The 66414-nt window shown below is 43.2% G+C and overlaps 2 protein-coding genes and 3 pseudogenes across 2 annotated transcripts; all 5 read right to left on the minus strand.

Moving 5' to 3' along the window:
• Window positions 1-5516: 5516 nt before the first annotated feature.
• LOC139397367 (zinc finger protein ZFP2-like) lies at window positions 5517-15270 on the minus strand (annotated as a pseudogene).
• A 5391-nt stretch (window positions 15271-20661) lies between these two features.
• On the minus strand, window positions 20662-25944 carry LOC139397369 (zinc finger protein 85-like). Its single transcript, XM_071144128.1, has 3 exons — window positions 25927-25944; window positions 22409-22586; window positions 20662-21801 (listed from the first exon to the last, which is right to left on the minus strand). The coding sequence occupies exons 1-3, from the start codon at window positions 25933-25935 to the stop codon at window positions 21053-21055; spliced, it is 936 nt and encodes a 311-aa protein (XP_071000229.1). The 5' UTR covers window positions 25936-25944; the 3' UTR covers window positions 20662-21052.
• Window positions 25945-32135: 6191 nt separating this feature from the next.
• On the minus strand, window positions 32136-42058 carry LOC139397368 (zinc finger protein 239-like; annotated as a pseudogene).
• Window positions 42059-45428: 3370 nt separating this feature from the next.
• On the minus strand, window positions 45429-46655 carry LOC139397370 (zinc finger protein 180-like; annotated as a pseudogene).
• A 2652-nt stretch (window positions 46656-49307) lies between these two features.
• Window positions 49308-65977, minus strand: LOC139397366 (serine/threonine-protein kinase LMTK1-like; the record flags this gene model as incomplete). The annotated part of the gene is made up of 7 exons (XM_071144126.1): window positions 49308-54042; window positions 56514-56753; window positions 57779-57965; window positions 58213-58377; window positions 59136-62886; window positions 65608-65757; window positions 65940-65977. Coding segments are annotated over 7 exons (4560 nt in total), but the record flags the coding sequence as incomplete, so codon positions are not given.
• Window positions 65978-66414: the final 437 nt, after the last annotated feature.

A 66414-nucleotide genomic window follows, 5' to 3' on the forward strand; every position in this document is an offset into this window, starting at 1 on the left:
TTAAATTAAAAAAAACATACATATATATATATATATATATATATATATATATATATATATATATATATATATATATATATATATATATATAATTCATAACAGATTTTCTAGGCTAGGAGAGAGCATCTTAGCCAGGTAGTCTAGGACAATAAAACAACTAAAAGCTTGTACTGTATGAGACCGTTCAGGGAACATGAAAGAGGAGGATGGCAATTGGCATTTCTCTACAAGTTGGGTGAGATGGGTTTTTTCCTACCTGTACGTACACACAAAATTAGTACTATGGATAGACGCATCATATTTAGGTTGATCGGACTAAATCATTTTCGGCAGGGTTTGGTTTACAAGTGGGGGGGGGCGTTATTATTATAGATTTTTTTATCCAGTCCTATAAATACTCCAAACAGCCTACTCGACCTCTCAGAGGTGTACGCATGGTCCTAAAGCACACCCTTAACACATTTAGTATTACATTCCAATGATAAAACTAGGGGGGACAAAGATGCAATTTCAGAATGTGGTGGGGACATGTTCACTCCATCCCCAGTGAAAGTTGCGCCCCTGGTTTTTGGTATATTTTAGTTGTCACTGTAGTAGACTAAGCAGAGGTGATTAGAGGATGTTGAAATGAAGCTTGAATAGTGGAGGCAGCGGCTGTTTCCTTTTCGACTTGCGGTAACTCTAAATCAATAGTTGTTTAGTATTAAGAAAACATTCACTTGCTCGACCATTCTGAAGGTCATGCAACTGTTACATGCAACATTTCTTGTGAACTTAACAGGACAGATGTTGCTCTCTAGTTTTATGATGTAACAAAGGTCTGGTTGAATGTATTCTGCCACTGTCTTCTTGTCTCAGCTGAGTCAAGGCATATGAACTAACAGGTTATAACAACACAATTATCACAACATGTAATATGGCTATTTTTCTGGCTTTCTTCCCTGGTCATTTTACCCACACACCGCTACTGCAAGGTGTAGGCTTGGCCTCATTATTTCACCAAGGTAAAGTTGGTTTGTAAAAAGCCATTTAAAGTGGTATAAATCAATAACGAATTAACTGTTTGTCACAGAAACATAAAACTAGATATTATTTATTCTATAAATGTCTAGCACACTTTTACAACCTTTGTTGAGGAAAAATTGCAGTTTTGATTTGATAGAGGGCATGTAGTCTATCGTATCAAAACTGGAATTTATACTCAAAGCAAAGGTTGTAAAATTATGCTAGACATTTAATTAATAAATCATACCTAGTTTATGTGACAAACGGTGAAATAATTATTGATTTTTACCATTTTAAATGGCTTTTGGCGAATGTCTGTTGAATGTCCGAATGTGTGAATATAAAACCAACTTTACCATGGCCTCATTATTTCTCCATGGTTTCTGACTTTAGCTTCTCGTTGGCTTGTATTAAACTGTGTGCGATAGGCTAGTAGGCTACTTTTCTGAAGGACAAAATATGACGTGTTTTTATTACCACCATTGTTTATTTTGTCCAGTTGTTCAAATGGAACGAATGAATATGGAAGATCAAAGATGATGACTAGACCTAGACATGTTATACACCACAGTAGGAATATTGTTAATAAAAGTAAACCGAACTTACCCGATCCATCGTTGAAGCCGTTCTTTCTTCAGCGTTTCTTCAAATAAAAAACGTGACAGTTAATCTGTAGCTAGCCTACACTAGTTACCTTGTTTGTCACAGCATTCAGATAAACAGCTAGACCAGAGCAATCAGGCGTCCTTTAAAATATCACAATTCGACTTAAACTGTGACAAATAAATGTCTGATGTAGGCTAACCTTACTTCAGAAAGATCCTGGATAAGATTTAAATCTATTAAAGTCAATAAAACGTTCAACACCCTATTCACCAAGAATCCTGTTGTCTGTTATCGTCTAGCTCTACCCGAGATCCACTTGAAACAACGTCCTCTGAGAGTCCAGACAGTTTAATTGTCTGAGGCCCAGTAATGGACGCCTATAAAATACCAGACTGATTACAGCAGCGCTATCCGTGCAGCGAACCAGTAACACCTGATGTATGTTAAATCCGATGTCTGCAGTGTCCATGCAGCTTTTACAACAATGCAACCTCCGCAGTAGTCAGTGCATTACAAGCATTTCGCTACAGTAGCAATAAAATATGTATGTGACCAATAACATTTGATTTGATTCATAATTCTTCCGCTTCACGGAGCAGACCAGCGCCGTTGAGAAGGAAGTGGTCTTCTTCTTTAGTGTTAGGGCGGTCCGCAAACAATGACTATAGGTGCACGCCCCCACCTAGTGTATTGGCTGTGTATCAGCCTACTATTCTGTATTATTAATTCATAACACTGTGAAAAACCAACTAACCCTGCACCCATTAAAACCTCATCATTATTCCACAACTTTGGCCCTCTGATTCAACACCAGGCTACCAGCCTGGGAGGACGGGATATTATCCTTCAAAACACCTTGTAACTCTTCTGAAGTAAAATATTGTACACCCAAGTACTTCTCAACAGCTGCCTCTGCAACATCTATCCACTGTGATTTACATTCTATTCCTGCGGTACGGTTGACAACCATGGCCATGAACACCCAAAAAATAAAAAAATACTGAAGCATGTTATTCTTATCACTCTCTATTGACCTCCGCCTAATCACAGGGACCCTCTCAGGATCCTTCACCCTGGACCCATCTTCCTCTACTTCTACTACTTACTTCACTGCCTCATCATACAACACCTTCTGCACTACTGTGATCCTGGTAACCTCAACCTGTCTTTCTCTCACCGGACACATCTGATCTCCAGCACCATGTGTACCCCTACAGTTTATACACACAACTTTTTACATCAATACTACACATTCCTTTCTTTCAGGTCCTCCTGCACATTTCTCACATCATGGATGCTGGAAGGAAGTAATCAAGGAAGGGAATTCGTGTTTATACAGGAAGTACCCCTCCTACACTTACCAATCATGTCAATGTCAAGCTATAAAGAGCTTTAAAGCTCGACAGTTTGTAGTTTTCAAACTCGGAAATTAGTTTCCTTTGGCTCGTTCAGCCATCCCAATAGGAAACATTTATGGGGGAAAATTGGCGTTTTGGAATAAACACAGAAAATAGTTAGCACAGCCTAAGGAGACCTCATACGTTTTGTTCTATGAGATAATAGCAGTCAGTTAATATGACCTTTATGAATTATGAAGCCTTTGTGATGTGCTTTTTTAAATTACTTAAATACGTTAAAATTCACAAGAAGTGACGTTCGCCGATAGATTGTATAACAAAACATATAACATCTAAACCTGTGTTTACAACAGACCTTATTTTCGGCATTCATCCAAAAACACCATTAATTTCCCCATAGGCTTTGTCCAGCGAACCATGGCAAAATTAGTGCCTATAAAAATATGGCATTACTCTTTCTCTCTATAGAGCCCCACCGTGGACGAGACATAATACCCACAAAACCTAGTGGCCAAACAGGGAAATGGTTCAATTGTTTTCCAACATTCATTTTTCCCCCATAGGTGATTTCCAATAAGCTTACCCTGACGAGACATTTCACACCTCTTTCTGCAGCAACCAGTGATCCGGGTCAACAGTATAAACATTACGTCCGTCCCCTCGCCCCGACCTGGGCGCGAACCAGGTCGGTCTGCACACGTCAACAGTCACCCTCGAAGCATCGTTACCCAACGCTCCACAAAAGCCACTATTTCAAGTGACGTCACAGATTGAAACGCCACTAGCGCGCACCACCGCTAATGCACATCTCTTGCTGACACCTATTGTGTAATTTTAAAACTTGCCCATGACAGGTCACAGAATTGTCAATTTAAAGAAATTCAGACAATTTATTCAATACTACATTTAGCTAACATTAGATAGTTAACCCAGAGATGCTTATGTTTAATACTAGATCATTGATTGCAGGATATTAGCTTGTCACTTAGCCTTTTAATAAATTGATAACAGTAAACCTAGATAGTTGTATCTCATAGTACTCCGAGTGGTGACTCAAGACTCGCGTGAAAATAAAAGAGAGCCGCACACTCTAGGAACTCAGATGCAAAAATGTAATTACCGGTGTCTGTAATCATGGCCAAGAGTGGCCTAATATCATTGGTTAATTCTCAAATATTAAAATGGCATACAAAGAACAACATACAAACAACAAATGGATAGCATACGATCATAGATTCATTTTAGACTACACAAGCGTACAAACAATTACAATGGCAAAGTCACAATAATCACAAGAATGGCTTCAGATCAAAGTCTACGTTGAGACCGAAGGGAACAAGGGTCTTTAAGTTAAAGATCCAGGCAGCCTCTCGTTTTAACAAAAAATTATTAAGGTCACCCCCTCTCCTAGGGAGGGTGACATGTTCGATGCCAATATAACGCAGAGACGAAATCGAGTGGCCTGCCTCCAAGAAGTGGGCCGCAACTGGGTAAGTCAAGTTTTTGCACCTAATGGTGCTACGATGCTCTGAGATACTTACTTACTTTTATTTCGCACTTTGTTTTACCCACATAATTTTTACCACAAGGACAAGTTATAAGACAAATAACTGCCTTAGTGGAGCATGTGATAACACCGTTGATTGGGATCTGTTTCCCTGTTTGTGGGTAGCCAGATAACAGATGGCTAATTACATTGATATGCTTTGGAATGTCTAGCCAGCGTATCAGGAAAGCAAGCAAGACTTTAGTTTAGATAAACAAATGTTGTTCGCTAGCTAGCTAGGTCGCTAGCTACCTTACATCAGACATCCTCTACGCTGATGTTGGCTTATTGGATGCTACCAAAAAAATGTAATGGGATGAATAGAAATAGTGATAGCACACAGAAAGCTGCAATTATAGAACCCATTTTCAACTCTTGGGACATTGACCTTAAAAATGTTCACCCCAAGTGAGCCCCCTGACTCATTGACTATAAGGCCTACAGATTAATTCAGGTATTTTTTTTTTATCAATGTGTGCTTGTGTGTGTTAGTGTATGAGCACAGGTGCATAGGTTTGTGTTTGTGGGTTTGCAATTAGTGGAGGGCAGTATGTGCATTAACATAAGTGAAGTAACACATAAAATATTGGTTTAGGTGTTACGATATTCATTTAAAAAGTTGTTTCTCACCTGATAACTTTTTCCACTTAATGTAATAAGTTACGTTATCATATTAAGCAAGAAGATATTACATTTACCGGTTTTATTACATTATAAATCTAAAAGTTAGTACATTAACCGTTGTTACAAGACACAGTACACATAGTTCTTACCTGGACCTCATGGATATTATTATCCAATGTATTATTGATTCGTTTTAGGAATATTTTAATCAATATAGATATATAAAATATACAGTTTAAGTGATAACTTCTTGTTTAGAAGTTTATTGATCAATTGAATACATGAATATACACCTATTTAATAATATCATGAGTATATGAAAATATACAATTATCAACATCACCCCCTCCCCCCACACACACGGGTTCACTGACATTTCCTATGATAACATTTATCCATTTAGATGTGTAATATTACAGAGACACAGGGGAGACCTGATCCTAGATCAGAGCTGCATATTATGCTCTAAAGGTTACCATGGTGATCAGACTAAGGCAACTGTTTAAGAATGGGAGATGGATATGACTGTTCACTAGATGTTTTCTATTGATCCTTTATTTATGGATCTGGAACCGGTGACAGATAGGAGGGAGAGGAAATACGGCACATTTTAGCTTTCTGGTGTTTTCTCATATTCCCTAAATGAGCAAAGCGCTTCCTACATAGACAAACATAGGGTTTCTCTCTAGTGTGTGTTCGCTGGTGTGAAATCAGGCTCCCTGATTGACTGAAGCTCTTTCCACAGTTATCACATCTGTAAGGCTTCTCTCCAGTGTGTGTTCGATGGTGTCGATTCAGGGTGGAAGCTGCAGCAAAGCTCTTCCCACACTGATCACAGCTGTAAGGTTTCTCTCCAGTGTGTGTCAGTTGGTGTGTTGTCAGGTGGACTGACTGATTGAAGCTCTTCCAACACTGATCACAGCTATAAGGCTTCTCTCCTGTGTGTGTTCGCTGGTGTCTAGTTAGTTTTTCTGATACAGCAAAGCTCTTCCCACACTGATAACAGCTATAAGGCTTCTCTCCAGTGTGTGTTCGCTGATGTATAGTTCGTTTTTCTGATACAGCAAAGCTCTTCCCACACTGATCACAGCTATAAGGCTTCTCTCCAGTGTGTGTTCGCTGGTGTGCAGTCAGGGTGGAAGCTAGAGCAAAGCTCTTCCCACATAGACAGACATAGGTTCTCTCTCCAGTGTGTGTTACCTGGTGTCTAGTTAGGGAGGAAGCTACAGCAAAGCTCTTCCCACAGTGATCACAGCTGTAAGGTTTCTCTCCAGTGTGTGTTACCTGGTGTCTAGTCAGGGAGGAAGCTACAGCAAAGCTATTCCCACACTGATCACAGCTATAAGGTTTCTCTCCAGTGTGTGTTCGCTGGTGTGTAGTCAGGTGGACTGACTTATTGAAGCTCTTCCCACACTGATCACAGCTATAAGGCTTCACTCCAGTGTGTATTAGCTGGTGTGTAGTCAGGTGGACTGACTTATTGAAGCTCTTTCCACACTGATCACAACTATAAGGCTTCTCTCCAGTGTGTACTCGCTGGTGTACAGTTAAGGCTCCTGCACTAACAAAGCTTTTCCCACAATCAAGGCAGAGGTAAGGCTTCTCCCCTGTATGAATTCTTACATTAGATTTCAAGGTGTTAGATGCAGCAAAACTCTTCCCACACTGATCACAGTGAATAATGAAGCCACTCTGGTTTGTGAAACTCTTCCCACAGTCAGAGCAGCAGTGGTGAGGTTTCTTCCCTGTACGTCTCTGCTGGTGTTTCTTGAGATGTTCTGATCTGGAGACACTCTTCTCTGTCTCGTCAGCAACAGGATGTTGAGGCTCCCCAGATGATAAGCCCCTCCCACTAAGAGAACAACAGTACGGGGTGTCCCCTGTAAAATAAAGACATTGAATAGTTAGTATTTGTTTATGGACCCATATTTTCAAAACCTATAACTTTTTTTGTTGTTATTTAGCAGGTGCTCTTATAAAGAGCAATTTACAGGAGCAATTAGGGTTAAGTACCTTGCTCAAGGGTTAGTAGCCTAGTGGTTAGAGCGTTGGACTAGTAACCGGAAGGTTGCAAGTTCAAATCCCCACGCTGACATGGTACAAATCTGTCGTTCTGCCCCTGAACAGGCAGTTAACCCACTGTTCCTAGGCCGTCATTGAAAATAAGAGTTTGTTCTTAACTGACTTGCCTAGTTAAATAAAGGTTAAATATAAAAAGGGCACAGACAGATTTTTCACCTTGTCGGCTCAGAGATTCGAACCAGCAACCTTTTGATTAGTGGCCCAACGCTCTTAACCACTAGGCTACCTGCCGCCCTCATCATCAATATACACTCAGTGGAGTGGCCAGTTTATTAGGCACACACCCCTCCATACATGTATACTGTTAATCAATGAATTAACAGAAGTTGCAGAATCAGATTGTAGTCTGTTCCACACACCCCATTGTTCTTACTTGATGAAATCAGATCTCCCTCCTCGTGTCCTTCTCTCACAGTTCCACTCTGCCCTGGTATTTTCCTGCAGTCGACCAGCCGCACAAACACCCTCTTAAGACCCAGCAGTAAGAAGCTACCAGGAGAGTTGTGACCAGGGGATTCCGGCAGGGTGGAGGGGGACGGACTAGCTCTGTCCTAGTGACCACAGGAAGTATTGTACATAGAATATCATTAGACCAAACATTTGATTACTTTAGTCTAAATCTCTGATTGATTGGTGCATCCTAATAATACCTCCTTTCTCCTGAAGTGTGTAATCGTTCACTACTTTCCACAAATGTATAACAATTCTAATGCCCCGTCTTATGTTCAGAAGCTTTGATTGAGCATTCATTGGAGTTGAACACATCTTTCACCCCTGAGTTAATCTTGGTTTACACAGAACTAATGTCTCATGAATTGGTCAACCGCTCAATTTAGTTCTGGGTTCATACGTGATAAGAAGAGAGCTTAAGAGACGCTGGAACAAGGAGCTCCACCCTCTCTTTCAAGATACAGGCCGAATATCCCCTCCCCTTTCCAAAATTCAGAGGACGCCAACACCTGCGAAAACGTGATTTGTCATAATAACCAGAGGAAAAACCAAAACACCTAAACTCCTGCTGCTCATTATTATGTACTTTTTAAAGCCAAATCCATCAATTTGTTTTTACTTTCCCCCGAAATTAAATGAATATCAATTTATACAGTTATCCCCATGTACAATAGAGCCACGTCTTTCTGGTGCCATTTACAGCTTGTTTCTAGCCTAAAGTGTTGCAGAGTTATTCTGATGTTTTTCTGGTGCTAACAAGCATGCAATGAACAATGTGCTGTTTACATCTATATTTGCTCACCCTTCGGACAATCAGATCACGACTCAATCCTACGCATTGTACAGATATTCCAGTAATTCTATACACATACTGTCCATAATGTCTATACATCCTGTGATGGAAAATGTTATCATGTGAAGAGCAGTCTTCAAAATGTTCATATTTTTATAAATAATCCTTGGTTCCTGCCTGTACTTGGTAAAAATATGAAGGGGGGCAACATGACCCCCTCCTCAGGACCATCTGGCAGAACGGCCAGAATATGTTGTATAAGTTATGATAGGAGACTGTGCCAGACATGCCGGAACCAACCCTATGAACTCTGTAACGTGTCTGTAACCAGTCTATAAGAGATCTAACGGGACTGCCCTGAGGGAGATACCTTCAGAACGGTACTTTATGCATCCTAAGTTTGACTTTGACCTCTAGAGCATGCTGATAATAAACAATGATTCCTTTAAGATTGACTTTGAGTGTCCCTGTGTAGGATGTACACGACTATCTCATCACATCTACTACAAGACCAAAAGTATGTGGACACCTGCTCGTCAAACATCTCATTCCAAATGCATGTGGTACCCCCTTTGCTGCTATAACAGCCTCCACTCTTCTGGGAAGGCTTTCCAATAGATGTTGGAACATTGCTGCAGGGACTTCAATTCAGCCATGAGCATTAGTGAGGTCGGGCACTGATGTTAGCCGATTAGGCCTGGCTCGCAGTCGGTGTTGCAATTCATCCCAAAGGTGTTTGATGGGGTTGAGGTCAGGGCTCTGTGCAGGCCAGTCAAGTTCTTCCACAACAATCTTGACAAACTATTGCTGTATGGAACTTGTTTTTTGCAAGGGGGGCATTGTCATGCTGAAACAGGAAAGGGCCTTCTGCAAACTGTTACCACAAAGTTGGAAGCACAGAATGGTCTAGAATGTCATTGTTTGCTGTAGCGTTAAGATTTCCCTTCACTAGAATTAATGGACAGAACCATGACAAACAGCCCCAGACAATAGTTTCTCTTACACCAAACTTTACCGTTGGCACTATGCATTGGGGCAGGTAGCGTTCTCCTGACATCTGCCAAACCAAGATTTGTCCGTCGGCAGCGAGCCTTACACGGAATCCAAACCAGCTGTGTGCGTGCACCATCGTGCGCTATCGTGCATAAATGCATTTTGTCCCCCTACACCAAACGCGATCATGACACACAGGTTAAAATATCAAAACAAACTCTGAACCAATTACATTAATTTGGGGACAGGTAGAAAAGCATTACATGTATGGCAATTTAGCTAGTTAGCTTGCACTTGCTAGCTAATTTGTCCTGGGATATAAACATTGAGTTGTTATTTTACCTGAAATTCACAAGGTCTTCTACTCCGACAATTAATCCACACATAAAACAGCCAACCGAATAATTTCTAGTCATCTCTCCTCCTTCCAGGCTTTTTCATCTTTGAACTTATAAAAAAAATCCCTGATTGGCATCTACACTTTTACCACGACAACCGGCAAAACACTTCAAAACACTTCGTCTTTCAATCACCCACGTGAGTATAACCAATGAGGAAATGTCACGTGGGTACCTGCTTCTATAAACCAATGAGGAGATGGGAGAGGCAGGACTTTCAGCGCGATCTGCGTCAGAAATAGGAATTACTTCTATTTTAGCCCTTGGCAACAACGCAGACGCTCGTGGGCGCGAGCAGTGTGGGGGCAATAATTGAATAACATGGATTTCGACATTTATTTTGCGACGCTCGCGCACACGATGTGTCCGGTCTGGTCAGCATGTTACACCACTCCAGCCGAGACTTGGCATTGCGCAGTGGCGGATTTAGGTATGGGCCACCCAATCATTTTTTTGGAATGATGACACATGCGCGATCGGTTTTCTATCGCTCATTTGCACGTCACGTCAATGATATCATGTCACCGTGTGGGACTGTGGGTCAATTAACCTTGTCGGAGTGGGCGCCCTGATTCTAGGTTGGGAGCTAGGCAGGCTACTGCCTGGGAAGGTCTCCCACTCAGAAGTACGAGATGGAGAAGTGGGACAGGGGTAGGTTGACCTCAGGTCTCCCCACTGGAAGCCCGAGGTAGGGGGAGTGGGGGATTAGTCAAATCAGTCACACTATGAAATGCTACCAAATAAACCACAATTAATTCATAATACTGTTAATATATAGTTTCACAGACATATTGTTGCATTTTTTTCTGGTTTGCGAAATCGTTAAGAATAATATAAAACAGTGTTTAAGTGCAAATTAAGGGGCACTTCTGAAATATTTTGGAGCACCCTCTGGCATTGGCCAGGATGAGGTGCTATCTACCTTCTCAGCCACACAGGCCTCTTCAGAAATTATCTCGGAGCCTCAGGATGAGGAGCCGCCCACCTGCTCAGCCACACAGGTGTCTCCACAAATATTGTCTGAGGATGAAGACCCATTTGCTTCCACTTCTCCCCAGCAGGATTCTTCAGGTGGGTTTGTGTGCACGCACATGTGTGTGCATCCCTGCGTAACAAACAGAATAAATAATCTCCCTTTCGCAAAGTTTTAAGTTTCCATATTGTTGGTAACAATGATGATTTTATTATTACTGGGTATGTATGTGGGATGTTCCACCACTATAAATGCTGTGAATAACATGCGTAAACTAATGCCCATGTGCTCTCCTTTAGAAACGCCTGTAGCAGCATCCCACCAAATTCTGCTGCTGAGGATGAATCACTGTCTACAGACCCTGCTGCTGAGGATGAATCACTGTCTACAGATCCTGCTGGTGAGGATGAATTACTGTCTACAGATCCTGCTGCTGAGGATGAATCACTGTCTACAGATCCTGCTGCTGAGGATGAACCACTGTCTACAGATCCTGCTGCTGAGGATGAATCACTGTCTACAGACCCTGCTGCTGAGGATGAATCACTGTCTACAGACCCTGCTGCTGAGGATGAATCACTGTCTACAGACCCTGCTGCTGAGGATGAACCACTGTCTACAGACCCTGCTGCTGAGGATGAACCACTGTCTACAGATCCTGCTGCTGAGGATGAACCACTGTCTACAGATCCTGCTGCTGAGGATGAATCACTGTCTACAGACCCTGCTGGTGAGGATGAATCACTGTCTACAGACCCTGCTGCTGAGGATGAATCACTGTCTACAGATCCTGCTGCTGAGGATGAATTACTGTCTACAGACCCTGCTGGTGAGGATGAATCACTGTCTACAGATCCTGCTGCTGAGGATGAATCACTGTCTACAGACCCTGCTGACTGACAGAATTCAGACACAGCTTGTTTGCACAGGACCAAGTGAGGTACCACCTAACTTTGTTTCCCCAGGGAATGAGAGTGAAGGAAGATGTTGCCACCACCAGTATTTCAGGAAGACCTTGGTGAGTGGTGAAAAAAATCCCTAGAAGTTGTCTGGTGTATTCTGAAAAAACAACAACAGCCATTTCTGCTGCAAACTCTGTTCTAAGAAGAAAATTAATTTGGGAAACTCAGGACTTGTGACGTTCGTCATAAAGATGAGACCAAGACGCAGCATGAGTAGAGTTCCACGTAATATTTAATAACTGAAACTCAACTAACAAAACAACAAACAATCGAACGAAACGTGAAGCTATACGAATAGGGCAGACAGGCAACTAAACATAGAACAAGATCCCACAAACACCAAAGGGAAATGGCTACCTAAATATGATTCCCCAATCTGAGACAACGATAAACAGCTGCCTCTGATTGGGAACCATATCAGGCCACCATAGACATACCAATCACCTAGACCTACAAAAAACCCTAAACAATACAAAAACTAGTGTACCCACCCTAGTCACGCCCTGACCTAACCAAGATATCTCTGTTTTCTTTATATTTAAGGTCAGGGCGTGACAGTACCCCCCCAAAAAAGTTTGGGACTCCCGGCCGCAAACCTGAACCTATAGGGGAGGGTCCGGGTGGGCATCTACCCTTGGTGGTGGCTCCGGTTCTGGATGCAGCCCCCCCTCTTTACGCTGATCCCTCCGCCTTTGTAGAACCGGACTGTGGACCGGCGCCGGAGACCCCAGACCTCAGAATTCGTCTTACTCTTCCAGTGACCGTAGCTGAAGCAGAGGGGCTTTCAAAGCTGAAAGCTTTGTATGGCTCGCCCAGGGAGCCATACAAGCTCGAACCGCGACTGGCTCAAGGTGATCTTAGGCTTGTGTGCGGCTGCTCAGCTATGAAAACCCATTTCATGAAACTCCTGACGAACAGTTGTGCCGACATTGCGTTCAGAGGCCGTTTGGAACTCGGTAGGGAGTGTTGCAACCGAGGACAGATGATTTTAACGCGTTACGCACTTCAGTACTCGGCGTTCCCGTTCTGTGAGCTTGTGTGGCGTACTCCTCGATTGAGCCATTGTTGCTCCTAGACTTTTCCACTTAATAACAATAACAGCACTTACAGTTGACCGGGGAAGCTCTAGCAGGGCAGATATTTGACAAACTGACTTGTAGGAAAGGTGGTGGTGCCACGTTGAAAGTCACTGAGGTCTTCAGTAAGGCCATTCTACTGCCAATGTTTGTCTATGGAGATTGCATGGCGATGTGCTCATTTTTATACACCTGTCAGCAACAGGTGTGGCTGAAATAGCCAAATCCAATAATTTGAAGGGGTGTCCACATACTTATGAATGTACTGTATTTATACTCTGGACTAATATTTATATATTTCTTAAATCATTTTTTTTTACTTTTAGATGTATGTAACATTATTGTTGTGGATTATTAGATATTACGGCACTGTTGGAACTAGGAACACAAGCATTTCGCTACACCTGCAATAAGATCTGCTAAGTATATGTATGCGACCAATAAAATCTGATTTGATTTGTTTTCTCAGCAAGATTGAGTTGTGTCCTGTCTGACAGTGAAATATGGCTAGTGTTTACCGTAGCTTGGACTATGGAGTAGCTAGCTAGCGTTTACCGTAGCTTGGACTATGGAGTAGCTAGCGTTGCAGAAGACCATTGCATTCTAAGGTATTCTAAGGCAGCAGTGTGGCATTTTAAAAAAACGGATGTACATTTTGCCACAAAACATAGCTACGAGCGGCATTTGGACGTGAACTTGCTATCGTTAGCTAGCTTTTCTGTCGATGTTCAGCTGTTGTCTGCTAGCAAGCTAATGGCTTTAGTTATTAGTGTAACAAACCTTCCATCAACAATTACAGCTAGCTACATTTATTTGCCTTTTCGTTAGATAGCTAGCTACAGAGGCTAACTTTAGCTAATAGCAACTGTATTGTTGCCAAGCATCCAAGTTGCTGACCAGGTTAGATATAACTATAGATAAGTTAGTTAGTTAGATTTGTCTGGAACTTAGTTGGCATTGCCAGAAATGCACAAAAAGTTATTAATGGACAGAAATGTGCATGCGAGAGAGATGCATTATAAATGTAATAAAAACTGTTGCATCTACAAAAGGTAGTCAAACAAACATTTAAGTCCAATGGTCACTTTATGGAAGCTAGTGTAGTTTTAATCCGCTGCAATCATTTTTACCAAATCGGCGCAGAAAATACTGAACACTCACGACTACTATATAATGGAATATAAAACAAAATAATTTGTGTGATGAACATTTTTATCTTAGCAAGGAATCCAAAGACAAACTAAATGTGTGTCCTGTATGACTGACTCATAGACCGTTCAGGGAACATGAAAGATGAGGACGGCATTTCTCTACAAGTTAAGGTGAGTCAACATGTTTTTTTCTACTTGCAATGCACACACAGAAATCAGTAGCATGGATAGACGCATAAATTTATCTAACTAAATCGTTTTTGGCAGGGGTGCAACATTTAGAAGTAGGGGGGACAAAAAATATGCTAATTCAGAATGTAGGGATGTCCCAAGTGAAAGTTGCACCCCTTGTTTCTTTTTAAATCTTTTAGTTGTAGTAATGTAAGCATAGGTGATAAGATGATGTTGAAGTTGAAATTGTGCTTGAATAGTGGAGTCAGGGCCTGTTTTCTTTGCGATTTGCGGTAACTAAATCAATTGTTGTTTAGTAGTCCGAAAACGTTGGAAACATTAACTTGCTTGATCATTCTGTAGGTTGTAACTGTGAACTTAACAGGACAGATGTTGCTCTCCGGTTTTATGATTTTAACAAAGGTGAGGTTGAATGTATTCTGCCACTGTCTTGTCTCGGCTGTGTCAAGGCTTATGAACTAACAGGTTATATAACAAACAACGCAATTATCACAACACAGAGGTTGTAATATGGCTATTTTTCTGGCTTGGCTTGTCTGACGCTTTTACCCACGCACCACTACTGCAAGTTGTAGCTTTGTCCTCATTATTTCTCAAGGATTTTGACTTTACCTGCTCGTTGAGCATCGCCTTGTATCAATTTGTGTGCTTTAGGCTAGTATGCTGCTGAAGGACAAAATATCCCACGTGTTTATTACCACCATTGTTTATTTTGTCCAGCTGTTCAAATGGAACGAATGGACATGGAAGATCAAAGATTATGAAAACTAGGCCTTGACATTTCATACACCATAGAAAACATATTGTTCATAAGTCAACCAAACTTACCCGATCCATCATGGAAGCAACTGTATTCTTTCTTTAACGTTTCTTCAAATATAAACATGACAGTAAGAGTAACGTTACGATACAGTTACTTTGTCACAGCGTTCAGATAAAGAAAAGCTAGAACACACCTTTTTAAATATAAAACTCAATTTAAATTGTGACAAATAAACGTCTCATTTAGACTAATCTTACATTAGAAACATCCTGGAAAAGGATGTGGAAATGTGTTTGGTTTGAAAACTAGATAGAGGATGGTAACAAAGTACTTCCTGTTGATGCTTTTCAGCTTCTTCTGTGGTGTTTAAAAGGTGCCGCCACCAACTGTACATAGTCATCAACACCTCTCTTCAAGTGGGTGAGGCGGTTTAGGGAGTCATTTATTGTTAGGATATAACTGCTGTATTGCCTCAATGATATATAGTATGTTAAATTAATGTCAAAACAAATTGGCATGATCAATATATCATGAATCTATTTCAACTTTAAATTAATTTGTATCACGTCTTTTGTGTCATCCTCAATGATTGCAAATGCATTATGTCCATGTGTGGTTGTATTGTTTTTACATCAAATTAAAATCAAAACAAATCTAAGGTATGTATAGAAACAACAGAAATAGCTTGCAGCCTCCGCCTGGCTGTGGTTTGCTGGAAGGTGGCAGGCTGAATTTGAGATTAGAGAAATTCCTTGCTATCGTCTTTCAAATTAGGTGATGGCTAGATGGCTTTCTAGCGCTTATAGCGGTCCTTAATGGAAGACGCAAAAGCGACCTGCCAAAAGCTTGTAGCAGTCCTGTGAGTGCAGGCTAAGAAACTTCAATCAAATAAGCCATTCGTTTTTGATGACCAAATTCAACTCTCTCATTGACCTCCATACAAAAACTCCTTGCTTGGTGGGCGAAAAAAAACTGACAAACACCACCTGCTGGAGGGAGACAGATTTTCCCTTGAGTTGGGCCTCTCACTTTGCCTCTTCCTCTCTGACAACGTTCTCTTCCAGAGTCCAGCTGTGGTTATTGGCTGAGGCCCAGTAAGAGTAGCCTCGTAAATAACATACTGATTACCGATGAGCGATCCGTGCAGTGAACCAGTAAGGTCCGATTTATGTTCAATCAGACTTCTGCAGTGGCCATACACAATGGCCATTTTAGCATGTAAATCTTGGTGGGGCAAAGCCTACGTTTTTTGAGGGGGATGAATACCAGCAAGGCAACAACACAACACTAAACAATACATTAATTGCACTATAACAGTGACAACTGGTTCCCAGAAACTATTAAGGCCTACATAAAGCTGTCCCAGCAGAAGAGCTTTATTTTCAGCACCATGGAGTGAATCCTTGTCATGCTATCAGCGGAGCCTTGTCGGGCAGCGAAACATTTCATTCAGCCTCATTTACCTCCTTTAAAAAAAAGAAGGCTGATATGGCTGACTTGCTTTAACAAATGTGGTTTCTACTGACAATTGAGATGTACAAACTATGGCATAATCAATCAAATGTATTTATTAAGCCCTTCTTACATCAGCTGATGTCACAAAGACCTGTACAGAAACCCAAGGGGAATGATGGGGAACAATGAACGGATAAGAGGCAATCCAATTTTGATTAAGACGATGAGCAACATAGTAGTAGTCAACGTAAACATGGGCGTAGTCAACATAACTATTTGTTTAGCACTTTTAAAATGAACAGGAACAGAATTCAGAACATGCGCCGTTCTTACAGTATCATCCCTGTACACCAAGTCAGAATCATAGGATAAATAAAGGGGGCATATAAGCAGACAATGAAAGCTTTTACAATATTTGATGATATTTCACTGAAAACGGGCTATAGGCCACATGTCAGAACAGTAGGCTAAGTTATGACTGGGTAAGGGATCAAATTATTAGGGTAAAGCACATGGGCTACTAACAGCTTACTACACAACATACATTTAGTATTAATTACTTTCTTAGCTACAGTATACATATCTCCCTGGCATATTGTTGCTGAGCATATTATATTATCATTAATGCAGCAGCATACAATACATTTTTGGACTCACTTTGTGCTATGCTCACTTGAACAGGAAGGTGGCATGGGCAAATTTTGTCATCAAAGTCTGTCTTCCTCTGGATTTATGATACTTTCAAGTCAACTGAAAACTGGGAAAAAAACAAGGTTGTATCATGACGTCAGTGATCTTCAGGTCGGAGCTCTAGAAAAAGAGGCCAGAGTTTCTGACTTGGAATTCCGAGGTGGATGACCATTCAACACGTATTTTCCCGGTCGGGGCTTGCGTTTTTCCGAGTTCCCAGTTGTCTTGAACTCATAGAAGTCTGACATTTCCCAGTTCAGTTTCCAGTTGTTTTAAATGCGGCAGAAGTCCTGCTGGATTGACAGCATGGCCAATATATTCAACAGTTTCTGGCCCACGATGTTGTATGTGTATGTTTATCCTTTTAAGCTTGGAAAAGAGACCAGACTTGGACCACGCACCCGCTCCACTGAATAGTAGGCTAGTGATTGCTTTGCAACGCTTGCAGTTATACACTGATTCCTTTCAAACCACTCATTGTTGAATTAGCTTTTTCCAACTTGTTGTGTAATGTTTGTCCAATGGCTGATGAGCACCGATACGTATTATCTATAATTTATCTTCACTCTGCGGTCCGACTCATCCCAAACCATCTCAATTTGGTTGAGGTCTGGGGATTGTGGAGGCCAGGTCATCTGATGCAGCACTCCATCACTCTCCTTCTTGGTAAAATAGCCCTTACACAGCCTGGAGGTTTGTTGGGTCATTGTCCTGTTGAAAAACAAATGATAGTCCCACTAAGCCCTAACCAGATGGGATAGCATACCGCTGCAGAATGCGGTGGTAGCCATGCTGGTTAAGTGTGCCTTGAATTCTAAATAAATAAATAAGTGTCACTAGCAAAGCACCCCCACACCATAACACCTCCTCCATGCGTCACGGTGGGAAATACACATGCGGAGATGTTTTAATCAATTACTTTGTAATGTGATTATATTTACTATAGTTTCATCTAAAAAGGATAACTTCAATGTTTTACAATTTAAATGTTTCTGAAAAATCACTGAGGAGGGTCCTCCCCTTCCTCCGGAGGAGCCTCCACTGATACACACCCCCAACAGACACCAGTTAGTCACCCAGATAATCCCCTCCTTACTAATACCTAACAAGCTCAAAAACTAACAAATCACAAAGCCAGATAACAGCTGGCTAATTACATTGATATGCTTTGGAATGTCTAGCCAGCGTATCAGGAAAGATAGCAAGATTTTGGTTTAGATATACAAATGTAGTTTACTAGCTAGCTAGTTTGTTAGCGACCTTACATCCGATTTGTCCTCTTTTCTGCTGCTCTGATGTTGGCTGACTGGATGCCTTCATCTTTGAAATGAAGAGGAAAAAAAAGAGGGAAAACATTATTTGATAGAAGAGCATCACTTCTCAATGTTGGACGACATGGCAACCCAATGAGTTGAGACTTCAGGTCCGTTTTCAAAATCCTCTGGTTCAAAGTTGTGGCTACAAACAAACATTTAGATATTTCTCACATCAACTGGATAAACCTTCACAGGGCGGTTCTCCAAGTCCTGAAATCGCTATGAATTCTGGATATTGTGATTTGCTTACAACCAGAAAATGTAGCAAGCCCGTTTCTACAAGTGAGATACAGAAACACATACACTGAGAAGACAAAACATTAGGAACACCTGCTCTTTCCATTACATAGACTGAACAGGTGAATCCAAGTGAAAGATGTGATCACTTATTGATGTCACTTGTTAAAGCCACTTCAAATCAATGTAGATGAAGGGGAGGAGACAGGTTAAAAAGGGATTTTTAAGCCTCGGGACAATTGAGACATGTATTGTGTATGTGTGCCATTGATGTTGAATGTGCAAGAAAAACATATTGAAGTGCCTTTGAACAGAGTATGGTAGTAGGTGCCAGGAGCACCGGTTTGTCTCAAGAACTGCAACCTAAAGGACATCCAGCAAACTTGACACAACTGTGGGAAGCATTGAGTCAACATGGGTCAGCATCCCTGTGGAACACTTTTGACACCTTGTGGAGTCCATTCAAAAAATACATTGAGGGTTTTCTAAGGGTAAAGGGGGGTGGGGGCAACTCAACATTAGGAAAGTGTTCTCAATATTTTGTGCACTCAGTGTATACAGGTAAGTCTGTATTCTAAAGGTCGAAGATCAAAGTTCTGTTGATCTGAATGGACAGCTGTGAATCTAAGCTTTCCAATATGATTAAAGGGTAAACATGAGTAATAACCTGTATGCTGACATTGTCATAGGGTAAAACCCCGATTGGGAAAACTGAATGGGATGGAGGGATGAATAGAAAGAGTGATAACACACAGAAAGCTACCATTGATGCAATGATAGAACACATTTTACTCCAGGGACATAGACCTTAAAACAAATCTATGAGACATTTTCACCCCAATTGAGACAACCGATCACCCTGGCTCATTGACTATAAGGCCTACAGATACATTCTGTTTATTTTTTATCATTATGTATGTATATATATATAAAATTGTACAGGCGTGTATATTTCAATTATGACGTTATTTTACTTTTAGAAGTGTGTGTATTGTTAGATATTACTGCACTGTTCAAGCTAGGAACACAAGCATTTCCACACCGGCAATAACATCTGCTAAATATATGCATGTGACCAATACGATTTGAAGATTAGAGTGCATGTTTGTGTGTGTCACGCCCAGACTTTAGATATCCCTGTTTTTCTATATATTTTGGTTAGGTCAGGGTGTGTCTAGAATGGGTACTCTAGTTTTGTTCTTCTAGGGTTTTTGTATGTCTATGTTGGCCTGATATGGTTCCCAATCAGAGACAGCTGTTTATCGTGGCCTCTGATTGGGGATCATATTTAGGTCGCCATTTCCCTTTTGTGTTTGTGGGATCTTGTCTACATTGAGTTGCCTGAGTGCACACCAGTAGCTTCACATTTCATTTATGCTTTGAGTTTCTCTTTATTAAAAATATGTGGAACTCTATTCACGCCTGGTCTACTCATTACGACGAACGTGACAGTGTGAGTACAGGTGAATAGGTTTGTAATTGGTGGAGGGTGGTATGTGCATTAACATTAGTGTAGTAACACAAACATTAGTTTAGGTGTTATATGATCAGGTTGAAGTCATTATGTTATTCATTTAAAAATGTGTTACTCACCTGATAACGTAACTTATTACATTAAGTGGAAAAAGTCATACTATAACAAATTATCATATTAACCAGGAAGATATTACATTTACTGGTTTTATTACATTAAATCTAAAAGTTATTACATGAACTATTGTTACAAGACAGCATACATAGTTCTTTCCTTGACCTCATGAATATTATTATTCAATGCCTCATTGATTAGTTTTAGGATCATTTTAATGAATGTAGATATACATTTAAAAAATGAAAGTGATAAGTTCTTGTTTAGAAGATAATTTATTTAAAAATGAATATACACCTATTGTTGAAACATTATTCTACATGAAGACATTATAATAGTATCATGTGTATGAAAGATACAATTATCAACACACCCCCCCCCCCCCCCCACACAGGTTCACTATAACATTTTATATGATAACATTTATCCATTTAGATCCCAATGTGTGATATTACATAGACACAGGGGAGACCTGATCCTAGATCAGAGCTGCATATTATGCTGCACAGAGGTTACCATGGTGATCAGACTAAGGCAACTGTTTAAGAATGGGAGATGGATATGATTGTTCACTAGATGTTTTCTATTGGTCCTTTATTTATGGGTCTGAAACCAGTGCTGGAAGAGAGGGAGAGGAAATACAGCATGTTTTTGTTTGATGGTGGTTTTTCTCTTTCATTGGCCCTAAATAAAAAAGCTCTTCCCACCTAGACAGACATAAGGTTCCTTCTCCAGTGTGTGTTCACTGGTGTGAATAAAGGGTCCATAACTGACTGAAACGCTTCCCACACTGATCACAGATATAAGGCTTCTTTCTCTCCAGTGTGTGTTAGCTTGTGTTTAGTCAGGGAGAAAGTTTGAGAAAAGCTCTTTCCACACTGATCACAGCTATAAGGTTTCTCTCCAGTGTGTGTTCGCTGGTGTCTAGTCAGGGTGGAAGCTCGAGCAAAGCCTTTTCCACATAGACAGACGTAAGGTCTCTCTCCAGTGTGTGTTAGCTTGTGTGTAGTCAGCTCTCCTGACTGATTGAATCTCTTCCCACATTGATCACAGCTATAAGGCCTCTGGCCAGTGTGTGTTCGCTGGTGTGTAGTCAGGTGGCCTGACTGATTGAATCTCTTCCTACACTGATCACAGCTGTAAGGTTTCTCTCCAGTGTGTAAACGCTTGTGTATGGTCAGGCCTCCTGAATTAGCAAAGCTTTTCCCACAATCAAGGCAGGGGTAAGGCCTCTCCCCTGTATGAATTTTCAGATGATATTTTAAGGCATTAGATGCAGTAAAACCCCTCCCACACTGAGAGCAGCAGTATGGTTTCTCTCCAGTGTGAATCTGCTGGTGAATTAAGGACCTCAGTCTAGTAAAATTCTTCCCAAAGTCAGAGTAACAGTGGTGAGGTTTCTTCACTGTATTTCTCTGCTGGTGTATCTTGAGGTGATCTGATCTGGAGAGACACTTCTCTGCCTCTTCAGCAACATGATGTTGTTGAGGCTCCCCAGATGATAAGTACCTTCCATTGAAAGAGCGATGGTTATGGGAGTCCCCTTTGAAACAAAAGACATTGAGTAACTAGGTTTTGGAAATATGGGTCCATAAACATATAATATAGCAACATACACTCAGCGGACAGTTTATTCGGTCCACCCCCCCTTTCACAAAAATTGATCGCTCCTACATACAGTGGGTCATGTGGCGGTGAGTCCATTGACCCATCCAGCCTGGTGTCAACGGTACAGGCGGTGATCTGGTGTGGAGAATGTTTTCCAGGCACACTTTAGGTCCCTTGATACCAATTGAGCATTGATTGAACGCTACAACGTATCTGAACATTGTTGCTGAGCAAACCCAATAGAGTATCTTTGGGACGAGATGGAACGGGCTGTTGGCAGCATGAATGTGTAGCCGTCCAATCTGCAGCAACTGCGTAATGCCATCGCGTTAGAATGGACCAACATCTCTGGGGAACGTTTGACACCTTGTAGAACCAATGCACCAAAGAATTCCGGCTGTTCTGGAGGCAAAGGAGGGTCCGACCCAGTACTAGATGGGTGACCTAATAAACTAGTAACTGAGTGTATATATTTTTTTATCAAATCAACAGAAGTTGCAGAATCAGATTGTAGTCTAATCCACACACCCCATTGTTCTTACTTGATGAAATCAAATCTCCATCCTCGTGTCCTTCTCTCACAGCTCCACTCTGCCCTGCTGTTTTCCTGCAGTCGACCAGCCGCACCGACACCCTCTTCAGACCCAACAGTAAAGCGCTACCGGAAGAGTTGCAACCCGGGGACTCTGGCAGGGTGGAGGGGGACGGACTAGCTCTATCCTGGTAAACACAGGAAGTATTGTACATAGAATATCATTAGACCAAACGTTTGATTACTTTAGTCTAAATCTCTGATTGACAGGAGGTATTATAAGGATGCACCATTCTCCTGAAGTGTGTCATCGTTCACTACTTTACACATATGTACAGTTTCTCAATCACGTCGGCCAATTTTTCAAATGGAAGTGGTATATATTTTTGTAATATCCAGTCTGATGTTCAGAACCTTTGATTCAACATTCAGTGGAGTTGAACACATCTTTCACCCTGAGTTAATGATGGTTAACACAGAATTTAAGTGTCACGTAATTGGTCAGTCACTCGATTAAATTCTGGGTTCATACATATTGGGAGAGATTAGGAGATGCTAGAACGAGGAGCAGAACCGGAATGAAGAGCTCCCCAGTCTCTCTCGAAATGTGAAAGATGGTAACACCTGCTAAATCATGATATGTTCAAATAACCAGTGATGAAAAACCTAAACACCAGAACTATTGCTGCTAGTTATCCCACTTGGAGCATGTTGAGAAAATGTTAGTCTCATAGTTTCAGTATCCATATACAGTACATACATAGAAGAAACCATCAGTTATGGGGGTATTGTAACATGTAGTAGAAACCTACAGTAAAAAGGTATTGTGTAGCCTGGTGCAATTTCTGCCCCATGCAACATTGCTCAAGATCCACTTTATGTGACTTGTTACTGTAACAGCATCCTCATCTAAAAATCAACAGCTTACAGTGTATCAACAACATTCAGATAATGAATGGAATAAACTAATTTATTTTAGTACAAAAAAAAAAAAACGTAAACTACACACTATATAATTCTGGTTTCGTAGTTCAGTTTTTAGCAGTTTAAAAACAAATGACAGGAAAATATTTTTAAGCTTGAAACAGATTTTTGTGCTTAGAGTTGTGAAAATTGTACCAAAGAGAAACACAATTAGATTGGAGTCATGGCTAGTGGGTGTATCCACGATATGTTTTATACCAGTCATTTAATTTCCAATCAGTGAAGGGAAGTGAATAAGTGCACAGTTAGGGAGGAAGGAAAGATAACTAGGGATTCCTTAACATATTATGTAGGCAGAAGGAGATCTAGCGTGAGGGCCATGGGTTTGATGTTAGCCTACCATTATTTAGCCCTATAAAACATTAACGCTATACAATATGGTCAATTTATATGATTAAATTAAATCCTGAAATTGGTCTAGGCGGTTGTTGCTTATTTTATAAAGCAATGTACCCTACAGATGTCTGTGACTATACCTCCTTGAGGGGACCCCTGGGACTGGTAGCTACACAACTGGTGGGAGAAGGACCAGGTTCTTCAAAATTATTCATTTATTTAGTAAGTTATTTATTAAGTTAATAGTTTAAATTAAGTTAACACACAGCCGGGACTTGAGGTAGCTATACAATAAGAATCCAACAATGATGCATGTTGTCTACATTTTAAAAAGTCTAATACATCTGTAGGCAGGAATTAAGAAACATTAGGAAACGGGAAACATTCCAAAGAACAGAATAGCATATTCTGAGTTTAAACGTAGATTCAGCGATATGATGTAGGCTATATGCACAAAGTAAACAGCTACATTACCGAAATCACCAAAAACGTTGAAGTGCGAGGCTAAACTAGCTAGCTTGCTTTCAGCTGACTGTTGTTAACAAGCGAGCTACAGAGGCTAGCTGCTGGACTTTGGACAAGCAAGCTAAGTTTATATAGCAGCTGTACAGTTTCCAAGTTGCTGACCCGTTCAGATAGAACTCTGAGATTTGCCTGAAAAGAAATGAGCCATATCAGAAAAGCTACAAAAAGGTCGCACATCGTTGGTTCTTAGTGGACTGAAATGTGCACGCAACATGTAATAAAACCGGTTGCAGATACAAAGTTAAATGTTTAAGTCCAATGGTCACTTTATGGAAGCTATGGTGCTGTTTTAATCCTATGAAAGAATTTCAGCTAAATAGGCACAGGAAATACTGAAAACCCACGACTATAATATAATGGAATATAACACAACATATAAAATAATAATTGCCCCAATGAAATGTTTTACCAGTGCATAGCGCGATGCGCATCTCAGTTACTTCTCAGGAAGATTAATAATTTCGAAAATTGGTTATTAACTAGCTGGCCTGGCGCATCCTTGACTATGAATGGAAATTAGGCTAGGCGAGCAAGTATTCTAGCCAGGTAACCTAGGACAACAAAAAATACAAGATCCTTGACTATGAATGGAAATTAGGCTAGGCGAGCAAGTATTCTAGCCAGGTAACCTAGGACAACAAAAAATACAAGATCCTTGACTATGAATGGAAATTAGGCTAGGCGAGCAAGTATTCTAGCCAGGTAACCTAGGACAACAAAAAATACAAGATCCTTGACTATGAATGGAAATTAGGCTAGGCGAGCAAACATTCTAGCCAGGTAACTTAGGACAACAAAAAATACAAGATCCTTGACTATGAATGGAAATTAGGCTAGGCGAGCAAGTATTCTAGCCAGGTAACCTAGGACAACAAAAAATACAAGATCCTTGACTATGAATGGAAATTAGGCTAGGCGAGCAAACATTCTAGCCAGGTAACCTAGGACAACAAAAAATACAAGCGTGACAGAGTCATAGACCGTTCAGCGAACATGAAAGAGGAGGATGGCATTAGCGTTTCTCTACAAATTGGGTGCGTGAACATGTTTTTTTCTACTTGCACTCACACACAGATATCAGTACCATGGATAGACATATTTAGCTTAGGTTGATCGGACTAAATCGCTGTTGGTATCTTTTAGTTGTCAATTTAGTAGACTAGGTATTGGTGATTAGATGATGTTGAAGTTGAAATGGTGCTTAAATAGTGGAGGCAGCCTCTGTTTTCTTTGCGACTTGAGGTAACTCTAAATCAATATTTGTTTACAAGTCCGATTTTTATTTTATTTAAATAGGCAAGTAAATTACAAGCAAAATATTTTGTGCTCTCCGTCTCTGCCTTCTTGTATCGGCTGTGTCCAGGCATATGAACTAACAGCATCAAACAACACAATCACAACACGTAGGTTGTAATGGCATAGGTTTCTGGATTGGCTTCCATGTAAAAACAACATTCTGGCTTATTTCTCCATGGTTCTGACTTTACCTGCTCGTTGCGCATTGCCTTGTATCAATGTGTGCTTTAGGCTAGTAGGCTACTTCGCTGAAGGACAAAATATCCCAAGTGTTTATTACCATCATTGTTTTTGTCCAGCTGTTCAAATGGAATGAATGATATGGAAGATCGAAGATAAACTAGGCCAATACATTTTATACTGTTAATAAAAGTAAACCAAACGTACCCGATCCATCGTCGAAGCTATTCTTTCTTCAACGTTTCTTCAAATAAAATAAAAAATGACAGTAAATGTGTACCGTACACTAGTTATTCTTTGTCATAGCATGCATATAAAGAACAGCTAGACCAGAGCAATCAAACGTAATTTTAAATATCACAACTCGACTTAAATTGTGACAAATAAATGTCTGATGTAGGCTAATCTTACTTCAGGAAGATCATGGATAATATTTTACATTATCTATTAGAGTCAATAACACGTTCAACACCCTATCCACCAATATTCCTGTTGTCTGTTCGTCTAACTCTACCCGAGAGTCTGTTGGAACAACGTCCCCTTCGAAAGTCCAGATAGTTAATTGTCTGAGGCCCAGTAAGTGTAGCCTAAAAAATACCAGACAAATTACAAGCTATACATACAAGCTAGCCTTGTAAATACAAGACGGATTACCGCTGCGCTATCCGTGCAACGAACCAGTAAAACCCGATGTATGTTCAATCCGACGTCTGCAGCGGCCATGCAGCATTTACAGCAATGCAACCTCCGCAGTAGTCGGTGCATTCATACTTCTTCCGCTTCACGCAGCAGACTCAAAGCTGTGGTGAAGGAAGTGGTATTCTTCTTCTTTGGCATTATGGCGGTCCGCATACAATTGTAATAGATGCATGCAGCTAAATACTGTATTGGCTGTGTATCAGCCTACTACTCTGTCGTCTGAATTCATTACGCTTTGGGAAAAAACAACTATCTAGTGCTGCACAGGGGTGGAAAAAATACCTAATCGTCATACTTGAGTAAAAGATATCTTAATAGAAAATGACTAAAGTAAACGTTGGAAGTCACCCAGTAAAATACTACTTAAGTACTTTACACCACTGACCCTACACCCATTAAAACCTCATTATCCCGCAACTTTGGCCCTCCTCTCAGGATCCCTCTTCCTCTAGTACTCTCTTGACTGCCTCAGCATACAACACCTTCTGCACTACTGTGATCCTGGTAACCTCAACCTGTCTTTCTCTCACTGGACACATCTGATCTCCAGCACCATGTGTACCCCTACAGTTTATACACACAACTTTTTACATCAATACTACACATTCCTTTCTATCAGGTCCTCCTGCACACTTCCCACATCTAGGAATCTCCCTGATACACATTGCTGGAAGGAAGTAGTCAAGGAAGTGACTTTGTGTTTATACAGGATGTACCACCTCCCACCTACCATCAACCAATCATGTCAATGTGGAGATACAGTGGCAAGAGAAAGTATGTGAACCCGTTGGAATTACCTGTATTTCTGCATAAATTGGTCATACAATTTGATCTTCATCTAAGTCAACAATAGACAGTCTGCTTAAACTAATAACACACAAACAATTATACATTTTCATGTCTTTATTGAACACACAGTGTGAACATTCACAGGGTGGGAAAAGTATTTAATAACTGGTTGACCCTCCTTTGGCAGCAATAACCTCAACAAAATGTTTTCTGTAGTTGTGGATCAGACCTGCAAAACAGTCAGGAGGAATTGTAGACCATTCCTCTTTACAAAACTGTTTCAGTTCAGCAATATTCTTGGGATGTCTGGTGTGAACCGCTCTCGAGGTCATGCCACAGCATCTCAATCAGATTGAGGTCAGAACTCCGACTGAGCCACTCCAGAAGGCGTATTTTCTTCTGTTGAAGCCATTCTGTTGATTTACTTCTGTGTTCTGGGTCATTGTCCTATTGCATCACCCAACATTATTCTCTTGCAAAATGTTTTGGCAAAATTAATTCCCAAGTTCTGTTGATGATAGCAAGCCTTCCAGGCCCCGAGGCAGCAAAGCAGCCCCAAATCATGATGCTCCCTCCAAATCAAATCAAAGTTTGTCACGTGCACCGAATACAACAGGTGTAGGTAGACCTTTCAGTGAAATGCTGAATACAACAGGTGTAGGTAGACCTTTCAGTGAAATGCCTACTTACAGGCTCTAACCAGCAGTGCAATTTCATAAATAAATAAATAAATATATATAATTATAAAAAGGGATTAGGTGAAAAATAGGTAATGAAATAAAAACAACAGTACAAAGACAGTGAAATTACAGTAGCGAGGCCATTATACAGTAGGGAGGCCATATACAGTAGTGAGGCTATATACAGGCACCGGTTAGTCGGGCTAATTGAGGTAGTATGTACATGTAGATATGGTTAAAAGTGACTATGCAGATATGATAAAACAGAGAGTAGCAGTTAAAGTTAGGATGAGGTTTTGATGTTGGTGTGCTGTCCCTTTTTTTTTTCTCTACATAATGTTGTGTGTTCCTTCCAAACAACCCAACTTTAGTTTAATCTGTCCACAGAATATTTTGCCAGTAGCGCTGTGGAACATCCAGGTGCTCTTTTGCGAACTTTAGACGTGCAGCAATGGTTTATTTGGACAGCAGAGGCTTCTTCCATGGTGACCTCCCACGAACGGCTTTCTTGTTTAGTGTTTTACATATTATTGACTCGTCAGACGTTAGCATGCTCCAGAGTTTTCTGTAAGTCTTTAGCTGACACTCTAGGATTCTTCTTAACCTCATTGAACATGCTGCGCTGCGCTCTTGCAGTCATCTTTGCAGGACGGCCACTCCAAGGGAGAGTGGAAACAGTGCCATCACTATTTCTCTCTATAGAGCCCGACAGTGGACGTGTCATAATACCCATAAAACCTAGTGGTCAAACAGGGAAATGGTTCCAATTGTTTTTCCACCATTACATTTTTCCCATAGGAGATTTTAGAAACACTGACAATAAGGGATGTGTTTCGTGTAGGCCTACCCTGGCAAGACATGTAAATCGCTCTCAGACAAGGTGACTTTTAATCAATATAATATATAACATTTATCGCTTTAAATCACAATGTGTGCATGGACACAGGGGAAACCTGCTCCTAGATCAGAGCTGCATATTATAGATGCAGTAAAGGAGTCAATGGAATGAAGACCGTTCAACAAATCTGATCTAACAAAGTGGATATTCGTCAAATCGTCATGATATACAGTCTCTGGAAAGTATTCAGACAAGGGCTATCCCGACAAAAAAAATTCTGTAGACCGAAATTAATTTGTTCTTTTAACCAATCCATTTGATCTAAATGTTTCAGTGTATGTTTTTATTTATAGACATTTATAAACACAATGTGTTTTAATAAAATCAACTATATGCAATGAGCTTGTCTGATGCTTTAAGCTTACGGTTTGATGAAATAAGGAAAATGCCTCAAGAGGGCGCCAGAGATCTAGATAACCAGAAGAAGGAAAAACGTAACCTGACCCAACCATTCTCCTCCCGCTCCAGCTGGCTTTCTCAGATTCTGCCATTACTCTCCTGAAGTTACCAGTAATAGGCTACAAGAGGAGTTCGCAACCTTTCATGTGGAATGACAATTTCTTACAATTTCTACTGATCTGTGTGCCAGTTATGGTTTTCATATGCACATTTTTGTGAAACAGTTTCATTTACATTTATAATAACGTCTTCATATCTCAAAATCATTGTCAAATGGTTAATCAAATTTCTAGCCAAATCTAAATGAAAATGGTACAAACCTAAAAAGTAACTTCTATTGCCAACATAAAGCCAACGAATAAAAACCTTTCAGCCTGCAGGTAGGAAACATCCTGATAAAATGAAATATCCTATAAATCACATTGACTACATACAAATGGCCTGTCTGCAACAAACTTGAAACATTGTATCAACCATTAAGGGTGCGGCCTGAAACTTGTTCTAGCGAACTTGCAACATTTTATAAAATATTCTGGACCCTCAGTTTCCTGTGCCAATGAGCTCTGGACAGACACAGCTGTAGGCCATTTGCACAAGGGATAAGAAACTTGAGCAGGAGCTCAATGGAGTACCAGCACCTCAAATGTTCAACTGCTAAAGCTCCTGTTTGTCTTGTAGAATATTAGCTCAAAAGTATTGTGGTGTTTCTGCACCAAAATATAAAACAGTACCAGCACCCAAAATGGGTACCGGAACCTGTTTCAGTCCAAGTCAAGCACTGATAAGTGATCAGCCTATTTTTGATGTTTCCACTGGATCAGAGCATGACATTTTTCCCTTTCACACTATGTGGTTATTGAAAAAGGGAGATCGCTGGAAAGATTTTAAATACAAAATGCGTAACTATTGTAATTCTCAAACAGACTTTGTTTGCTTGCCGGTTGAGGTGAAGAAAACATTACTTTGAGAAGATCAACAGGTCATCAGTGATGGTGTGTTAAGCCAATCAGAAATGCTATCTCCAAAATGGGCACATTTATATACACACATTTGCCCGCAGGCCAGGTAGCCTACAGGCCTACTTCTATGCATGCGGGTCCTTACTCAACATTGACAGGAGGCTCCAAAACAAAAGACTGACTAAAATGACAAAACTCATAAATGGAATGAAATCAACCAAAACTAGTTTCTCTCAAGTGCAACATTGGTTGTGCGGTCTGCAAACAACGTGTCGACTCCGACAATAATACTGTAATAATTATATTGAATGCATTAACAGAAATTACTGTAACCAAAGTAACAAATATTGCAGATTAGAAATTACAGGAATTAACGTTTGAATGCACTACTGGTGATATGTAATGTGGAAGTGATATCAAATGCAAACAATTCACACAATGAAGTTATGAAACAATGAAGTTATGAAACAATGAATGTGCACAAATTGGCAGGAGAGAGCGTTTTGGAGAGAGAAGCACATTGTGCATCTGGGCGCTGCATGGTCAATCTGACATCTGCATTGGCCATGCAGCATTTATGGTGATAAGACCTCAGTAGAAGTCAGGGAATTCATACTTCTTGCTCTTCGCAAAGCAGTGGTGTTTGTTTTTTCTACAGGATGTGTACCCCCCCACACACATTTTTACATTACAGCCTTATTCTGAAATGGAATAGTCTTGGTGGTTCCAAACATCTTCCATTTCAGAATGATGGAGGCCACTGTGTCCTTGGGGACCTTCAATGCTGCAGAAATGTTTTGGTTCCTTCCCCAGATCTGTGCCTCGACACAATCCTGCCTCGGAGCTCTACGGACAATTCCTTCAACCTCATGGCTTGGTTTTTGCTCTGTCATGAACGGCCAACTGTGGGACCTTATATAGACCGTTGTGTGCACTTCCTAATCATGTCCAATCAACTGAATTTACCACAGGTAGACTCCAAACCAGTTGTAGAAACATCTCAATGGAAACAGGATGCACCGGAGCTCAAGTTTGAGTCTCATAGAAAGGGGTCTAAATACTTATGTAAATAAGGTATGCATCTTTTTTTTCTTTATTTTTTTACATTTGCTAAAATTCCCAAACTTTTCGCTTTGTCATTATTGGGTAGTGTGTGTAGATTGAGGGGGGAAAGGTATTTAATACATTTTAAGGCTGCAATGTAACAAAATGTGGAAAATAGTCAAGGGGTATGAATACTTTCCGAATGCACTATATGTATTGTAACAGGCTCACAATGTGGTTTCTTAAGTCCGATTTGGATATATTTGGCTGTTTTCGCAGGTAACATTTAAAAGTTGAGAAGTGACTTCTAAATGCCAACTCCAGTTAGTATAAGCTGGTTAGCATAGCTAGCATACAGACATCGGTGGTGGTAGTCAATTATTTTTTAACTAATGCAGTTGATTGGGGAAACATTTATTGTTAGGGTTGACATCCATACAAGCATTACACTCTGATTTGTACCTCAATATATTGTGACATACACATAAAACAATAGCCTAAACGTAGGATAATTTTGCTGGGGGGCAATGAAGAGATTCAGGATTATTCCCCCATGGCCTTTTCTTTCCATGGCAATTCCATTGTTTTGCTCGAGTTCAATTGACTTCTTTACCGCATCTATGTTCCAAACAGGTTACCGTGGTGATCAGACTAAGTCAACCGTTTAAGAATGGGAGATGGATATGACTGTTCACTAGATGTTTTCCATTGATCCATTATTTAGGGATCTGGAACCGGTGTCAGATAGGAGGGAGTTGAAAGACACGTTTGTACTTTCTGGTGTTTTTTCATTGGCCCTAAATGAACAAATATCTTTCCACATACACAGATATAAGGGTTCTCTCCAGTGTGTGTTCGCTGGTGTCTAGTCAGGTTCCCTGACTGACTAAAACTCTTCCCACACTGATCACAGCTATAAAGCCTCTGTCCAGTGTGTATTCGCTGGTGTCTAATCAGGTTCCCTGACTGACTAAAACTCTTCCCACACTGATCACAACTATAAGGCCGCTTTCCAGTGTGTGTTCGCTGGTGTGTAATCAGATCTCTTGACTGACTAAAACTCTTACCACACTGATCACAGCTGTGAGGTGTCTCTCCAGTGTGTGTTCGCTGGTGTGTAGACAGGTTGGAAGCTCGAGCAAAGCTCTTCCCACACTGATCACAGCTATAAGGCTTCTCTCCAGTGTGTGTTCGCTGGTGTCTAGTCAGGGACGAAGCGAGAGCAAAGCTCTTGCCACATTGATCACATTTATAAGGCTTCTCTCCAGTGTGTGTTCGCTGGTGTGTAGTCAGGTCTCCTGACTGAGTGAAGCTCTTCCCACACTGATAACAGACATAAGGTTTCTCTCCAGTGTGTACGCGCCGGTGTATAGTTAGATTTTCTGAAAGAGAAAAGCTCTTTCCACACTGATCACAGCTATAAGGCTTCTCTCCAGTGTGTACACGCTTGTGTATGGTTAGGGTTCCCGCATTAGCAAAGCTTTTCCCACAATCAAGGCAGGGATAAGGCTTCTCCCCTGTATGTATTCTCAGATGAGATTTTAAGGTGTTAGAAGCAGCGAAACTCTTCCCACACTGTGAACATCTGTACGGATTCTCTCCTGTATGGATTCTATGGTGTAACTTAAGACCTCCTGGACAGGTGAAACTCTTCCCACACTGAGAGCAGCAGTATGGTTTCTCTCCGGTGTGAATCCGCTGGTGAATAATGAAGCCACTCCTTCTAGTGAAACTCTTCCCACAGTCAGAGCAGCAGTGGTGAGGTTTCTTCCCTGAACCTCTCTGCTGGGGTTTCCTGAGTTGTTCTGATCTGTAGAGACTCTTTTTTGCCTCGTCAGCAACATGATGTTGAGGCTCCCCAGATGATAAGCCCCTCCCACTGAGAGAATGACGGTTAGGGGTGTCCCCTGTGAAGCAAAGACATTGAATAACTAGGTTTTGCAATGCATAAACAAATACGACCCTCAGTATAAACATAACTGCCAAAATAAAAGGAAACACTTGAGGAAATTAGGGTTCTGGCGGCTCTTATGGTGTTGGGTAAATTTTCCTGGCATGCTTTAGGTCCACTCAACCACTTAGAGGGCAAGGTAAACGCCAATAAATGCAGAGCCATTGAGTGTTCACCTTAAACATATGGTTGATGACAAGGCCCCCATCCACAGGGCATGAGTGTTCACTGAATGATTTAATGAGCATAAAAAAACATAGTTATTACTTTAACTACTGTTCCCTGAAGGAGGGAAACAAGGTACAGCTATAGGGAGTTCACGTACTAGCGCCCTCTACTGAGGAACATTAGAATCACGCTTGACAAGGCCAATGAACACCGTGCCGCACCAGAAGTCTCACCTTCTCATGTGATAAAACTAAGGTACGAGTCATTCCTTCAATTCAGTACCGCTCCTAATCTGAACATGGCGGTGTGAGGACAAACAACTGTTGTACTTTGTTTGCCTCTTTCATTGAACTAGTCATAACTGTAGGTTCCCTTTCAGTCAGGAAACTCAGGGGATCTGAAATCACGACCCAACCCAACACCAAATGAAATGGCCCACGGCAGACCACCTAGGGTTCCAACCCAACAACAAACCTGTTGCATCTGGGTATATTGCAAAACTGTGCACTGCCTTTCAACGACCCTCTCCCGTCCCAGCCATAAGAACACTGTGGGCTACGCTGGGGCAATGACATCCAAGTGATAAAACCTCACAAAAGTGTGTGGTGATGCACAACTGGCCGCAGTACAAATATCCATCAAGTTGGAGGTGAACCAAACACATGGGTGGCAGGGTAGCCTAGTGGTTAGAGCGTTGGACTAGTAACCAAAAGGTTGCAAGTTCAAATCCCCGAGCTGACAAGGTACAAATATGTCGTTCTAAGACGTCATTGAAAATAAGAATTTGTTCTTAACTGACTTGCCTAGTTAAATAAAGGTTAAATAAAAAAATGGCCGATTGGTTCTGAACTTGTAGACCTAATGCCTGTTAAAGGGATGCAGGTCTAAAATGGGACAAAGTCCAGCCCCTTTTGGGAACCAGGAAATACTGGCTGTACCAGCTGTCCTGAGAGAAATAGCTTGAGATGGCACTTCACAGGCCTGAAAATGGGTGCTTAGGTACCCACCCAGATTGGGGTGGTACCCACTTTCCCAATGAAAATCTAGGGATGATTCTCTCTCATCGTGATAGGTGCGCGGGAGCTGCTGCTTTCCCCACTTCGGAGAGGGACCAGCTTTCACTTTACCTTCAGGAGTAAAATGGAGCCTGTGCGAAGCAGACTGACACTGTTCTTGAGGGAACAGGAGTAGACTTGGGTGTAGATCCGGAAGTCAGGGCAGCCAGCTTACTGCCGGGCCTTTGTCTGCAAATCCTCTCGAAGACAGTGGCAGAAAAATACTTCAGAGCCGTGAAGCACCGTGTCCTGCATAGATGCCATGCCGAACAACCCCGTAGGAGAAAGTACTGTCCAGCTGGTCTCTCTCCGGCACCTAAGACAAAGTCAACCAGCCCCCATGCTTCTCCCGAATGCTGAGACAGTGCAACGGAACATGCGCAACATGACATCGGCCATAGTAATACTCTCATCTAGGAGCTCTGTGTGGGGATCCTCGCAGCCAGGGCTGCCAATAGCTCAGTTTGGTAAATCTGCAGCATTGTGACCATGTTCAGGGACTGGGCCGCCACCCCCTGATCCTGGTACACCTTGTCAAGCTGCAACCCTGAAAAATAACGATACTTATTTGGGAGGGATGTGTTGGAATTAGCCATCCCTTTGTTAGCCAATGAGGCTAGGTAGACAGCTAGCGTCCCATCCAATGGAGGCATTGTGACAAGCCCCGCCCCCTCCATACCCATGAAGTGTGAATACCCATGCAGCATAAGCTTGGCTGAATGCAGCGGAGTCTGAGGTGTATCCTACGAAGCAGGGTTGAGGTTCTGGTGACGCTACGCAATGCACTTCCACGCTGTCTCCGTACTGCTGTACTGTTTGTTGCTACCTGACAAACGTTTTCGCTTTTGGTTCTTAACCATTTAAATCAACGTCTGTGTTTAACAAGTTTACCAAGGTCTTAGTTTTCTCCTCACACAACTTTTACCTGGACATAGATCTGCAGGACATTGTCCCCCCCCCCCCCCCCCCCGAAGAAAGTGAAGTTATGCCTTCTTATTGCAAGTTACAAGCTCGGCTTCAGACGCAATCGTTGGGCAAGTGTGGGAATTAATGATACAGTGTCTGTGCCCCCAGTAAATACAGGTAGTAGTGTTAAACCCCCTTCACAGTCCCCGCAGCCGAACAATTTTGTCATGGCTTCTGGGGGAAAAAATATTTTTGCATGCTCAACCGGTGTCGCTCATTCAGCCGATAGAGACTTAACTGGTTTTCTCCACTAAGCAACGAGTGGGAGTTAGAGCCTTCTCAGGTCTCTCCTCCACCCGTTACAGGGTCTGAGCCGCCGAAGCATCCCATCATTAGCTCTGACAAATTGAAAACCCTAGTCATCGATGACTCCATTACCCTTAAAAATAATTATCCAGCGATCATACATTGTTCACCAGGGGGCAGGGCTACCGACGTAAAGGCTCATCTGAATATGGTGCTGGCTGAGGCTAAAACTGGCAAAACTTGATGTTGGGATGAAACAGTCTGGTTACCAAGTGTAACAACTTCAGCGTGTAACTTAGCTAAAAAGATGTGTTGGCATCAAGTAATTGTCTCTGGCCCCCTCCCAGAACCGGCCAGACACCACGTCGCCAACCAAACAGGAGCCCTGCACAATGCCAAAAGAGATATCAGCTGGCTCTATATCACTACACTGGGAGGATAGCGCCATCTGATCTCACCACGAGTCCAGGTCCACCCCTGCAACTCAGACTCCGCCAAGGTACAGGCGCCCAGGGGAGGAAAATCCCACTCGTTACCACAAAGCCTTCTATGGAAGGCGACACGTTTCTCTAAAGTGCTTAAACGCAGCCGGCAACAGTGGTCCAATGAGCCAGATCAATCCAGGGCAGCCCGAGCAGCTATCCAGCAGAGACATACAAGACTAAACTCGTGAGTATTATTCAAAGACATGGTGAAACCGCATGATTGTGGGCAAGGTCGTGAACTCAAACCCGGCTTAACAACCTTCATAGACTCGTTTGCACTAGCCATCTTCCTTACAACCAGTTAGCCACGCTAAAAAGCCACAAGAATAACTAGCAAACATTTTGGTAGGAAATTTCACAAAACTAGTTACCAAACTTTAACGCACAACTTCCAGAAGGATAAGCATAGTTAGTGGGACAGTTCAGTTTTAATAAATCCTGAAATTGCATTCCAATCTTTGTTTAGAAGAAATGTGTGAGATCGTTCTGCTCAGCTCGAGATGAAGACAGGAAGAAATTGAAGGAATGACTCCGTGCCATGGTAGGCGGGGACTCCACTGAAGCACAGGGTATATTGGCCTTGTCAGGCGTGACTAATGTTCTTCATTAGAGTGCACTAGCACTCAAACTGTCCACAGCTGTATTGGGCCAAGTTTCCTGACTGAAAGGGAACAATGCAAATCATACACCCTGGCCGTTTGTTACCAGATCTCAACCAAATGGAACACTTATGAGATTTCGGGGCGCGAACCTCAGACGGCGTTTTCCACCACCATCTATAAAAACACCAAATCCTTGACTTTCTCGTGGAAGAATGGTGTCGCATCCCTCCGATAGAGTTAGACACTTGTAGAAACTATGCCAAGCCACATTTAAGCTGTTCTGGTCTATTAAGGCACTATGTTGGTGTATCTTTTGGTAGTTACCTGTATATATATTGTTTATCAATCAATGAGCAGTTAGAGAAGCAGATTATAGTTTAATTAAACACACATTGTTCTTACTTGATGAAATCAAATCTCCATCTTCTTCCTTCTCATCCTCCTCGTGTCCTTTTCTCACAGTTCCACTCTGCCCTGGTGTTTTCCTGCAGTCGACCAGCCTCACAAACACCCTCTTCAGACCCAGCAGTAAGGCGTTACCAGGAGAGTTGTGACCAGGGCACCCCGGCAGGGTGGAGGGGGACGGGCTAGCTCTGTCCTGGTGACCACCCAAAGTATTGTACATAGAATATCATTAGACCAAACATTTTATTACTTTAGTGTTTAGTCTAAATCTCTCTACAACACTGTTCCAAAAATGCAATTGAGAAAAACTGTAATGGCACTTACTAATGAAGCTTGTAGTATTGACTGTTCCCATAAGACATTTTACCACTATAGCCGAGTTTACCATAGTCAAATCTAATTGTATTGGTCATACACGCCGAATACAACAGGTGTAGAAGTCAGAAGTTTATATAAACGAGTTTTAATGACTCCAACCTAAGTGTTTCAACCACTCCAAATGTCTTGTTAACAAACTATAGTTTTGGCCAGTCAGTCATCTACTTTGTGCATGAAAAGTCATTTTTTCAAAAATTGTTTACAGACAGATTATTTCACTTATATTCACTGTATCACAATTCCAGTGGGTCAGAAGTTTACATACACTAAGTTGACTGTGCCTTTTAAACAGCATGGAAAATTCCAGAAAATTGTCATGGCCTTAGAAGCTTCTGTTAGGCTAATTGACATCATTTGAGTAAAATGGCGGTGTACCTGTGGATGTATTTCAAGGCCTACCTTCAATCTCAGTGCCTCTTTGCTTGACATCATGGGAAAATCAAAAGTAATCATTCAAGACCTCAGAAAAAAACTGTAGACCTCCACAAGTCTGGTTCATCCTTGGGAGCAATTTCCAATTGAAGGTACCACGTTCATCGGTACAAACAATAGTATGCAAGTATAAAGACCATGGGACCACGCAGCCATCATACCGATCAGGAAGGAGACACGTTCGGTGTCCAAGAGATGAACGTACTTTGGTGCAAAAAGTGCAAATCAATCCCAGAGCAACAGCAAAGGACCTTGTGAAGATGTTGGAGGAAACGGGTACAAAAGTATCTATATCCACAGTAAAACGAGTCCTATATCGATATAACCTGACACACCACTCGGCAAGGAAGAAGCAACTGCTCCAAAACCACCATAAAAAAGCCAGTGCAACTGCACATAGGGACAAAGATTGTACTTTTTGGAGAAATGTCCTCTGGTCTGATGAAACAAAAATAGAACTGTTTGGCCATAATGACCATCATTATGTTTGGAGGAAAAAGGGGGAGGCTTGCAAGCCGAAGAACACCATCCCAAACACGAAGCACGGGGGTGGTGGCATCATGTTGTGGGGGTACTTTGCTGCGGGAGGGACTGGTGCACTTCATAAAATAGATGGCATCATGAGGGGAAAGTATGTGGATATATTGAAGCAACATCTCAAGACATCAGTCAGGAAGTTAAAGCTTGGTCGCAAATGGGTCTTCCAAATGGACAATGACCTCAAGCATACTTCCAAAGTTGTGGGAAAATGGCTTAAGGACAACAAAGTCAAGGTATTGGAGTGGCCAGCACAAAGCCTTGGCCTCAATCCTATAGAAAAATTGTTGGCAGAACTGAAAATGCATGTGCGAGAAAGGAGGCCTACAAACCTGACTCAGTTACACCAGCTGTCAGGAGGAATGGACCAAAATTCACCCAACTTCTTGTGGGAAGCTTGTGGAAGGCTACCCGAAATGTTTGAGGGTTTCTGGCATGATGGTGTTGATGTGAGCCATGACCAGCCGTTCAAAGCACTTCATAGCTACAGACGTGAGTGCTACAAGTTGGTAGTCATTTAGGCAGGTTCCCTTAGTGTTCTTGGGCACAGGAACTATGTTGGTCTGCTGAAAACATGTTGGTATTAAAGACTCGGACAGGGAGAGGTTGAAAATGTCAGTGAAGACACTTGCCAGTTGGTCAGAGCATGCTCGCAGTACACGTCCTGGTAATCCGTCTGGCCTTGGGGCCTTGTAAATGTTGACCTGTTTAAAGGTCTTCGGAGGGCATAGAGGGATTTCTTATAAGGTTCTGGGTTCCAGTCCCACTCCTTGAAAGCGGCAGCTCTAGCCTTTAGCTCAGTGCAGATGTTGCCTGTAATCCGTGGCTTCTGGTTTGGGTATGTACGTACAGTCACTGTGGGGACGACGTCGTCGATTTACTTATTGATGAAGACAATGACTGATGTGGTGTACTCCTCAATGCCATCGGAAGAATCCCGGAACATATTCCAGTCTGTGCTAGCAAAATAGTCCTGTAGCTTAGCATCTGCTTCATCTGACCACTTTTTTATTGACTTCCTGCTTTCATTTTTGCTTGTAAGCAGGAATCAGGAGGATAGAATTATGGTCAGATGTGTGGAGTAAAGGTGTGTGTGGAGTAAAGGTGGTCTAGATTTTTTTCTCCCTCTGGTTGCATATTTAACATGCTGATAGAAATTTGGTAAAACAGAAGTTTCCCTGCATTAAAGTCCCCGGCCACTAGGAGCGCCGCCTCTGGATGAGCATTTTCCTGTATGCTTATGGCGGAATACAGCTCATTGAGTGTGGTCTTAGTGCCAGCATCAGCCTGCGGTGGTATGTAGTCAGCTACCAAAAATACAGATGAAAACTCTAGGTAGATAGAGTACCTCATGATATGCTCTAGACCACACTAACTCAGGCGAGCAAAACCTCAAGGCTTCCTTAGATGTCATGCACCAGCTGTTGTTTACAAATATACATAGTCCATTACCCCCTGTCTTACCAGACACCGCTGTCCTATCCTGCTGATACAGCATATAACCAGCCAGCTCTATGTTGATAATGTTGTCATTCAGCCACGACTCCGTGAAGCATAAGATATTAGTTTTGAATGTCCCGTTGGTAGTTTCATCTTCCTTGTAGGTCGTTGATTTTATTTTCCAATGATTGCACATTAGCTAGTAGAACGGAAGGCAGAGGGGGTTTATTCGATCGCCTACGAATTCTCAGAAGGCAACCCACTTTTTCTCTGTCTTCTTTTCACGCAAATATCGGGGATTTGGGCAAGTTCCCGGCAAAGCAGTATGTTCTTCATGTCGGGATCATCGGACCCGTTAAAGAAAAAAAGAGGCTAATATTCACGGTTCTGATGTCCAGAAGTTATTTATCTTCAGTCAAAAGAGGCGGTAGCAGCAACATTATGTACAAAATATGTTTTTTTTTTTCTCCTTTAAATAGTTCAACTGTAATGGCACATACTACAGAAGTTTTTAGTATTAACTGTCCCATAAGACATTGTACCACTATAGCCTAGTTACAAATAAATGTATGTGTACTATAATAACTTTGGAAATAGTGGCATGTTTTTATCCATATTACTGTAAGGGAGAGTGTTGAGCCGGCCTTGTTTCTAGGAAACCATACACAAAATGAATAATTTGACCAAATATTTAGGAAGAGGTCATTTCATGGAGTCTGTGAAGAAAGAAAACACATGAAAAAAGTGGAAAGCAAGTTGGGTCCAAAAAAACTGAATTTGGCGTAGAGGTTTCATGGTGCTTGTATCTTAACCAAAGTTGACAATTTTAAGATTGTTCTATACATCAGTTGGGGTCTTAATAAGCGTTGAGTTCCTAAACCAGGCATTAAAATGCATCCTTGTAGCTGTGTGGGCTAATAGCTGTGTGGGCTAATATAGTCAACATGTTGGCCTTGGGTAAGTTGAGCCAATGGCACTTTGAGCAAATGGAAGTGTTTTCTTCCCAGGTGTAATGCCAGGCATTATCGCTGGGATATGAGGTAACAACAGAGCTTAGTCTATGCTAAGTGTTTAAAAAGTACAATGTTTGTGTTAGGTGTTAAACCTGTGTTAAATAATTGTGTTGTTCCTCAAGCAAGGAAGGGGCCGATGACATCAGTAAAGTGTGTACTTCACTGTATCTATAGTTGGGATATTGCTTTTCAACAATAACATTTATTAAAAAAAATATTTTTAAAAATTAAAAATTACTACTTTAAAGTGTGGGAGAGTGGGGTAAGTTTAGCAATGTTTTACATGCAGCATCACTACTTCAAGGGAAATAGTATTCTTTCTATATTTTTCAGCAATTTTTACGGTATAGCCAATTTAGACTTTTATGGTTGTCATTAGTTACCACAGCCACAAATGACCTCTTCCTACATATTTGGTCACACAATTGTGTGCACAGTTTCCTAAAAACAAGCGGTGGCTCAACTTTACAATTATATTTGACAATTTTTACTCCAGTAATTTATAAATAAAATAATGTACTTTTTACTCAATACATTTTCCCTGACACCAAAAAGTACTAGTTACATTTCGAATGCTTAGCAGGATAGTATATTTAAGACCAAATACTTTTACTCGGTGACTTAGCCGAGTCATTTCTACAAAGATACCTTTACTCAAGTATGAGAATTTAGTACATTTTCCACCACTGTCTAGCTAACGTTAGCTGTTCAAATAGAACGCATGGAAGTGGACGATCAAATGTGAAAACTAGGCCTAGATATTTCAAACACCACACTGACCACAGTAGGTCTATATTGCTAACAAAAGGCAACCAAACTTACCCGATACATTGTTGACGCTATTCTTTCAACGTTTCCTCAAGAAATGTGTACGTTATAGTTACGTTGTTTGTCACAGCGTTCAGATAACTATTATGGCATTGTCGCAGGCAATTCCAGTCTCAAGTTTACAACTGAAACAGCTAGATCAGAGCAATCAAACGTCTATTTAAATATCAAAACTGGATTCAAATGTATGTAGGCTAATCTTACTTCAGTAAGATCCTGGAAAATATTTTATCTGAGCTATAAAAGTCAAGAAAACATTCAACAACATCCCATTCACCAATAATCCTGTTTTCTGCTATTGTCTACCTGAAAGCCACTTGGAACAGATCTCTTCGAGAGTCCAGCCACAGAGAGAACAATGACATAGATATTTCACTGGAGGTATAAATGTGAAGCATCCGGTTGGCGTTTCCACTCACTACCAAATATGGTGGTGAGAGGAAGCCCAGTGGCTGGCAGTGAGAGAAGATGGAGCGAGATGGATTTTGGCCGACATTTTGCTAATTTGATCTCAATGCAGTTTTTTGTTTCCAAAACTAAAATCTGTTACGAACAGATAAGACTAACTTTGAAAGACTTTACCGTTTGCGAAAGTTTTTAAAAAGTGCGTTGTTTAGGAGTGCATGGAATTGAGTTATTGCACACGCTCTCACACGCACACTCGCTTAAGAGTAGGCGTTCCATAACCGAAATATGCAAATACATGCTAGAACCAGCCAATGTTAGCTCTGCCCATCTTTTGCTTGTTCTATTTGCTCACATTGGAACAACAGGCTGTGGTCTATCTTGGGTTAGTTATAAAAACCATTGGTCCAACGTGAAGTCCTTCTTCAATAGTATTTATGGAGGTCTGCAAACAAACGTTAGAGGTGCATGTTGCCACCTACTGTACAATCCATTATACTTGGTGATAGAAAAAATACCTGCCAATTTAACCCTTGTGAAAAACAGAACACCCCCTGCAATTCTTCCGTGGCAAAATCATGTAATCCCAAGTACTTTTCTGCAGCTGCCACCACAACATATTTTATGTGACTTCAATTCAATTTCTGCGGTACAGTTGATAGCAATGGTTATGAACACTAAGAAACCAACCTTACTGAAACACATATTATTCCTAATCACTCTCGAGGATCCCTCGCCCTGTACCCATCCTCCTCTGCTACTCAAATCAAATCACATTTTATTGGTCACGTGTTCCAAACAGAAAAGGTGTAGACTTTACAGTGAAATGCTTACTTACGAGCCCATTCCTAACAATGAAGGGTTAAAAAAAATGTAAGATAAATATTTGCGAAATAAAAAAGGAGACACTTTCACACTCTTCAAATATGCTGCTGCTACTCTGTTCATTATGTCCTGATGGCCTAGTCCCTTTTACCCCTACTACATGTACATACTGCATTACCTCAATCACATGTTCCCCTGCCTCAGTACATTGCCTCGGTACTGCTACTCCTTGTATATAGCCCTATTATTGTGTTACTATGTGTGGGGCCCATTTGCACGTGTGTTTTCTGTGTGTGTGAGCGAATGTAGTGTGTGGGTAGTCTAGTGAGTGTGTGGGTAGTCTAGTGAGTGTGTAGGTAGTCTAGTGAGTGTGTAGGTAGTCTAGTGAGTGTGTGGGTAGTCTAGTGAGTGTGTGGTTGTCTAGTGAGTGTGTGGGTAGTCTAGTGAGTGTGTGGGTAGTCTAGTGAGTGTGTGGGTAGTCTAGTGAGTGTGTGGGTAGTCTAGTGAGTGTGTGGTTGTCTAGTGAGTGTGTGGTTGTCTAGTGAGTGTGTGGTTGTCTAGTGAGTGTGTGGGTAGTCTAGTGAGTGTGTGGGTAGTCTAGTGAGTGTGTGGGTAGTCTAGTGAGTGTGTGGTTGTCTAGTGAGTGTGTGGTTGTCTAGTGAGTGTGTGGGTAGTCTAGTGAATGTGTAGGTAGTCTAGTGAGTGTGTGGGTAGTCTAGTGAGTGTGTGGGTAGTCTAGTGAGTGTGTGGGTAGTCTAGTGAGTGTGTGGGTAGTCTAGTGAGTGTGTAGGTAGTCTAGTGAGTGTGTGGGTAGTCTAGTGAGTGTGCGGGTAGTCTAGTGAGTGTGCGGGTAGTCTAGTGAGTGTGTGGGTAGTGTAGTGAGTGTGCATAGAGTAAGTGCAATTTGGTTGTTGTTGATATAAATAATTAAGGAGGTCGACTTTTAGTGCCTTCAGAAAGTATTCAGACCCCTTGACTTTTTCCACTTCGTTATGTAACAGCCTTATTCTAAAATTGATTAAATACATTTTCCCCCTCATCAATCTACTGCATAATGGCAAAGTGAAATCAGGTTTTACATTTTTTTGAGGGAAATGTAATAAAAATATACAACAGAAATACCTTATTTGCATCATAAGTATTCAGCACCTTTACTCTAAGACTCAACATTGAGCTCAGGTGCATCCCGTTTTCGTTGATCATCCTGGAGATGTTTCTACAACCTGATTGGAATCCACCTGCGGTAAATTTGATTGATTGGACATGATTTGGAAAGGCAGACTCTGTAGATCTCTGAAACAGGATTGTGTGGAGGCACAGATCTGGGGAAGGGTACCAAAACATTTCTGCAGCATTGAAGATCCCCAAGAACACAGTGGATAGAAGAAGTCTGGAACCACCAAGACTCTTCCTAGAGCTGGCCGCTTGGCCAAACTGACCAATCAGGGGAGAAGGGCCTTGGTCAGGGAGGTGACCAAGAACCTGATGGTCACAGACAGAGCTTCAGAGTTTCTCTGTGGAGATGGGAGAACCTTCCAGAAGGACAACCATCTCTGCAGCACTCCACCAATCAGGCCTGTATGGTAGAGTGGCCAGACGGAAGCCATTCCTCAGTAAAAGCACATGACAGCCCGCTTGGACTTTGCCAAAAAGGCACCTTAAGGAATCTCAGACCATGAGAAACAAGATTCTCTGGTCTGATGAAACCAAGATTGAACTTTTTGCCCTGAATGCTAAGCGTCACGTCTGGAGGAAACATGACACCATCCCTACGGGGATGTGTTGTTTTGGCATCATGCTGTGGGGTTGTTTTTCAGCGGCAGGGCCTGGAAGACTAGTCAGGATCGAGGGAAAGATGAACGGAGCAAAGTACAGAGAGAACCTTGATGAAAATCTTCTCCAGAGTGCTCATCTGTCATCTTGGCAAAGGAGAAATGCTCCCTGATAGGCATTTAAACAAATTTCTGCACAAAAATGATGTGTGCACATGTAACATTTATGGGACCTTTTATTTCAGCGCATGAAACATGGGACCAATACTTTACTTTTTGTGTTTATATTGTTTTTCATGGATATAATTATGTAATGCATAATTTATTACAGTTTTAGGAGCATTTTAATACATTTAGTGAATAAATAATTAAGTGTAGAAATAAGCAGAAGGTTGTTCAGAAGATAATGGATTGAATTTATTGATCAATTGAATACATGAATACATACTACTGTTGAAACATTATTCTACATGTATTTTATTTAACCTTTATTTAACTAGGCAAGTCAGTTAAGAACAAATTCTTATTTACAATGACGGCGTACACCCGCCAAACTCGGACGACGCTTGGCCATTTGTGCGCCACTCTATGGGACTCCCAATCACGTGTGATACAGTCTGGATTCGAACCAGGTTGTCTGTAGTGATGCCTCGTGGTCTTTATTTAATAATAATAATAGTATATGAAAGAAGACTGAGATGGTCTTAGAACACTGCTCCACTTTATTCCACTTTTATCTGGAACTGGATAGGAGGGAGATGAAATATGGCATATTGTTGCTTTATGGTGTTTTTTCATTGGCCCTAAATGAGAAAAGATCTTTCCACAGACAGACATAAGACATCCAGTGTGTGTTCGCTGGTGTGAATTCAGTGTCCCTGATTGACTGAATCTCTTCCCACACTGATCACAGCTATAAGGCTTCTTTCCAGTGTGTGTTCGCTGGTGTCTATTCAGGGGGGAAGCTCGAGCAAAGCTCTTTCCACACTAATTCCAACTATAAGGCTTCTCTCCAGTGTGTGTTCGCTGGTGTCTATTCAGGGGGGAAGCTCGAGCAAAGCTCTTTCCACACTGATCACAGCTATAAGGCTTCACTCCAGTGTGTGTTTTCTGGTGTGTAGTGTGACCGAGCAAAGCATTTCCCACACCGATCACAACTATAAGGTTTCTCTCCACTGTGTATCCGCTGGTGTATAGTTAGTTTTTCTGAAACAGAAAAGCACTTTCCACACAGATGACAGCTATAAGGCTTCTCTCCAGTGTGTACACGCTGGTGTATAGTTATGGCTCCTGCACTAACAAAACCTTTCCCACAATCAAGGCAGGGGTAAGGCCTCTCCCCTGTATGAATTCTCAGATGAAATTTTAAGGTGTGAGAAGCAGTGAAACTCTTCCCACACTGTGAGCATCTGTAAGGTTTCTCTCCTGTATTGCTTCTTCTGTCTGTGTACTTTAAGACACCCTGGACAGGTGAGATTTTAAAGCGTTAGATGCAGCAAAACTCTTTCCACACTGAGAGCAGTAGTACGGTTTCTCTCCTGTATGGATTCTTAGATTATATTTTAAGGTGTTAGATGCAGCAAAAGAGTTCCCGCATTGAGGGCAGCGGTATGGTTTCACTCAGGTGTGATTCCGCTGGTGAATTAAGGACCTTTGTGTAGTGAATCGCTTCCCAAAGTCAGAGCAGTAGTGGTGAGGTTTATTCCCTGTACGTCTCTGCTGGGGTTTCTTGAGATGTTCTGATCTGGTGAGATTATTCTCTGTCTCGTCAGCATCATGATGTTTTTGAGGCCCCCCAGATGATAAGTCCCCCCTACTGAGAGAAACAAAGACATTGAATAACTAGGTTTTGGAAATATGGGTCCCTAAACAAATATTATCATAAATATACAGTATATTTTGTATCTATCAATTAACAGAAGTTGCAGAAGCAGATTGTAGTCTAATCCACACACCCCATTGTTCTTACTTGATGAAATCAAATCTCCATCTCCTTCCTTCTCGTGTCCCCCTCTTGAAGTTCTACTCTGCCCTGGTGTTTTCCTGCAGTCGACCAGCCACACAGACACCCTCTTCAGATTTAGCAGTAAGGCCTACTGGGAGAGTTACGACCCTGGCACTCTGGCAGGGTGGAGGGGGATGAGCTAGCTCTGTCCTGGTGAACGCAGGAGGTATTGTACATAGAAAATAATTTCAGCACTTTGGAAGTGGTATATATATTTTTTACTCTTAGTACAAATGTCAAAACTGATAACACTTGTAACGCCCCCTGTCTTATGTTCAGAACCTTTGATTGAGCATTCAGTGGAGTTGACCACAACTCTCACCACTGAGCTAATCTTGATTAATCCAGAACTAAAGTCTCACGTAATTGGTCAGCTGCTCGACGAAGTTCTGGGTTCATACGTGTTAGGAGGAGAGATTAGGAGATGTAGAACAAGGAGCAGAACCGCAACGAGGAGCTCCACCCTCTCAAAATACGGGCCTTGACACACTGCCGGGACTTGAGGTAGGCCTCTACAAACAGTCTAATAAATATTTAGGAAGGAATCAAGAAATATTAGTAAAAGAAAAACATTCAAAAGAGTCAAAATAACAGAATAGCATATTCTGAGTTTAAAGGTAGACTCCGCGATATGAAGTAGGCTAGATGCACAAAGTAAACAGCATAGTGGGTGAATTGCCGCAATTACCCAGAGCATTGTGTGCAATAGGCTAGAAGGTTACTTTGTTGAAGGAGACAACAAGTTAATTACCGCCATGGTTTACAAGTTAATTACCGCCATGATTTATTTTGTCCAGCTGTTCAAATGTAACGCATTGATGTGGAAGATGAAAGATTATGAAAACTAGACCAATAGAGCTATAGGCTACTGTTAGTTAACCAAACTTTTTTATACCACACAGCAGAGATATAATGTTAAAAGTTAACTGAACGTATACAGCTGAGCTATTCACTACTGTTAAAAAGCAGCCAAACTTACCAAATCCATCGAGGAAACTACTGTTTCTTCACATGACAAGAAATGTGTAGGCAAAGTTATTCCTTTCAGATAAACATTATACCAGAGCAATCAAACATCTAATTAAATATCAGAAAACGATTTAAATTGTGACAAATAAACGTCTCATGTAGGCTGACCTTACTTCAGAAAAATTATTTGCAAAGAGTTTACCTGATCTATAAGTCAAGAAAACGTTCAACACCCTTTTCAAGAATCCTGTTGTCTGCTACCGCCTACTTTTACCCAAGAGCCACTTGGAACACAACGTACTCTTCTTCTTCTTCGATGGGGTTTAACGGCAGTTGGTATCCAATGTTAATGGCACATTATCGCCACCAGCTGGTAGTGGAATTGAAAAAATAAACATGGGATATGGGAAAAATGATATCATACCAAATAAAACACGTCAACTAAGAACCAATCCCACTTATTCAATCACAGTCCACTCCAAATACACAGGCTCAGGGTTCCGTGATGGCCATACATTCACTGACAGGATCTCTTGCACAGACTCAGCACCCCCCCAAAAACGTTCTGAGGCATTCACAATGATTAATTCCAATGTTCTTAGATTTCTTCTCCGCTTGTGCTGTACAGTTTCTGACCATTGACACTAAATAATACAAAGTCCCCCATTCTCCTTCACCATGTAGCATTTCACTATTCCTCGGTTGACCGATTCCCTTCACTGGTCTTGGTTGCTCTACTACCATTGTTTATTCCCCATCCTTCCAATTCTCTTCACTGCCTATAGGAGACACACTGGACACTACTTACCCTTACCACCGCATTCTCCTTCACCCTAACAGGACACTACTTACCCTTACCACCGCATTTTCCTTCACCCTAACAGGACACTACTTACCCTTGCCACCGCATTCTCCTTCACCCTAACAGGACACTACTTACCCTTGCCACCTCATTCTCCTTCACCCTAACAGGACACTACTTACTCTTGCCACCGCATTCTCCTTCACCCTAACAGGACACTACTTACCCTTGCCACCGCATTCTCCTTCACCCTAACAGGACACTACTTACCCTTGCCACCACATTCTCCTTCACCCTAACAGGGCACTCCAGGCATTCAGGCACATGTTCACCTCCACAGTTGCAGCATTTCCATTAATTTGGCATACAATACTCTTCCCTTCTGCACACACTTGACACATTACCAAATCTTTTACATGTATGACACTGAAGGGGCTTGTGCACTAAAGCTCTTACAGGTTATCTCATGAATCCTAACTTTATATGAGAAGGGAGAGACTCTTCATCATAGAACAGTAGCAAGGATGAAGTTAATGTATTTTCTCTATGAGGACAATGTGCCGCCCGGCAGTGGCGGATCACCTGGGGCCTCTGGTCAAGGAGTGTTTCACTGATTCCCAGGTTGCTAAAGACGACAAGCGTATTGACAAATTCCCCAATGGTTCGTGATACTTTTCTGGTCTAAAAATGTGAGGGTGCAAAAACATACAAAGTGGGAATGCAGCTGATTCATTTGCTCAACTGCTCAGGCGCCTATGATCACATTAATTAATTACAGCAAACAAAGCAATACATGTGACAGACACAAGAGGGGAAAAAAAACTGTCTTGATTTATTTGTCTTGAATTCTACTTTAGCACGACAGCCATGAAACTGAGACATAGGCCTTGAGGAATGGAACTAGCCTGGATGCCAGTCGCTTTCTGCTCTCTTACCAACACCTTGTGGAATTGCTATGTCAAAGGTTTGGCTTGACAATGAGTTGGAAAGAGCAGATCTGGGACCAGGCTAGAATGGATCTATAGAGTGATGATGATTTAGTATTTGGTATTTGATTAGAATCCCCATTAGCTGTTGCAAAAGCAGCAGCTACTCTTCCTGGGGTCCATGATGGTGTTACTACTGGTGTACGGACCAACCCATCTCACCTACTCAACTCTCAACTAATATCAATTGTCTATTTAGCTTAGCCATGGGTTATTGTTGTCCTTTCTCTTTGGCAAATGGCCAACGTGCATAAAGATGGCAGAATTCAGATATGGAATAATTGTTTTAGCACTATCCACTGTGTTTTAAAACTATGGCGCCCGACATGTTTTAGTGTGCCATTGAAATCAGCTCAATTTAGGACCTTTTAGGATTTTCAAAATGGCCACCACCTTGAAGCTAAAATCGGGATCATGTATATTGTGCTAATGACAAAAGCAATGTACAATACGGCAAACACAGGGAAAACAAGGAATTTGTGGTAAGTGCAATGTTTACGCACCGCCACTATTTAGACAAGCCGACATGGACTGGTTGAGGACTTATGCTCCACAGAGAGCGAAGAGGAGCGGGTGAGTAACTCCACAATCTGGCTGCAGTGGATTACTTTAAAGTGGTGTCTGAAATACGATGGCAGCAGGGTATGTGCAAAGTTCTAGACTGATCCAATAAACCATTGCATTACTGTTCAAAATGTTGTATCAAGTCTGCCCAAATGTGTCTAATTGGTTTATTGATACATTTTCAAGTACAAAACTGTGCACTCTCCTCAAAGAATAGCATGGTATTCTTTCACTGTTACTGTAAATTGGACAGTGCAGTTAGATTAACAGGAATTTCAGCTTTCTGGCCATATCAGATATGTCTATGTCCTGGGAAATCTTCCTGTTACTTCAAACGTCATGCTAATCACATTAGCTGAACCGTCCCATTGTGGGGACACCGATCCCATAGAGGTTTTAAAGTTGTGACTGAAATGGCCCATATTCCCTATATAAGTGCACAAATATGAGTATTTTTCTTAGAGCACTATACAGAGAATATGATGCCATTTCAGAAACATACTCATATTGGTAGATAAGAAATACTAGGGGAAAAGTCTCTCTTCTTGCAGAATGTGAAAAACTTAAAAGGCAGGCAGAGAGAGAGAAAAAATAGAGTTGGCCCTTTTAGTGATGTATCAAATGTCTTAGAGAATGAGTACTGATCTAGGATCAGGTCCTGCCTGTGTGATCTTATTCATTGCGATCTAAAAGGCCAAACTGATCCTAAGTCAGCACTCCTGCTTTGAGACGCTTGATACATGGCCCCGGAAGGAGAGGAGAGGGTACAGCAGTAGTAAAACCAAGTCAAATGATCTTGAAACATGTTGATAACATTCATACATTATTATGTGAGATGTGCCAATCTGTAACCGTCCTGTTGCAATGTCTGTACACCTTGAACACCTGTACAGATAACCATCTCTTACATGTAATAAAATAGACCTGCATTAGATGGTGTAGGTAGACCGGTGACAATCACAGCTTCATGACAGATATAGTATAGACATGTAGTTGAATTGAAAGTCACTCTTGCATTTAAACATACAGGGCTGGTTTCCCAGACACAGAATAAGTCCTGGTCTCAAAACCTATTTTAATGGTGATTCTCTATTGAAAGTGTTTGTTAGTCCAGGACTACGATTCATCTGTGTCCAGGAAAACCGTCCAGAAGAGATATTATGACCAAACCAGTTTGGCTGTGGCTTCACCTGGGTGGCGTCCCAAATGCTCTATGGGCCCTGGTCAAAAGTAGTCTACTATAAAGGGCCCATTGGGTCCTGGTCAAAAGTAGTGCACTATAAAGTGAAAAGGGTGCCATTTTAGGATGCAAATCTCTTTCTTCTATTCATCCCTCTTTTCTCTCCCGCCGTCACATTCCACTCACTGTATCGCTGGTTAAATGAAACGTGAGCAAAGCTACTGTATGAATCATTACATGGGCTAGACAGTAATGTATAATGCTTTATAGCGTCCTTTATAATGCATTATAATACACTAATAATGTTTTGTTACCAACTGACCCTTGAGTTTCCAGGGACAGACACAAACAGGGATCCTGGGTCACGTTCATTAGGGCACTTAACGGAAAAGGTTTTGCAATGAAAAACGTTAATGAGCGTGTCTTATTGGACAAGTCAGACAAGTGGGCAGCAGGTTGCCTAGTGGTTAGAGCCAGTAACCGAAAGGTTGCTGGATCGAATCCCCGAGCTGATAAGGTCAAATCTGTCATTCTGTCCCTGAACGAGGCAGTTCCTCGGTAGGCTTTCATTGTAAATAAGAATTTGTTCTTAACTGACTTGCCTAGTTAAATATATATATATAATTTTAAGTCCAGATAGTTTCACCCTCATTTCAGTACTTCCCCCCCCTATTCATACCTAAGGAACATGACCCTAATGGATCTATGCTGTAACAGATCCACTACATTAACATTACAAACAGTGTTCTCCGCCTTATATTTTAGTCATGTAGACCCAACACAGGGGTGACCTGAAACGTAAATGCAGGTACAGTAGATGTATTTTCAACATTGATCTATAGGTGGTGCTACTAACAGGCTCCTACAACGCTCGGCTGAAATGGCACTCTTATCAGGTTTTGTTCAGTACAAAAAAATGTGTTCCAATTTTCACGGCTTCAAACCCTAAATACATCTACTTTAGAGCTTCTCAACTGGCCTAATAATTCTAATAGAGGAAGTGCATGTTGAACAGATGTGGAGGTCTTCATTGACCAGAGAGAGGACCCTTACCAAAAAAGATTGCCATTAGAGTGCAGTATAACTGCAGTTTGCTGCAAAGACAGCAAACTGAACCTAACTAACCTAATAACTGAGGTTCAACTGCAGTATAACTGAGGTTCAACTGCAGTACACTGCAGTTATTCTGTAATTACTGCATCCAGAATACCACAGTTGCTGCAAAGACAGCAAACTGAACCTAACTAACCTAATAACTGAGGTTCAACTGCAGTATAACTGAGGTTCAACTGCAGTACACTACAGTTATTCTGTAATTACTGCATCCAAAATACCACAGTTGACTGCAGTTACTGCACTTTTACTGCAGTTTCAAAACGGCAACCTTTCTTTGTAAGAGGAGGAGTAACTAACGTTACAAAGAACTGTGAAACAGACACATACCAGTGTTACCAAGTTGTAAGCAGAGCCATATATATTATAACATACATAGATTTCAACGGGGCTCTGGCTCTAACGATCTGTTATGTAAGGGATAATCAACCAGAGACTATGCGTTCTATGGAAAATAATGAACGATGTGGAAGGTGTGTTCCAGCTGACTTCCCACTTTTCCAGTATGCATAGAGCAAGTTGATTATCCCTTTTATACCAGGGCTATAATTGAACACATTTGCTGCTAGAAATGTGTTAATTTGCCAGTAGAAATGTGTTTAACATCCACTGAAGTAGCTAGCAAGTTTACTAGACAGCGACAGTGGTTGCCTTGGTAACCAAACAAACTGACTTGCTAGTTTAGCGAACCAAGCCATCAGTCCTAGCTCGACATGCCAATAATGTTTTCAATTGAACTTTTGCTTTCAAAAGCAACTCAAACATATAATATGTAAGAACGAACCTTTCTATCGTGCAAATATACCGTGAGTTATACGGAAATAATGCACGCTCTAGAATGCCCTTCAAGCCAATCAGAAACACATATTCAATGCTATGGTGTAACATCATAATAATACATTTTTTATCCCTGAACTAAAACATCAGCAAGACCGTCCACCTTCCTGTGGCTTTGTCAAGGGGGCACAGTAAGTTCCGCAGTACCCCCACCCCTATTCCTCTGTCATTTGTAAAGGGGGGGGGTTGTCTTCATCTTTGAACCCCCACAGAGAGAAGCTTCCTGTGGGGCGGTCATCAACCATTATTCAATGGCTCCAGGGAAGCACTGTAACACTGTTCTAGAAGACCCAACCAGCCGATGAGCAAGCAGATGGAGGACCAAAGCAGCCAATGAGAGAGCAGCAATGAGACCAAGTCTGTCATTTTTTTCATTTTTTTGTTGTCTCTTTTTCCATTTTCCCCAAATGACTTGACGCTACTGAACGTCAATGGTGATTTGAGCAAAGAAGTTATTAATAATTGTCATAAGTGTAGATGTTATATATCTCTAAGACATCTATATTATCAGTCACATACGGCTTGGTTGTGGTCCTCTCAGGACTCTTGTCATCATTCCTACAGCTAGTCTCTCTGTCTCTCTCTGGAGTAATAATACAAAGTTAGAGAAGGAACCATTTAAGGTGTTTGTCTGCATCCCAAATGGCACCCTATGTTCCCTATGTTTTCCACTATTGTTGACCAGGGCACATAGGGACTAGGCTGTCATTTGGAATGTAGATGTTGTGTCACTACGATACAAGGCATTGGCTCATACAGGGTCATCAGGTTCTTGAGATCCCAGGTCTGAACACCTGGTAGTCATACTAGGAGAGGAGGTATACTCCTTCCTGTCATGGAGAAGACCCCTTCAATCCTCCTTTCACTGCCTCTCTCCATCTTCACTGCTCCCTGTGAGACAAGAGAAGAGGATTGGTTAGCGCAGATGTGACGTTTTCCCTTTTCACACTGTCGTGTCGACCTGAGCTGTACTGACCTGGTAACATAGTGTCCAGGCTAGCTGTACTGACCTGGTAACATAGTGTCCAGGCTAGCTGTACTGACCTGGTAACATAGTGTCCAGGCTAGCTGTACTGACCTGGTAACATAGTGTCCAGGCTAGCTGTACTGACCTGGTAACATAGTGTCCAGGCTAGCTGTACTGACCTGGTAACATAGTGTCCAGGCTAGCTGTACTGACCTGGTAACATAGTGTCCAGGCTAGCTGTACTGACCTGGTAACATAGTGTCCAGGCTAGCTGTACTGACCTGGTAACATAGTGTCCAGGCTAGCTGTACTGACCTGGTAACATAGTGTCCAGGCTAGCTGTACTGACCTGGTAACATAGTGTCCAGGCTAGCTGTACTGACCTGGTAACATAGTGTCCAGGCTAGCTGTACTGACCTGGTAACATAGTGTCCAGGCTAGCTGTACTGACCTGGTAACATAGTGTCCAGGCTAGCTGTACTGACCTGGTAACATAGTGTCCAGGCTAGCTGTACTGACCCTAGCTGTAGGCTCCAGGCTAGCTGTACTGACCTGGTAACATAGTGTCCAGGCTAGCTGTACTGACCTGGTAACATAGTGTCCAGGCTAGCTGTACTGACCTGGTAACATAGTGTCCAGGCTAGCTGTACTGACCTGGTAACATAGTGTCCAGGCTAGCTGTACTGAGCTGGTTACGTAGTGTCCTGTTCACAATACTGAGCCCAGGCTAGCTGTACTGAGCTGGTTACGTAGAGTCCTGTTCACAACACTGAGCCCAGGCTAGCTGTATTGAGCTGGTTACGTAGAGTCCTGTTCACAACACTGAGCCCAGGCTAGCTGTATTGAGCTGGTTACGTAGAGTCCAGTTCACAATACTGAGCCCAGGCTAGCTGTACTGAGCTGGTTACGTAGAGTCCTGTTCACAACACTTAGCCCAGGCTAGCTGTACTGAGCTGGTTACGTAGAGTCCTGTTCACAATACTGAGCCCAGGCTAGCTGTACTGAGCTGGTTACGTAGAGTCCTGTTCACAATACTGAGCCCAGGCTAGCTGTACTGAGCTGGTTACGTAGAGTCCTGTTCACAACACTGAGCCCAGGCTAGCTGTACTGAGCTGCTCTTTCTTTTGACAGTACATTGTCCACTCCAGCAGATATGGTGGATGTGTAACAGTATAAATTTAGACCGTCCCCTCGCCCATACCCGGGCGCGAACCAGGGACCTTCTGCACACATCAACAACAGTCACCCACGAAGCGTCGTTACCCATCGCTCCACAAAAGCCGCGGCCCTTGCAGAGCAAGGGGAACTACTACTTCAAGGTCTCAGAGCAAGTGACGTCACTGATTGAAACGCTATTTAGCGCGCACCGCTAACTAAGCTAGCCGTTTCACATCCGTTACAGATGCATAACAACACCAGCTCAGTACAGCTAGGCTGGGCTCAGTGTTGTGAACAGGACTCTACGTAACCAGCTCAGTACAGCTAGCTTGGGCTCAGTGTTGTGAACAGGACACTACGTAACCAGGTCAGTACAGCTAGCCTGGGCTCAGTATTGTGAACAGGACTCTACGTAACCAGCTCAGTACAGCTAGCCTGGGCTCAGTATTGTGAACAGGACACTACGTAACCAGGTCAGTACAGCTAGGCTGGGCTCAGTATTGTGAACAGGACACTAGTGACTACTACAGTACTGTAGTACCAGGGGAGTGTTTAACAGGACACTAGTGACTACTACAGTACTGTAGTACCAGGGGAGTGTTTAACAGGACACTAGTGACTACTACAGTACTGTAGTACCAGGGGAGTGTTTAACAGGACACTAGTGACTACTACAGTACTATAGTACCAGGGGTGTGTTCAACAGTACACTAGTGACTACTACAGTACTATAGTACCAGGGGTGTGTTCAACAGTACACTAGTGACTACTACAGTACTACAGTACCAGGGGAGTGTTCAACAGGACACTAGTGACCACTACAGTACCAGGGGTGTGTTCAACAGGACACTAGTGACTACTACAGTACCAGGGGAGTGTTCAACAGGACACTAGTGACTACTACAGTACCAGGGGTGTGTTCAACAGGACACTAGTTACTACTACAGTACTATAATACCAGGGGAGTGTTCAACAGGACACTAGTGACTACTACAGTACTATAGTACCAGGGGAGTGTTCAACAGGACACTAGTGACTACTACAGTACCAGGGGAGTGTTCAACAGGACACTAGTGACTACTACAGTACCAGGGGCGTGTTCAACAGGACACTAGTGACTACTACAGTACCAGGGGTGTGTTCAACAGGACACTAGTGACTACTACAGTACCAGGGGTGTGTTCAACAGGACACTAGTTACTACTACAGTACCAGGGGTGTGTTCAACAGGACTGACCTCCAGAGTTCATGTCTGGATTGGGGACGTGTGTGATGGAGAAGCGGGAGCGGGACACGCTGAAGCGGGAGAACTGTGATGCTGCTGTTACTGCTACCGGCTTGTCCTCGGGAGGCTTGTCCTTGGGAGGCTTGGCAGCAGGGACCGGGATGGGATCGAAGACCGGTGGCTCAGCTGTAGACGGGCTGGACAACGGGCTGGTCATCAATGGGATGTCATCCTCCCACTCAAACCCACCACCTGAATATGCGCACACACACACACATACACACATACACACACACACACGATACACACACACACACACACACACACACACACACACACACACACACACACACACACACACACACACACACACACACACACACACACACACACACACACACACACACACACACACACACAGAGGAGAGGGGGTTTAGAACTGATACAGTATACCTAACTGTAGCTTGTGGATTCCCTTAGGGATCCATTCTTAACCCTCTTGGTCTCTTACTGTTCTTGTATCCCTCAGGGATCCATTCTTAATCCTCTTGGTCTCTAACTGTTCTTGTATCCCTCAGGGATCCATTCTTAACACTCTTGGTCTCTAACTGTTCTTGTATCCCTCAGGGATCCATTCTTAATCCTCTTGGTCTCTAACTGTTCTTGTATCCCTCAGGGATCCATTCTTAACACTCTTGGTCTCTAACTGTTCTTGTATCCCTCAGGGATCCATTCTTAATCCTCTTGGTCTCTAACTGTTCTTGTATCCCTCAGGGATCCATTCTTAACACTCTTGGTCTCTAACTGTTCTTGTATCCCTCAGGGATCCATTCTTAACACTCTTGGTCTCTAACTCTTGTATCCCTCAGGGATCCATTCTTAATCCTCTTGGTCTCTAACTGTTCTTGTATCCCTCAGGGATCCATTCTTAACACTCTTGGTCTCTAACTGTTCTTGTATCCCTCAGGGATCCATTCTTAACACTCTTGGTCTCTAACTGTTCTTGTATCCCTCAGGGATCCATTCTTAACACTCTTGGTCTCTAACTGTTCTTGTATCCCTCAGGGATCCATTCTTAACACTCTTGGTCTCTAACTGTTCTTGTATCCCTCAGGGATCCATTCTTAACACTCTTGGTCTCTAACTGTTCTTGTATCCCTCAGGGATCCATTCTTAACACTCTTGGTCTCTAACTGTTCTTGTATCCCTCAGGGATCCATTCTTAACACTCTTGGTCTCTAACTGTTCTTGTAACTGAAATTATTTTTCACTCTTACCTTCTTCTGACATGTTGCCATCAGAGTCCTCTGAGGCGTGTGGTGCCCTGCCCGGGGGGTGGAGGTGGTGGCCCATGGTGGGGTGGGGCTGGAGGTCCGGTTGGGGGTTCTCCCCGCCTGAGGCCTGGCCGCTGGACTCTGCTCCTGGGGGAAACGTGAAGTCAGCCAGCTCTCCTGTGGGGCTCTCCTGGAGGTGAAAGAGAAATCAGTCAGAAAGTCTCAAATACATCTACCAGTATAGAAAACAACAATTCAACTGGCCCAACACCACTTTTATGTTGTGTGACTGCTTATAAATTATTTGTGATGCATCTATGCAGTGGTTATAAAGACTATGAATGCTCTATAATGCGTGGTGCCTTTTTAAAAATCCAGAATGAAGTATTGCCATTAATTAACCATAGTGATGTCACTATGCTTGCAGAGTGACTGACCTGGTCGAACAGGAAGACGGTGACGTCATCAAAGAAGGACACGGCTTTCTTCTTCCTGTCCAGCTCGTCACAGAAGGACTGTGTGAGGAGCGTAGGCATCTTGAGGAGGCTGCGGAGGTTTCTGGCCCCACTACTATCGCTCACCACCACCGGCACCCCCATCACCTAGTCAAGTCAAGTGAGTCAGTCACAACACACTTCACATCAGTGTCTTAATCCTGGTCCTGGGAACCCAAAGTGGAGCACATTGTAGTTTTTAACCCTAGCATTAACACACCTGATTCCACTATTCATGATGAGTTGATTAGTTGAATTAACTGTGTTAGTACCTGGCCAGAAACACATAATGTTCCTCAGGTTTGGGAAACACTGCTTTACATGATTAAAGCTCCAATCTACAGTGGAGAAACGGCCCCCTCCATTTCACAGGAGGCTGCTGAGGGGAGAACGGCTCATAGTAATGTCTGGAACGGAGCCGATGGAATGGAATCATGTGTTTGATGTATTTGATACCATTCCACTTATTTCGCAGCAGCCATTACCACGAGCCTGTCCTCCCAAATGAAGGTGACACCAGACTCCTGTGGCCGGTTTGTGATACTACAACAAAAATACATGACTTCAAACAATAAACAGTGTTTTTTTCCTCTCTGACCTCATTGCACATCATTGCACATCATTGCACATCATTGCATGCCAGATAGAACAGCAGAGTATTTACTACCATTCTGTTTTACCACCACGCTGAATGCTCATTTCCTCTGAGCTAAAATGATAAGGGGTGACCAGTGACCAGTGAGTGACCAGTGACCAGTGACCAGTGACCAGTGGCGCTGCTGCTCCTATTGCAGATCTCAGGTTTAAAATAGAATAACATCATGTAGGAAAATGGGGAACGTGAATATAACCCATATATAACCAACCTCTCCCTCACTGTCCTCCTCGCTCAGCTCCTCCTGCAGGTTGTAGCTCCGCAGCTCCTCCTCTGACTCACTGTCGTCTGACTCCTCCCCCTCGGTTAGAGGAGCTCGCCTCTCCACCTCTCGACACAGCTCCTGGAGTGAGGGGGAGCAGGAGAGGAGCGATGGAGATGAGGTGAGGAGGCCAACAGGACCGTTCTGGTGTCTGCTGTAGCCAGCCTTCTCCTCCTCCTCTTCGTTCTCCTCCTCTAACTCCTCATACTCCTCTTCTTCTCCTCCTCTCTCTCCATTCTCTCCATCCTCGTCGACCTGATTAAACTCTGGCATGTCCTCCTCAGTCGATCCCTGCTCTCCCTCCCCGTCCTCCTCCTTCTCTTTCATCACCTCCTCTCTGTAGTCTATGGTAGAGTCGGAGCCCAGGGACTGGATGGGGGAGTAGTCATCCTCTGAGGCCCTGTGATGGTTCTCCTGGTCAGGGTGTCTGGCTGAAGCCTCCTGCACTGTGGAGGAACCCTCAGACACCATGGTGGAGCTGCACCCAGATGCCGGCTCCTCGCCGCTGTGCTCAGACTCCAGGCCTACAGCATCGTCAGGGGCGGACTCTTTGGCCAGACAGCCCCCCATCTGAGGGGGGAAGGGGGCCAGCATGGAGAGGCGCGGGCCGGGGGCCGAGGAGGGAGAGGAACCTGTGGTAGTGTCAAACACCACCACTCCATTTGTGTTTGTGTTTCCTGTCAGGTCTGTCAGGTCACGGTAACCGTCCTCTCTCTCCGTCTGTGGTTGGAGTTCATCTCTCCTCGCCGACCGTATCCTCTGTTTCGAGGCTGTGTGCCCCACAAAGTCCTTCTTATCTCCTGGACTGGAGAAGAAGTTACTCCCTTCATCCTGGGGACTCCTCTCGTTCTCCGCGTCGTAGTCAGAGAAGTAGGCAGAGTCCACGAACGGATTCTTATCACTTAGTCCCTTTAGCTGCATCTCAGTGCAGCCAGAGGAGGAAGAGGTACACAGAGTGACCCCAACCCCATCACCCAGGTCCACCTGCTGAAGGACCATCTGGTCCGACCTCGGCCCCAGGCTAACCCCACCGCGGGCCAGGTGGCTCCCACCGAGGACTGGGTGTTGTTGCTGGTTTCCTTCGCAGTCCAATAGGAAGTCCCCATTCCCACCTCCCTCCTTTAGGATGAACTCTGGGCTTTCATTGTTCTCTGTGTCGTAGCCACTGTCCAGGGACTTGGGGAGGAGAGATGAGGAGGTGAAAGAGGAGGAGAGGGAGGAGGAGGGATGGAGAAAGACGTCATCAAGGCTGAAGGCCTCACAGGGGCTGGCGGTGGTAACCGACAATGACAGCGACAGCATGTCCAGGGTGTCCATGGAGTCAGGGGTTCCCACCGGGTTCTGCATGGAGCGTCCGTGGGGGTGGTGGGCGGGGCTTAGATCGTCTCCGACCTCGTCAGCATAGTCCAGGGAGTAGTCGGCCAAAATTCCAGAAGTGATATCCGTTATGTCATCATCCTCATCGTCGTAGCTACAGTTGCTGATGTCCACTAGGCTGATGCTGGAATGACCGGCCATCTCCAACCCACTGTCCAGCCCTCTGCTAGCCTCAAACAAGGACCTGACCGGCTCCAGCAGTACCCCTTGAGGGTGGGCCAACCCCATCCCCAGCCTCCTCTCCCCCACACCACCAGACATCACCTCCACTGGACCTCTGTCTTTAACATGTGAAGGTATCTCCCAGACATTACCCCCCTGCTTCTCTGTCAGGACTGCCTTAGTGCTGAGGCCTGTGTGAGTGTCAAGCTCCATGTATGTGGACGGAGATTGGATACAGCCTGGTCCTGGGATCATCTTGGGATGGGAGAATTGCCTCTCTCCTGTAATCAGAGATGGGTTTTTACTGTGTCCCTCTACAGACACCGTAGTTGTAGTTTTGGTGGTGGGGACGCCGTCCTTTACACCACCTATGAGGTTAACACACTTGACAGCAACAGAAGAGCTGGAGAGAGAGTCAACAGCAACACCTCTGAGATGATCTAGGGTAGAGTGGTCTGAGAGACACACAGGTTTATCTCTAGCTCCGTGACACAGGTGACCATATGTAGTAGCACTACTACCCTCACTGAGTCTGCTAGAGGAAGAGCAGACAGCGCTCTCTCTCCCTGTGGCCTCCATATAGCTGAAGGCTCTGGAGCTGTGCTGCTGGCACATGTTGCTACTGTTACACGAGCCTGTTACAGTAGAGGAGTGTGTCGTGGTGTTGGTGTAATGGAGGTCCAGATAACTGTCCTGTGATTGGCCCGTCTGCCTAAGGTCAAAAGTCATGCTGTTGTTATTGGCCGAGTGGTTGGAGGTCCAGTTGGTGGCTTCTCTCTCAGAGAAGAGATCACCATCGTCGATGTCCCCAGTGTCACTTTCTCCTCTCCTCCTGCCTCCCACCAAAAGTCCCCCATCCCCTGTCTCCACGTCGATGCTAATATGTTTAGCCATGGGTAGAGTCTTTCTGAGGGGACCCATCATGTCATAGTAGCCTTCACTAACCGTCCGCCTGGCTGTGGTAGTGAAGCCTTGGCTAGCCTCGAGGTAGGGGTCACAGTGTCCCAGACTAGGGCTACTCAGGCACTGGGAGTGGGAGGACCCCACCCCCAAAGGGGTTTCCAGCCTCCCCATTGGATGATGCAGGTTCAGCTGGGACATTATGGGCGTGTCCTCTGGTGATTGGCAACACGTCTCTCGAATGGGCGACTGTTCACAGTAGAAAGCCTGTCTCTGATTGGGTGAGAAGTACTGGTGGGACCGCCCCAGCTCCACGGGACTGGCTGTGCTGGCTGTCTGTCTCAGGAGAGGCTCCATGGTCAGGGACAAGGCCGGGCTATTGTCAGAGTCATGGGTACTGTGTTTACCCCCACTGCTGTCGCCTGCTGCTGCTGACCAGTAGGCACTGGGCTGGGACTGGGACTGGGACTGGGACTGGGGCTGTGGGGTTCTGCTCCCTGAGGAGAGGCTGCCATCCTCAGCCTCCAACCCAGGGCTGTAGTCAACCACACTATCATCCAGGTTGATATTACACTCCACCGGCTCCTCAATACGGATGTAGTACTCACTGCCGACCGAAGGGCTGTGAGCGCTCAACACCGGCACCACCCCTACCCCCGACCCTGACCCCGATCCGGAGTGGTCGGACTCGTAGTAGGATGGGGAGACCCCCAGAACAAGCCCTCCACCCCCTCCGTCCCCTTTACAGCTGCCCGAGGTGGAGGTGTTCCCGACGGGGTAGTATACGTCCTGGTAGTGAGGGTTGCCCTGGCCCAGAGGCCCGCTGGTGGATGAGGAACAGTATGGCTGCTCGGCTCTCGCCTGCTCCCACTTGTACTCAAAGTTGAGCCCACCATAGCTGGTCTCTGTCACGGTCAGGATGTCGTCACCGCTGTCTGAGTGGAAGCTGTCTTGGGAGAAGTGTTCTAGGAGGGGGAAGGAGTTGCGGGAGGTGGAGGCCGGCTCCAACTCCACTTCCCCAGGGATAGATGGTCGGGCTGGGGCAGGGACAGTAGTCTGGGCTAGTGGTGGAGGGGCTGGGGCGGTGTGGCTGTGGGTGGTGCTGCCAGTCAGGTTGGGTCTCAGGGAGTTCCAGCGCTGTTCAAAGTCCTCCTGGACTCCACTGGCCCCCTTGGCACACAGGTAGGTGAGGAGGAGGTGTACCTCCTCACTGTTGGGTCTCTGCTCTGGCTGCAGCCAGCAGAACTGCATCACTTCATACCTGGGGGGGGGGGGGGGGGCAGAGAGTGGGAGGGATGTGGGGAGAGAGAGGGTGAGGAGGTGGGAGCGACAGAGCGGGAGGGAGGGAGGGAGGAGGAGGGGAGTGACAGAGAAGGAGGGGAGGAGGGAGAGAAAGAGAGAGAAAGGGAGGGCCAGAGGGAGGGGGAGACAGACAGAGGAAGGGAGCAACAGTCAAAGGTAGGGAGGGAGGCAGATAGAGATAGAGGGAGCGACAGCGGAGGGAGGGAGGGAGGGAGGGAGAAAGAGAGTGGGAGGGAGCAAGAGAGAGAGGGGGAGAGAGAGAAAGAGGGGGGAGGGAGCGACAGACAGAGGGAGGGAGAGGGAGAGACAGGCGGAGGGAGCGACAGACAGACAGAGGGAGGGAGGGAGGGAGGGAGGGAGGGAGGGAGGGAGGGAGGGAGGGAGGGAGGGAGGGAGGGAGGGAGGGAGGGCAGAGGGTTGGGGAAGGGATGAAGAAGTGTTACTCTGTAATTCTGGAGGTTCATCAATAGTCCATTTATTATGAAAAATTGCTGTATCACACTGAAATGAGGCAGCTACCATGGAATTGATTTAGAAAACAGCAATATGATGAGGAAGTCCTTCGTCAGCTGTTTCTGGCCGCCAGTCTTACAATCTGACGAGAATATATACAAGCCAGATACAGAAACTGTGATTGGAAAGATTGGTCAGCATATAGGAAGGTATGTGTCTGTGTGTGTCAGCGTTAAATCCGCAGGTTGTTTAAAATGAGTAACATGCTTGATAAAAGGAACACTATTTGCCAGACATCCAGAGAAGGATGAATACATACAGTGGGGAGAACAAGTATTTGATACACTGCCGATTTTGCAGGTTTTCCTACTTACAAAGCATGTAGAGGTCTGTCATTTTTAGCATAGGCACACTTCAACTGTGAGAGACGGAATCTAAAACAAAAATCCAGAAAGTCACATTGTATGATTTTTAAGTAATTCATTTGCATTTTATTGCATGACATAAGTATTTGATCACCTACCAACCAGTAAGAATTCCGGCTCTCACAGACCTGTTAATTTTTCTTTAAGAAGCCCTCCTGTTCTCCACTCATTACCTGTATTAACTGCACCTGTTTGAACTCGTTACCTGTATAAAAGACACCTGTCCACACACTCAATCAAACAGACTCCAACCTCTCCACAATGGCCAAGACCAGAGAGCTGTGTAAGGACACCAGGGATAGAATTGTAGACCTGCACAAGGCTGGGATGGGCTACAGGACAATAGGCAAGCAGCTTGGTGAGAAGGCAACAACTGTTGGCACAATTATTAGAAAATGGAAGAAGTTCAAGATGACGGTCAATCACCCTCAGTCTGGGGCTCCATGCAATCTCACCTCGTCGGCATCAATGATCATGAGGAAGGTGAGGGATCAGCCCAGAACTACACAGCAGGACCTGGTCAATGACCTGAAGAGAGCTGGGACCACAGTCTCAAAGAAAACCATTAGTAACACACTACGCCGTCATGGATTAAAATCCTGCAGCGCACGCAAGGTCCCCGTGCTCAAGCCAGCGCATGTCCAGGCCCGTCTGAAGTTTGCCAATGACCATCTGGATGATCCAGAGGAGGAATGGGAGAAGGTCATGTGGTCTGATGAGACAAAAATAGAGCTTTTTGGTCTAAACTACACTCGTCGTGTTTGGAGGAAGAAAAAGGATGAGTACAACCCCAAGAACACCATCCCAACCGTTAAGCATGGAGGTGGAAACATCATTATTTGGGGATGCTTTTCTGCAAAGGGGACAAGACTACTGCACCGTATTGAGGGGAGGATGGATGGGGCCATGTCTCGCGAGATCTTGGCCAACAACCTCCTTCCCTCAGTAAGAGCATTGAAGATGGGTCGTGGCTGGGTCTTCCAGCATGACAACGACCCGAAACACACAGCCAGGGCAACTAAGGAGTGTCTCCGTAAGAAGCATCTCAAGGTCCTGGAGTAGCCTAGCCAGTCTCCAGGCCTGAACCCAATAGAAAATCTTTGGAGGGAGCTGAAAGTCCGTATTGCCCAACGGCAGCCCCGAAACATGAAGGATCTGGAGAAGGTCTGTATGGAGGAGTGGGCCAAAATCCCTGCTGCAGTGTGTGCAAACCTGGTCAACAACTACAGGAAACATATGATCTCTGTAATTGCAAACAAAGGTTTCTGTATTTCTGAAATATTAAGTTCTGCTTTTCTGATGTATCAAATACTTATGTCATGCAATAAAATGCAAATGAATTACTTAAAAATCATACAATGTGATTTTCTGGATTTTTGTTTTAGATTCTGTCTCTCACAGTTGAAGTGTACCTATGATAAAAAATTACAGACCTCTACATGCTTTGTAAGTAGGAAAACCTGCAAAATCGGCAGTGTATCAAATACGTGTGAGATGCCAGAAATATGTATTATATGGTGCTGACCAAATGAGAGGCTCATAGCCAGGTTAATAAGGTATTGATTACAACCCATGTCAGGAGAAGAAGACTAATGGTTGGTTCGTGCGCCAGTATAAAAGGCATTGATTGGTTGATATGAGGATAGGGAGTACTAATGATTGGTTACAGACCAAAGGATTGTGGTGTATCCTGCGTAGGCGCCCGTGTGCGCATTAGTGCATTTATGCATTTGTGTGTGTATGTGTGCACGCGCGTGTGTGTGTGTGTGTGTGTGTGTGTGTTTGTGTGTGTGTGTACTCACCAGCGCTCAGCCAGGGGTACTTTGAGCCGGGGCCTGGTTAGTTTGAGCTGCTGTTCCTTCACAGCGTAGGTCAGGACCTGTCTGTCAGTGTAGTGTCTGTACGGCTGGTTCCCCAACTCAAACAACTCCCAGATAGTCACTCCCAGAGACCTAGAACAGAGACAAACCCATGAAGTAACGTCTTCAGATAGTCACTCCCAGAGACCTAGAACAGAGACAAACCCATGAAGTGACGTCTTCAGATAGTCACTCCCAGAGACCTAGAACAGAGACAAACCCATGAAGTAACGTCTTCAGATAGTCACTCCCAGAGTCCTAGAACGGAGACAAACCCATGAAGTAACGTCTTCAGATAGTCACTCCCAGAGTCCTAGAACAGAGACAAACCCATAAAGAAACATCTTCAGATAGTCACTCCCAGAGACCTAGAACAGAGACAAACCCATGAAGAAACGTCTTCAGATAGTCACTCCCAGAGACCTAGAACAGAGACAAACCCATGAAGTAACGTCTTCAGATAGTCACTCCCAGAGACCTAGAACAGAGACAAACCCATGAAGAAACGTCTTCAGATAGTCACTCCCAGAGACCTAGAACAGAGACAAACCCATGAAGAAACGTCTTCAGATAGTCACTCCCAGAGACCTAGAACAGAGACAAACCCATGAAGTGACGTCTTCAGATAGTCACTCCCAGAGACCTAGAACGGAGACAAACCCATGAAGTGACGTCTTCAGATAGTCACTCCCAGAGTCCTAGAACGGAGACAAACCCATGAAGTAACGTCTTCAGATAGTCACTCCCAGA

Source organism: Oncorhynchus clarkii, unplaced genomic scaffold, assembly GCF_045791955.1.
Source record: "Oncorhynchus clarkii lewisi isolate Uvic-CL-2024 unplaced genomic scaffold, UVic_Ocla_1.0 unplaced_contig_1461_pilon_pilon, whole genome shotgun sequence".
NCBI classification, from domain to species: Eukaryota; Metazoa; Chordata; class Actinopteri; order Salmoniformes; family Salmonidae; genus Oncorhynchus; species Oncorhynchus clarkii.

Excerpts from the sequence above, each read along its gene's own strand:
- LOC139397369 (XM_071144128.1), bottom strand. Across the intron at positions 21,802-22,408 it reads TGGAGATTTGATTTCATCAA|GGGACTCCCATAACCATCGC; the intron begins GTAAGAACAATG and ends TTTGTTTCAAAG.